Source organism: Anoplolepis gracilipes, chromosome 6 (assembly GCF_047496725.1).
Source record: "Anoplolepis gracilipes chromosome 6, ASM4749672v1, whole genome shotgun sequence".
In the NCBI taxonomy this organism is placed as follows: domain Eukaryota; kingdom Metazoa; phylum Arthropoda; class Insecta; order Hymenoptera; family Formicidae; genus Anoplolepis; species Anoplolepis gracilipes.
The window spans coordinates 1747056-1819144 of record NC_132975.1 but is presented as its reverse complement, the minus strand read 5'-3'; the positions used below and the strand labels follow the sequence as shown (position 1 = coordinate 1819144).

The 72089-nt window shown below is 35.5% G+C and overlaps 2 protein-coding genes, 1 long non-coding RNA gene and 2 pseudogenes across 3 annotated transcripts; 3 read left to right on the top strand and 2 right to left on the bottom strand.

The window, feature by feature from the left end:
- The first annotated feature begins 18321 nt into the window (after positions 1 to 18321).
- LOC140666920 (uncharacterized) lies at positions 18322 to 33458 on the top strand. The gene is made up of 10 exons (XM_072894467.1): positions 18322 to 18615; positions 19024 to 19167; positions 24137 to 24256; positions 24464 to 24581; positions 25717 to 25981; positions 26067 to 26183; positions 26249 to 26339; positions 26522 to 26667; positions 26888 to 27020; positions 33265 to 33458. Exons 1-10 carry the CDS (start codon positions 18322 to 18324, stop codon positions 33316 to 33318), a joined length of 1482 nt encoding a protein of 493 aa, XP_072750568.1. The 3' UTR covers positions 33319 to 33458.
- Positions 29933 to 31140, top strand: LOC140666823 (uncharacterized; annotated as a pseudogene).
- A 5461-nt stretch (positions 33459 to 38919) lies between the features above and the next one.
- LOC140666918 (uncharacterized) lies at positions 38920 to 41304 on the bottom strand (annotated as a pseudogene).
- Positions 41305 to 47196: 5892 nt separating this feature from the next.
- Positions 47197 to 52929, top strand: LOC140666915 (zinc finger protein 862-like). The gene is made up of 3 exons (XM_072894464.1): positions 47197 to 47443; positions 48350 to 48900; positions 52873 to 52929. Exons 1-3 carry the CDS (start codon positions 47197 to 47199, stop codon positions 52927 to 52929), a joined length of 855 nt encoding a protein of 284 aa, XP_072750565.1.
- A 268-nt stretch (positions 52930 to 53197) lies between these two features.
- LOC140667304 (uncharacterized) lies at positions 53198 to 54300 on the bottom strand. Its single transcript, XR_012046980.1, has 3 exons — positions 53709 to 54300; positions 53392 to 53607; positions 53198 to 53330 (listed from the first exon to the last, which is right to left on the bottom strand). It is a non-coding gene; the product is annotated as an uncharacterized lncRNA (long non-coding RNA).
- Between the last annotated feature and the right edge of the window lie 17789 nt (positions 54301 to 72089).

The window sequence follows — 72089 nt, the reverse complement described above, 5'->3', positions numbered from 1 at the left end:
TGAATTTTATCCGTATAATGATTTAAATTTGGATTTTGATAAAAAGAGATACGCTATCCTATTCGACATGTATGCGCGTTTTCGTAAATCTTATTACGGATGCAATAATGATAATGTATTATTTATCATGGCAAAATTTCTAGAGTGCGGTCCTCTCACGGTCATTGACTGCTCGCGACAAAACGAGTCTGTCAAAAATGCCACTGTGGACGTAAGGATAGAATTTGAATGTAAGCAAGACGTACCTGCAAATACTACCGCATATTGCCTCATCTTGCGCGATCCCATTGTTCAATATAACCCGTTGACAATTGTTGTCCGCAAAATTACATGAATCAGGAATAATCCCCTCCAATGTTAAAACATTATAAAATTTGCGATACTCGATGATCGACATCAGTCGTCCACCGTAGTTCTCGCCAATATCATTTCATTATGGTTGTACCAACGTTTGTGGATCTGCAAGGATTTATCGTGAAAGAAATTGCGATTCTGACAAAGGGATTTGTACTCTCTCATTATATTTTTACGAGTCTTACACCATTCCGTTTGGTCATGAGATCTGAGAGATCTCAAGTTGCATGGTTGATTGGAAAATATCACAATCTGCAATGGGAAGATGGAACCATTCCATACTACAGGGCCAAACACGTTTAATCACTGATGCCGTGATGTTGAAAAATGCGTTTTCCTGAATGTATGTTAAAGGACATGAAAAACGACAATAGACAAATTTACTGGAAGATGACAGAATCGACCCTATTATCGAGACATTGGATAATGATTATGAAGACGTTCCTGCTTTAGATAAATTAGATGCTATTCTGCGCTGCGATAAACATATAAGAAATTGTGCTTTACAAAATGTATTTAAATTATTCAATTGGTGGTCGAATCATCATCATAAAGGTTCGATCAATCCATATTTATAATAAACTACTGTTAAAATACATGTGTGTTATTATTATCTTTTTTATCCTCTCCTTGTAGCATGTATTATATTACAGTACGTGATACATTTTTCTATTAGTCTACATTTTTAGTAGACAATAGACGTGGTCGCGGTTCGATAGATGTTGTTTGATGTCCGTTTAATGTATGATAGTGGTTCAAACATGGTTAGATCGATGTTTATTGCGGTTTGACAGATGTTTGTTTGATGTATGATAGTGGTTCAAACATGGTTGGATCGATCTGTAGCAAGTATTATATATCTGAGCCATTTATACATCTGTGTGGTGAGTATTACATTTCAGTACGTGACGCAGCTGCATCTAGTATTATATTTTAAGTCATGATATTAAGATATTCATTTGATGTATGATAGGGTTCAAACATGATTAAATCGATGTTTCAATCGATGTTGATCAATGTTCAATAGATGTCTGATGTTTATTTGATTGTGTCGCTATTTAATTATAATTATCTATATGAATGCTGTGTGGAGCGACAATTCACGTCAGCTTTTAATTTTTTTTATCAGCTGTGAAGAGTAAGCATTCGTACTAACTCTTATGTCATGCACATCCCCTACTTTTTTTTATCGAGACGTTACCTAGCCCCCGTTGGAGTTGTAATAAAGTCTGCCAGTGGTCCAGTCAGTGTATTTTGTAAAAATTTAAAACTTAAAATTTTTAATTTTAAAAATGTCAACGATGATGTTTTTTCTGGACGCCATCTTTGAGACTGGGTACCGTCGCCTGGGAAAAATTCGCTGGGTGAAAAATGTGGCCCGCGCCCTGTTTCGGGTGTTACTGGTTGTATTATTTGAGGATGTAAGTAGTTTTATTATTTTTATATGCTTTATCTTTTATTTATAATATATTTATACGCTTTTATCTTTCACAGGATTACCAATTTCGACACTATTATATAGGATACGATGGTGTAGCTACTAGTAATGTAAGTAGTTTTTATTATATTTATAATATTTTTGTTTTTTTTATCTTTTATTTATAATATATTTATATGCTTTTATCTTTTACAGCAATATACATGTTATCATGATCTAATCCTGGGGTGTCAACATTTCGCACATGAGGGAGGTGCGCCGGGTGTGGGCCTACATCCGCGAATTTGAAGAATGGCATGATTTGTGGGGTATTAGCCCCAGTGCCCGTGGATGAATTGAGGAGTGTCCCGTTTGGACACGGAACGATTGGACACATAGTATTGGACGTTCAGATTGGACACCGCACGATTGGACACACATTTTGCACGATTGGACACCGTATGATTGGACACCGCACGATTCGACACGCATTCTGCACGATTGCGACACCTCGCTTCGTATGTACATTGCAAGACAAAGCAAAGTTCACATGGATTTGTAACTTTCCACGCGAAGCAAAGTGGACGGAGTGGGTGCGGAAGAGGGAGGCCTTTTTTTTTTAACGCAGGGGAAATCTCCAAAGAGATACCTGGTGTCCGCGGGGACGGAGCACCGGGTTATGTGGGTTTTAGGGGCGCTAGATATTTGCGCCCCCGACCCACTAAAACCCCTGCGATGACCTGGCCCGGGTTTGCTCGGGGCCCTCCGGGAACGAGCGATTGCATTACTTCCGGAGGGCCCCCTGCCAAATCTTACCCGCAGGGCCGCATCCGAAGTAGACGTATCGGATGCGGCCCCGTAACCTCTCCCGTGGTGGCTGGGAGAGGTGTCCTTCTTGTACTGTTTCTGCGGCGCAGGGGGGTCACACCCCCACGCCGCACCCTCAGGGGGAGGAATATGATTCCCCCCGGGGGGGACGAGGGTTGGAGTCTCCCGCTCGAATCCCCGTTCCTGTTGATACCCCCCTAAAGGGGGAGGTGCGGAGTCCTCGGGATATTTGGGAGGGTTGTTTGATCCCTCCCTCTTCCTGTGGCTAATGGAGGGAAGACTAGTCCTCCTCCTCCTTTATTGAATGTCGCCAAGGGCTACATCGATCGGATGGCGGCGACGGGGTTTGTGACGGGGGTGTCTAACTCTTCTTCTTCTCCTCCTCCTCCCGCCACCGCCATCGTCCTGTTCGTCTTCGCTGCCGCTGCCAATAACAGCAGCGGCTGCCTCTCTCTCTCGTTCGGCCACCTCCTCCGCGTCATTACATTTCTGCAGAAGGAGGTGACTGCCGTCCAATTCTCCTCGCTCTCGACCATTTTCTGTGTTATGGCCGGGAGCGAGAGATCCTCCCCGACTATGCTTTGGAGGACACGGCGCTCGTCTGTCCACGCTGGGCAGTGCTCCAGCGTGTGTTGCGCCGTGTCCCTCTCGTCTTCGCAGTGGTGGCAATGCGTCGTGCTTTCCTTCCCGATTTTACCCAGGTAAGCACCGAAGCAGCCATGCCTGGTGAGTACCTGGGTAAGGTGGAACGACAGTTTGCCGTGAGGTCTCTGTCCATTCCTGAAGGACAGGCCCCACGGCCCCGGCGACCCTGTTCCCTGATTCTGTTGGGGGAATGGAGGTACGTACATACCCCTCCCACTCCCCTATCATTTGTCGCCGGGCTTGGAGCCTCGTGACGACCCTATTCCCGGAATCATCTGGGGGAATGGAGGTATGTATATACTCCCCCCACTCACTCATCATTTGTCGCCGGGCTTGGAGCCTCACGACACCCCGAATCCTGGCTGTGATGGGCATCCCTAGTTCATAGAGCTCTTTTATCCTTTCATACGCTCGAGCAAGAAGCTCCATGGGGGGTAGACCCGCCAGGATCGAGGCCGCAGCGTGCGACACCGTCCTATATCCTCGGACGACGCAGATGGCCACTCTGCGCTGTATTCTTCGCAGAATGTCACGAATATGCTTCGTGGCCACCGCCTCGTCCGCCCATACCGGTGCCCCATATAGGGCAACAGAATTGACGGTGTTCGCATAAAAGGCTGCGTACCCTGTCGTCTGGCCCTCCCAAATTAGGCATCAGGCGGCTCAATGCCCCCGATACCCGATTAACCTTCTCGGCCAGACGACCAAAGTGGTCGCGGAAGCTTCACCTCCCGTCCAGTTGTAGCCCCAGGTACTTCAGGCTTTCTTGTATCTGGACGGGAATGTCGTCCACCTGGACATGGGCCCTGGGCGGTTTCCCCGGAGACCGTCATGGAAGAAGACGGCCTCCGTTTTATTTGGAGCCACCCTAAGGCTCATGTCCCTTATCTCTCGCACGACGCATGCCACCCCAAAGTCGGCCGTCCTAACGGCCTCCCCCCAGTCATTGGCCCCCGGCCAGTAGTAATGTATCGTCTGCGTAACATACTGTTTTACAGCCGGGGGGAGGGCAATTCTTAGCACCCGGTCATACGCGATGTCCCATAGAAGGGGTCTCAATACCGACCCCTGGGGAACACCGCAATGCATGACCTGTCGGCGTTGAGTTAATGTCGCGGTACTCCAGGCCCCTTACCTCGAAGTAGGACCTGACGATCTCCACGAGGTATTGGGGAACGCCATGGTGTCTTAAGGCGTCTCGCACCTTCCTCTAGGGCAGGGAGTTAAATGCATTGGTGATGTTCAATGCAACGGCCACTACCACCCTGCCCTGCTCCGTGTTAGATCACGAGGGCCCTGACGCGCTTGATTGCGTCGATAGTGGATCGACCCTCGCGGAACCCAAACTGATCCTCGTGGAGATCAGGCCCCACCTCCTTGAGATGTCGGACGAGACGGTTGGCAATGATTCTCTCAAAGAGTTTACCAATTTCGTCCAGCAGACATATGGGCCTGTACGCCGACGGGGTGCCAGCTGGTTTGCCCTCCTTTGGGAGAAGGATCAATTTTGCCCTCTCCCAGACAGGGGGGAACTTTCCTTCCCGGAGGCATCTATTATAGATTCCTCTCACTAGATCGGATAGGTGGACCAAGGCTATGACCCAGACCTGGCCGGGGATTCCATCCGGATCCGGGGCTTTGTTTCCCCGAGTCCGTAGTCGTTTAATTGCCCCGGCGGGAGAGGGAGGCCCTCCCCCGTGTGTGTGTGTGTGTATATATATTATGAAAATATTGAAAAGATATATCAAGATAAAGTTTTCATGTACGGCGTCCAATCGTGCGGTGTCCAATCGTTCAGTGTCCAATAGTGCAGTGTCCAATCGTACGGTGTCCAATACTACATGTCCAATCGTACGGTGTCCAATCGATTGGTGTCCAAACGGGTGTCACCCATGAATTGGTCCCGCACATATACCGGGATGTATTCTATCTCCACAGGTTATTCGGGGAAGAGACCTTTTATTGTAAGTATCTCTATATAATATGCCCAAATTTTTATAAAATATATATTTAAAATTAATCAATTGTGTTTTTTTTCTGTTTCAGAACTGCTGCGCACTCTCCCTCCCTCCCCAATATTTTAATTTTTTTATTAAATTTTAAGTTTTATACCTTTTTATATATTTTTATATTTTGTATGATATTATATTGTGTATTATATTTTATATTTTATATTTTTATATTTTATATCTTTTAAATTTAGAACACACACACATATGTATACGCACACACACACATTTTTGATTAAAAATTATATATGTTAAACATGTATATTGCTTTGCACCTTCTTTATCAATTCTATCCTTCTTCCCCATATATTATATAATAAGTTAATATTTAATATATATAATAAGTTAATATTTAATATATGTAAAAAAAATTTTAAATACAAAAATTTATTTCCTCATGTACCTTAACCTCCATCTTAATGCGCTCCCGCTATCTTTTCCCTCACCCTCCTTCAATCTCTCTCACACTATCCTACTGCCTCGCTGTATTGTGCTCTCCTTTTCCCACCACGTGCACTCTCCTCGTCCTATGCCATGCTAAACGCATATAACGCTTACCTTTTCCCACCACACGCGCTCTCCTTGTCCTATCCTATGCACAATACATATAGCGCTGTCTCTTTTTACTGCGTTGCGAATGCCTATCGCGCCGTCTCTTTTTATCGCGTTGCGAACGCCTATCGCGCCGTCTCTCTCTATCGCGTTACAAATGCCTATCACGCCGTCTCTCTCTCTCTATCCCTCTCCCTACTCGCGGACCCATCGGTTACGCCGCGGACCTCTCTCCCTTCTCCGCTGTCCCCTCGTCTACCGACTGCGCCGCGGACCTGCGTGACGTCATCCCCTCGCGCCCGCGGTTCCCCCTTACTCCGCACCCTTCTCGCGGATCATGGATTAGAATCCCTCTTGTATCACTATTCTCGTTGTTTATTAAAAAGTTGTAAACAATAACAGTTTCAGTTATTTATTACAAAGGATATGCTTTTTTATTATATATTTCCTCATTGATATATAGTTTCAATATTTTTATAAGACACACACACACACACTCACAGAGGGGGGTGCAAAGGAGGGCCTTCAGTCCCCCCTCCCGCACCCGCCCCGTCCACCTCGCTTCACATGTACATTCAACACAAGCAAAGTTCACATGGGTTTGCAACTTTTCAATGCAATGTACATGTAAAGCGAGGCGGACGGGGGCCAAAGGTCCCCCCTTGCACCGTCCTCCCGTGTGAGTGTGTGTGTGTGCGTGTATTGTAAAAATATTGTTTCGCCTTTTCAGAAATACATCCATAATATGTAAAATATAACGAGGCACTCCTGTTACTAAAAACCTTGTTCATTCCCGACCGATCATCCATGCGGGAAGTCCGCTGCCTGGTGAACCCCGACCGGGCAAAAGCGGAGGCGCGGTACGCCCTTTGGTAAATATCCTGTTTAGGGGAGGATGCTCCGATGTCCTTGATCTTGACATATGTTGTCATGGTCATCACCCTGAGTAACGCCTAAGAGGTTTTAGCCGTCGATGGTTGTTTACTAAAAAGTTACATACAAAAATTGTTAAAAATTGACGTTTTTTGCAATTATTTTATCAAATACTGAAAATTTTTAAAAATGTTTCAAATAAAAGTTGTAGGTCTCTTCAAAATACACATTTTATATTATATCCATTTTTATTATACGAGTAATAGTTTTTCAAGAAAAATAATGATAAAAACTTTAAACCTTATATAATATTAATTATAACAATATATAAGACAATAAGTGTTGTAGAGAGCAAGGACACTAGACAAAATAAAATAAAATAAGATAACGTTAAGACAATAAAATACAGGGTGTTTCATTTTAATTGCCCCGGGCAAATATCTCGAAAAATATGGAAAATACGAAAAAATGTTTCAGACAAAAGTTGTTTGGTTTCGAGGGGGCCATAAGATGGTACCATTGGTTTGACCTTGAACAGTTATTTGAAGGTCACATAAAAGTCACCTTAAATTTCTTAAGCAGAACACCCTATTTTTCATTGCATATTCTTGTTGCTTACCTCGAGAGCTTTCCAAAACACTAAAACAATATGTTTTTTCATTAAATACTTTTCCAGTTATAAAGCTTCAAAGTTGCATTTTGACATAAAATACAAAATATCTCGTAAAATATTTATTTCTCGATTATCTTACCCTAATACTTTTATACGCAGAATAATGAGACAAATCAATTGGTATAATTAAAATACATAATTATGTTAAAGTAAAAATGTGTAACTGCTAGTTGCAAATTCAGATTTTTTCTTAAAGATAACTATGTGTTTTCTTTACACCGATTGATTCGTCTCATTATTCTGTGCATAAAAGTATTAGGATAAGATAATCGAAAAATGAATATTTTACGAGATATCTTGTATTTTATGTCAAAATATTGCAACTTTGAAGCCTTATAATTTAAAAAGTGTTTAATAAAAAAACATTTTATCATAGTGTTTTGGAAAGCTCTCAAGATAAGCTACAAGAATATGCAAAAATATATAGGGTGTTCTATTTAAGAACTTTAAAATGACCTTCAGGTGACCTTCATGTGACTCTTCAAGGTCAAACTAATGGCACCATCTTATGTCTCCCTAGAAACCATACAACTTTTGTCTGAAACATTTTTTCGAATTTTCCATATTTTTCGAGATATTTCACTGGAGGAATTAAAATGAAACCCTATATAATGCAGCATAGTAGTATACGGAAAATCGAAATAAAAGAAAAAAAAATTCACTTGCTAATTATATATATATATATATATATGTATATATATTAAAAAAAATCAATACTTTAATCTTAAAAAATTTATTACATTAATAATAAAAAACAAACATGCCGTATTTAATTCTACTATCGTTATTCATTTTCTGTTATTTTTTATATTATTCTCTGATTCCGTATTTATAAAAAAATTATTTTTTTACAGTAATGAAATGTTATGATTAATGATTCGATGAATTTTTTTGTAAGCATCTACACTAACCATAAAATTTTCTGTTAATAAAATTATTTTCTGGTTACTTCAAATTTTAGAATACTCATTTCAATATTTAAATATTTTGTATTATGGCCTTCCTATCATCACAACATACACAAAACACAAAATTATTATTTCGTTTCAACAGCTTAATTTATTTTGCATTATTATATTTTTTATAAAAGAAAGTAAGAGATGACATAACTATTATAAAAAGACAATTTTATTAATTACGAAATGTATTATTTTTTATATATAATGAAAGTTTGAGATATATATTTAATTTTAATATTTCAGAATGCTGCAGTTTAATTCATACAACGCAATGCTTTTATTTTCTGGAACTTTTCCTGCTGTAAGATTAAAGCGGATAGATCGTTTAATCTGCGTTGAGCTCCACTGACGGAGCCGCCGTATGAGACCCACGGAGCAGTTACTCCGAGATCGTCGCGTTCAAATCTCGAAATGATGACGTACTGCTATCGAAGTTTGCAAGAGCAGTAAATGAGGCAGCTGATAGGCGAAAGATAGGCCGCATAAGCAGGAGATTGTGCAACAGGATAATCATGGACGTGTTGATCCGTGATCGGTAATCGTTCGATAATTCGATTATATATCACCGATAAGCGTAAGGATAAAAACAATTGTAAAGCGAAAGGGAGAGACTCTGGTGATAGAAGTCTTACGGTCACGTTGTATAAGTTTGATGTAAATTAAACGGTGAGATACGTTAGCCATTAGAAGTGATTTTTATTTGAAAGACCTTACCTCCTAAGTTCCCGGTAGATCTGTACGAGTCGCGGTATTATTTGATAAAAGACTTTACACGGCTTTGAATTATCAACAAACTTCGATAACGCTGCAGGAAAGAGAAATGAAAGAAAAAATTGAACGTATGGTATTAGAAATAAAAGATGAAAAACAACTTCAATTAGAAGAGGAAGAAATACTAGATTTTTACGATGAATATGAGATTCCAGAAACGGAAGAAGTTGATTTATTAGAGGCAGATGAAGAGAAAATCTCTGTCTCCCAGAAAAAGTCATTTGTAGTTCTATTGAAGCAACAATATCTATAACTATAAAAGGTAAGTTGTGGAATACTGAAGGAGTAAGCGGTAAAACAAGATCAAGATTGCTTGAAGGAGTTAAACAAAAATTTTAAAAAGTTACATCGATACGGCAACTATAGGAAACGATAGGAAAAGCAAATTATTGAAGGTGGTAGTAGGTTGAAAAAATTTAAAAAAATTTCTGAATACACATTAAACCATTTTAATGAAGCACTTGAAAAAAAATCATCATTCATGACATCGCTTGATGGGCTTTTCAAGTATAAGTAAAAGAAAATGCGCCAGGATTCAAAGCCTCAAAAACATGGATAAAAAAATTCAAAAAAGCACATAACATTGTGTCTCAGTGTTTCGGCCGTTATGAAAAATAAGAATATTATCGAGAATTATCGAGAACGTTCTCGATCGTCGGCTTGACAATGAGCACAGGTATTTGCCTATTTCTTATACTAGTTGTTTTGAACTCAAGGCGACGGGTACGCAGCTTATTGGCTGTTAATATATCGCGCGATCCCATTGCCCTTATTTTCGCGAACGTAGGAAGATGTTTATGGAACCAGTCCGCTTTAGAACCGTGACCGAATTACACGAAGCTCAAGAGAGTTTATTTTCAAGCGGCTTGTATTATCTTATATCATTATATCAGTAGTTTGTGTCATTAAAATTGTTTTATCAATCGAGTGTTAATTCATTAATTATTCTCTCCCTTTATTGGCGGTGGAAATACGCGAAATTAGTCGAGCAGAAGAGATTGGCATTTATTTGTTTAGTTGCCGAATAAAACGGTAACACTCGGAAAATAACAAAATTCGTAACAAAAAAATTTGTGCTATCAAAAGCCAATTTGGAAAATTAATGCGATACATTTATTACAAATATAAAATATTATATTGATCGATATGGAGTGGAAAATATTTATAATTCGAATCAAAATGGATTTCAGTTAGAATTTCATTCGGGTCGTACTTTAGCCGAAAAAGGTAGAATCTATAGTAGAGTCTGTATCATCAACCACGCATAGCTATACAATTCAACCAACTATTTCAGCTAATGGCAGATTATTATCACCTCTAGTATTAAAAGAAGTTACAGAAACGTTTGGTACAGTAAACATTATTTAAGGCGTTTAATATCTTTGTTATGGCTTCAATAACAGGCAAATTAACATTGAATCATTTAAAAATTTGATTAAAGGAAGTATTTTTTCCGAATGTCGGGCCACAATCAGTACTATTATTAGATTCATAGAGTAGACATTGTCCTAACATAATTTTAGAAACTAAACCAGATTCTGCAACAGATATTGTTTTCCTAACTATTCCCGCCGGTACAACGGGAAAAATATAGCCATTAGACGTATACGGATTTCGGTTGTGGGAGAATTTTATTAAATACTTTTCTGATATTGTTATGTTGTTAGATCTTGTTTTGGATCTTCATGTTAGAAATAATATCTTAAAATTACAATCATTAACGCACTATCAATTCTCGTCGCCTAGGTTTCAAAATTTATTTAAAATATGCGTGGTTTCAAAGTGGATACATACAGAATAGACCGACAGAGTTTGAAACACCAGTAGAATTTTGTTTTAAAAAGAATTCTAAAGTAAAATGTGATATTTGTGGCGAAACAATAATAATACTTGTTCTTGACGTAGAAAATCGCTTTGTATAACACATTTTTCCCATGAACATCATCTTTGTAATGAATATGTGCCATAAATGTAAGGCACATATACATTTATGAACTAATTCTGCATTGATTTCTTTAAAAAATATATGTTTTTAGATTACTGATGAATCCTGATAAGGTTTTTGGCAGTTTTCCTTATCCATGCAATAAATGTTGGTATTCTTTTAATTCTGCCTAATAAAAAATTCTTATTCATATGAAATTACGTTGGTAACAATTTTAATTCCAATATATGCACAAAAGGCAGTTATTAAATGTGCCACAATTAAAGAAAGAACGCAGCGCCTATAGCACGAAGTTATCTTGTTTTCTCAAAATTAATTCGTGGAATCCATATATTATTATACATGGATGGATTTGGCTTTTGATACTCTTTAATTTTTGTTCTTACAAATTTTTTAATATTTTCCAAAATAAAGGTTTGGGGTGGTAAACTATTAAAAAATTTGACGTTTTTAAAAAATATAATGACACTATTGTAAAGAGTACGAAATACCATAAAACTCTTTTATAAAATATTTTTTCATATTGTATATCTTATATTTTCAAAGATATTCGCTAAAAATGAAAAAATATTTATATATCTAATATTTTTTTTGCTCTACAATATATCCAAAGTTCATTAAAATCGGTGAGGGACACTTCCGACCGTTCCCTTGTCAGACGCGGCTTGGGAGAGAGAACGCAGATGGTGTGGGGGTATGGTAAGCGGAATTGGGTGGGAGGTTGGGAAGGAAAGAAAAAGGGCAGGTGAAGAGAGGAATTGAAGCTTAAGTTTAGGGAATATAGAGGAGTTTATAAAGAGGAAAAGAGATGAGGATGAGAGAAAAAAGGAAGAAGAAGGGGGAAGGTTTTCAAGAAAAATAACAAAACTACGAGATCGCCGGAGGAAAAGGGGAGAGAGGAAGAGGAGTTAGGCAGAATGATAAGGAGTTGGAGGGTAGAGATAGAGGAGCTAATGAGGAAAATAAGAGAAGTAAAAAATTGGAGGAAGGATCTCAGGGTTATAAAGGAGAAAGTAAAGAATAAGGGAGGAAGTAAAAGAAGGGATTAAAGAGTAAGGAAGTATGTTAAGAGAAGAAGTAGAAAAGGTGAGGGGGGAATTAAAAGAAAAAGAAGAGAATTGGAAGAAGGGAAGAGTGGAAATGGCCCTGCGCATGCAATTATTGGAAAAAAAAGATGGAGGAGGTGAGGAAGGGCAAGGCAGGGTCAGGAAAGAGGAAATCAGAGGGGAAGAGAGGAGGGCCAAGTGAACTAAGGGTGAGATTGGACGAGATGGAATGGAGGATGGAAATGAAAGAGAGGGAGGAAAGAAGGAGGAATATTGTAATTAAGGGGATAGCGGTGAAGGAGGGAAAGAGAAAAGAAGTCGTAGAGACGTTAATGAGGGAGATAGCAGCGAAGGTGGAGATAAAGGAAGTGAAACGGATAGGAGAGCCAGAGAAGGAAGGTGGGAGATGTTTCGGGTCAGACTAGGGAATGAGGAGCAGAGGAAGGAGATTTGGGAAAATAAAAAGGCCTTAAAAGGGAGGAGGGAAAGAATATTGAAGGATTAAATATAGAGAGAAAGAAAGATGAGGTGGAATCTGGGGGAGCTGCCAAAGGGGAAGGAGAGGAAGGGGAGAAAGGTATGGGTTGGAAATGGAAAGGTAAATATAGATGGAAACTGGTAGAGGTGGGATAAAAGGGAGGAGATGCTAAGAGATGGGAGGGGAATTAAACGAGAGGAGTAAAGGGGAGAAGGCGAGGATGGGTGGAGCGAGGAGGTAAGTTATGGCACGGTGGAGGGAGTACCGCGAGGAAGAGAGTGAGGAAAGGGTAAACAGGAAGAAGGGGAAGGATGGAAAGTGGTTTTCTAAAACGTGGTGAGTTTAGGAAATAAAAACAAGGACTTCTCGGCTAATTTAAGGGAGGGGGAGGTTTTGGTACTGACGGAAACGTGAGTAGATAAAAAGGGGTGGGAGAGGATACAAGGGAGGCTGCCGAGAGGATATAGGTGAGGCATTCAACCTACAAAAAGGATTGGGAGAAGAGGAAGGGCAATGGGGGGATGCTGATGAGTATCAAAAAGGAAGTGATAGAAGGGGGGACGGAGGTAGAGGTGCGGGAAGACGGGTTGGTGATGGGAAGAGTGAAATATGGAGGAGAAAGATGGAGGATAGTGGAGATCTATGTGAGGGGGACATTGCCAGGATCTTGCAGGGGGTGGAAAATTGGCTGGGGGACAGAGAAAAGGGAGTCATGACGTTAGTAGGAGGAGACTTTAACGCAAAGACGGAAAAAGAAGGAGGAGAAGGTAGGAGACAACAGGGAGGAAATCGAAAGATGAAAAGATAAATGGGGAGGGAAAAAGTTGTTCATTGAGGATAAAGGGTGGAATATCTTTATTGGAGATACGAAAGGAGATGAGGAGGGAGAATTTACGTTTACGAGGGGAAGGGGTAGCATTATAATTGATTATGTGATTGGTGACAGGGAAGATAAGGACAGGTTGGAAAGGATGAAGATAGGGGACAAGATGGATTACGACCATCATCCGATAGAGGTATGGATAAAAGGAAAAGGGATAGGGAGGAAAGGAGGAAAGGGGAGAAAAGAATGGAGAGGGGTCTGGAATGAGGAGAGAAGGTAAATCTTTAGAGGGAAATTGGGTAGGGTGGAATTGGGCGGGGAGGATTTGGGAAAGGAATGGAGAGCGTTGGAAAGTAAGCTGAAAGAGGCGCTGGGACAGAGAAGGAGGGAAGGGGATGCTCGCAAAGAAGTAGAGAGGAAAGGAGTTATTCCGCAAAATCAGATAAGCTTCAGGAAAGGAATGAGAACCATAGACAACATATACATCCTGAATTACCTGATCAACAGGCAAATAGAAAAGAGGGGAGGGAAAATGGTAGCACTGTTCGTCGATTTGCAGGCAGCCTTTAATTCGGTAGACAGGGTATTCTGGTGAAGGTTATGAGAGAGAGAAGGATAAGGAAGGATCTGGTACGTAGAGTGGAGGAGCTGTTGAGGAAGACAAGGAACAGGGTGAGGTTAAATGGAGAGTTAGGAGAGGAATTCTGAACGGCAAGAGGGGTGAGGTAAGGGTGCCCACTGAGTCCTTTGTTGTTCAGTATAATGATAGCGAACCTGGAAGAGGAAATGGGGAAAGGTGAAGTGAGGGGGTGAGGCTGGGGGGAGGGGAGAGTGTATACCCTAGCATATGCGGACGATATGGCACTGTTGGCGGAAGGAAGGGATGAAATGAGGAGCAGGATAGAGAGGCTGGATTATTTAGAACAGTGCTCGGAGTTAGTTGTCCTTTTCGGACCGATTTCCGAGGCGCCACCTCCTATTCTCCCACTAGCGCTCGAGGCTCGACGGCCGAGCCACCGAACGCTATACTTCAGGCAAGTCACTATAAGAAATATATTAAGGTCCGTATGTTACGCCACAAATCGTCATTAAAATTTTTCTTGCTAAATAATTTTTATTTTTATAAATAATTATAAATAATAAATAAAATTATATTAACAAATAATAAATATAATAATAATAACAAATAATGTAGTAATATATAATAATAAAATATAATAATAATAAATAAAATAAATTATTAATAAAGATATTAAAAATTCTATTATTAGTATGTTATACATGCGAATATGTATATGTATATGTATATTAAGTATATGTATATGTGTATATATATATATATATATATATATATATATATATATATATAGCTTTACATAACATTAATAATAGAATTTTTAATATTTTTACTTATAATTTATTATTATATATTTTTTATTATATATATTATTTACTATTATATTTATTATTTTTAACATAATTTTATTTATAATTATTTATAAAAATAAAAATTATTTAGCAAAAAAAACTTTAATGATGTGACGATTAGTGTGCGTAACATACAGATTCCAATACATTTCTTACAGGAACGCGTCTGAAGCGATTCGGCGGCTCGACCGTCGAGCCTCGAGCGCTAGTGGAGGAATAGGAGGCGTCGTCTCGAAATCGGCACGAAAAGGGCAACTAACTCTGAGCACTGATTAAGAAAAAAAAGTTAGAGCTGAATATAGAAAAAACGAAGATCAGGAGGTTTAGGAAAGGGTAGATGGGAAGATAGGTGTTGGGGATGGAAAAGGAAAAAGATGGAGGAGATGAAAGAGTTCCAGTATCTAGGGTATGCAATGTAAAGAAACGGAGGGCAGGAGGTGCACATCAGAGACAGAGTGAGAAGGACAGCGATAGTAAGGAGGCATAAGGTGTGGGGGATAGGCAAAAAGAGATTTGGAGGGAATTGGGGGAAAAGGGTATGGATGTTTGACAGATTAGTGAGATAGCGAGGAGATGAGGGGGAGATGGAACATGGAGACAACGGGATCCAGTTGGGAGAAGGAGAGAAGTGAGTTCTTTGAGGCAAGGGGATGGACATTAGAGGAGGTGGAGAGGAAAAGCGAGAGGGCAGAGACAGGTTTCGAGGAACTGGTGGGGAGGGACAGGTAGAGGCAGAGGGAGAGAATTAAAGCGTCCAATTACAATAGATGGTACAGGGACAGTATATACAGTAGCGCAACTCTCCCGATTTTGTGTTGGCCAAAATGGAGTGCGCATGCGCGAAATAAGGGCGTTGATCCAGTAACGCCATCTAAACTTCTCTCTCACTCACTCTTCATTATTTAATTCTCTCTCTCTTTTTACTCCCGACTTTTACCAAAACTTAAATACAAAAAATAGAAGAAACATAAAAATAAAATATTTAAAAAGTGTTAGTCACATTAAAAAAAAATTATATATATATATATATATTATAATACTCGTAATATTAAAAAAGCCAAAAAGCCAAAAGACAAAATTTTAATATTTTATTTTTATGTTTCTTCTATCTATTATATTTAGGTTGTGGTAGCAGTCGGGAGTAAAAAGAGAGAGAGAATGAAATAATGAAGAGTGAGTGAGAGAGAAGTTTAGATGGCGTTACTGGATCAACGCCCTTATTTTGCGCATGCGCACTCCATTTTGGCCAACAGTGACATCAAAAGTGCCGATAGGGAGTAGCGCTATTGTATATACTGTGATATAGGGAGGTAAAACGAGAGGAGGTGCCGGGATATTTAAAGAAGAGATGGGGGGAAAGCAGGTGGGGAAGAGAGTAGTCAAATTTAGACTGGATAGCGAGATGAGGGAAAGTAAATTATCGGGAGGAGGAGAAAAAAAGGTTCAGATTATGTGAGAGGGAGGGAGAGACGTGGGAGCACACTTGGGAGAGCTACAGGGAATTGAGGGAGGCAGGAGGAGTTGGGCGAAAAACGTTAGATGAGTGCTAGGGAAAGAGCGGGAGGAAGAGAGATGGATGAGAGAGAGAGAGAGAGAGAGAGAGATCGGGCCGGGGGGGGGGCGGAAAACAGGATAGTGCTGCTAGGCAAAAGGAAGCGGAAGCCCAAGAAAGGAGGTGGCGTTTATGTGTATTTATGCAGGGGTGTGAGAAGGGCTGTGGATAGGGGATACGACCTAGTCCGCAGTGCTTGTCCCATTTTATTTATCCGAAGAAATCAGGCATAGACATAAGCTTGCGAGAGAGCTGCGTCTGTAGATTTGTAGTCGGCAGTAGCTTGTTAAGCTGCTTTATTCTTTTATGTATACCGTTAGGGCGTAATTATTGCGGCGATTACGGTTTCTCTGTGATCGGTATATCATTATATATTTATATAATTTATGTTATTTTGTTATTTTATGTTATTATTTTGTATTTATTTTGTAGTTTATTTTATTTGGGTTATCTTTATTTTATTTTAAATGCTGGTTGTAAGACGTTAGTTTTTGTACGGAGGCGTGAGATAATAATTAATGTATATTTGATGTAATTATAACCCCTAGAAGATTAAATAATACTACTACATAATAAAATCAATTTATTTTTGTTTGTAAATGTTTATTTACTAAAATAGCAATTAAGAATAGCTCTCTTATAATAAAATATTGAAAGAGCTGTAGAGAGCGGGAACACAGATCAAAATAAATAAAAGAAAATACAAAACAATATATAAAATAATTTTAGATAACATTAAAGTGATAAAGCGTGTAATTAGATGAGTTTAGAAATACATAAATGAATGTTCATAAGCGTTAAATCGATATTTAAAACAAAATATAGTAAGAATGTAGCGGTAGCGAACGTTTCGAACTCATCTTCGAGCCTTTTTCAGCGCAAAAAAAAACATTAATCATAAGGTGCAGTATCAATTGAAACAATCATAATACGTTATTGAAATCTAACTAAAAAATTCTTAATATATAACTTTATATATAACTATTAGTGCGAGTTTAATAATGCTTCGATTATTTTTATTCTGTCGCGTTACGTACTAAACTGATTCTATTTTGGTATTATTCTAAGAATTTTTTAGTTAGACTTCAATAACGTTATTATGATTGTTTCAATTGATGCTGCACGTTATGATTATGTTTTTTTGCGCTGAAGAAGGCTCGAAGACGAGTTCGAAACGTTCGCTACCGCTACATTCTTACTATATTTTGTTTTAAATATCGATTTAAAGCTTATAAACATTCATTTATGTATTTCTAAACGCATCTAATTACATGCTTTATCAATTTAATGTTATCTAAAATTATTTTATATATTGTTTTGTATTTCCTTTTATTTATTTTGATCTGCGTTCCTGCTCTCAACATTTCTTAACGTTTCAATATTTATTTATTAATTATTTTAATTATCTTAAGTCGTGATTCATACGGAATCTGGCACGTCGGAGTCATTTTCAGTGATTATGATTAATTTTATCAATTTTACAAAAACTTAAATTAACTTGCACTTACGAATGACTTCTTATCACTCTGACGTGTAGTTATAATTTGCGCGCACATTACAGGCGCCACTGCATCTAATATGTTGTAATAGCTCTAGTTATAGCAGAATACGTGCTATAACAGATCAGTACACAAAATTCAACTTCGAGCGCTCCAGTATTACGAAATAATCACCGATATATTTTCGGCATCTATAAGTGTTCCAAGTGTCCTAGGTAGAAATATTTGCTGTCGTATGATATATTTATATCAAAATCTGCATAAATCACGGCCAATAATAAGACTGTTTAACTGTAAAACATAGGCTGTTTCCAAACTTATGGAGAGTAGTGTATATATACAGGGTCCGCCAAACCAAAATTCGGACAAAATTTAAATTTGAATTTCCCGCCTTATTTAACTTTGGCGGGGGGTCGTTGTTGTTGTTCTGTCAATTCAAATGTTTTTAATAAACGTGCGTAATCTCAAAATGTCCGAGCAAATAAGATCGAGTGCAGAATATAACCGAAGAGCAATAATAGAAGGTCTTCGTGCTGGGCATTCTCAGATTATTCGGTTTTTCGGTTACCCAAAACCGACTGTGTATGATGTTGCGGCTAAATTTTTTGCTTCGAAGAACTCCACAGAAGGTTCTGCAAACTCGACAAAGAAGAGGCACTCGAAAGAAAAGGCTGTAAGAACCCCAGAAATCATCGCAAAGACTCAACAGTACATTTCAGAGGACCCTGGGCAGTCTCTGACAAAAGTAGCTAAAACTTTGGATGTGAGTAACACTACAATGCGTCAAATTGCTGAAGAGGACCTATAATATCCTACGTAATAAAAGTTCGCCAAATGCTCTCCGAAGCTGCTAAAATGAAGAGAGTTGCTCACTGTCACTTGCTTCTGAATTCGCTGAAAAACGAAGCTGCAAGATGCATAGAGTTTTTTTCGAACGAGAAAATTTTTTCTGTCGATGCCAAGATAAATCGAAGGAACGATCGTTGACTCGCCCACGACTCCGATGAAGTCCCCGTAATAGCTAGGACGAAATTCCCGACCTCTGTTCACGTCCTAGGCGTCGTCTCTAGTGAGGGTCACATTATGCCGCCATATTTCTTTCAAAAGCACGAGATCGTTACAAAAGAGGTTTATTTACACGGTCTGTCAAATGTTGTGAAACCATGAATGGATACTGTGCATTGACTCCTTGCAGATCCGTGTTAATCGAATGTTGCTACTTGCAGTTGGTTTATGGCCTTATCAGCAATCTAAACTTGTTCAATTTCAATTAATTCCGTTTTTCACTATTTTGACGAGCTTTATTATATTTCAGGTAAGTGTACATTACTTCGTACAATACTTCAATAGCATATTCTAAAGTAAAATAGAGTTAGTCAAAAATCCTAACAAAAATATTAAAATTTCAATAGTTTTTAAATTGTAAATGATAAATGTTGTCTGTTTTTTTCTAGTTCATATTGACTTTTTATTATTCAATTGACTTTATATTGTCCTTGCTCATATGCATGAGAAATTATATATATCGTATAATAGCGATTAGCTAATATTAAGAAATTACAAATATATGAAGAACATTTAGTTATTTTAAAAAATGAAATTTTAATGGTTGAATAATTTTCATATTTAAATAGAATTAAAATACTTAATATTTTCACATATTTTTATGTAAAAGTTTATGTTTTCTGTGTAACACTTATAATAGCAAACTTTAGACTTTATAGCTCAAAAACTATTATAGCCTCAAGATTTTTGTATTAAAATTTTTTATTCTATTTTACCTCTATAACATGTTATTAAAGTATTATATGAAGATGCTAAATATATAAATAATAATATAATTTTTAACTTTTAGTCATATATAAAATTATATTTGTATATAGAAAAAATTTTTATTATACTAAACAAAACACACACATTTATATACATATACATATACATATATACAGGATGATTCGAAACAACTTCTTGTTCTTAGTATGTCGTATTCCTGACTCAATTATAAGACGATTTTTCCTCTATCAAAATTTTGTCCGAAGCTCAGTTTTTAAATTACAGGACGAAAATGTTAGCGAATCACGGGACGAGTACGGATGGTAGGCAGGGGCGGCACAACTCACTGTCCGGCGGGTAATTACGAGGACACGCTGCGATCAGCTGCTTACTACTCGTAATCACCCGTCAAACGATGAGTTGCACCGTCCCTGCCTACCGCCCGTACTCGTCCTGTGATTCGCTAACTTTTTTGTCTTGTAATTAAAAAACGGATTTATTTTTATATAGCTTTTTTCTTTCTTTTTTGGTCCCAAATTACCTCCCGAAGTACTGCGGGCGATTTCCCGGACACCCTGTCCCATAACTTTCAATTAATACTTTAGGGGGTGAAAGAAGGTGGAATTTTGAGTAAAGAGTTTCTTTCCCGATTTTGGCTCAGACTATTATTTACCGAGTTATTAACGAGACTATTATTAATTGAGTTATTAAAAAATATTTCTGATTGCTTTTTATTCTTACTTATTATTTCTTATTATTTTGTTTATTTAATTATGTATTAATTTATTTATACATTTATTCAATTATTTAACCTATAAATTCTCATGGCTAATCAAGTAGCGATGGGAATAACTATGGGATGTTCGCATGAGTATTTAGGAAGATTACTGGAAAGAAAACATTATTATAATAAATAAATTGTTTAATAACCAATTTGTTTAAACAATTTCTTAAAAAATTGTCTTCACATGTGTCATATACATATGATACTTACGTAATTTTATTTACAGAAACGATGGTGCTCTCAGTTTTTAATTAAACTTCAACTTTTTGAGAAATTTTTAAAACAATGTGTTTACAAACAATTTAATTTGACAATTTCGTCATTTTGGCGTATCGTACATGATTCTTACATAAAAATAATAATATGAAATAATAAGTAAGAATAAAAAACAATCAGGACAATGTTAAAAAAGCCCGTTTTTTAGTCCCTCAGCGGAACGAGTAAAACCTATTGGAAACGTTTTGATTGAGTGTTTATTTAACGAAAATGAACCCTGGAATGTCCAGGATTAAGGGGAAAACTTTTGGTGCTAAAATAAAGATGCATATTATGAAAAGTAAGGATAAGTTTACAGAAGAAAGAGTTTCTGTGTTCTAAACACTATTTATTTTTACTGATTTGTTTTCTAATACTAAAACCAACAAAGAATGAAATTTTCAATACACCATGTGTCCTACAAGAACTGAAATCTCAGAATAAAAAAAATTTTTTTTGAAAGAAAAATATTTTCTGAGAAAGATCATTAGTCACATATTTTGTTCCAGAGTACACCACGAGAAGGCGATCCTTTCTACACTCCAAATTTTTGTTTTTTATTTGTTCTTTTCTTATTTTTTAAAATTTATTTTTTTATTTATTTTTAATTTTTTAATTTTTGTTAAATTTTTTAATTTTTATTTATTTTTTTATTTTTTATTTTAATCTTTTAAATATGTACATAAAAATATTAATTACATATAAATATGTATATTTTGATTAATATTTTTGGTAAAACTGCATAAAAGGTAATAACTCTCCGATTTTCTTACTACTTACATATATTGTTCGGGGAGTTGTTCTGAGTAATTTCCCGCAAGAATTAAGTGGGGGACGGCATTGGTTTAGGAGATATAACAAAATGAAATTTCATATTTTTCATGCTGTTCCCTTGGTTTTATAAATTGATAATATCAACAGGTTTATTTACGTCCTACTAATTTCTGCGACACGGAAAAAGTTTCTGTTTACAGTATTTGAGGGATATATATACTGTTGAATGAACCACTTGATATTAATTTTTATTAATGATATATATTTTCAATATTTTCATAACATATACACATACACACACACGCGTGCGCGAAGGGGTGCAAGGGGGGCCTTCGGCCTCCCCTCTCCCGCACCCACCCCGTTCACCTCGCTTCACGTGGAAAATTGCAAACCTATGTGAACTTTGCTTTGTCTTGCAACGTATATGCGAAACGAAGTGGACGGAGTGGGTACGGTAGAGGGGAGGCCAAAGGCCCCCCTTGCAACCCCGTGTGTGTGTGTGTATGTTATGAAAATATTGAAAATATATATTATTAATAAAGATTAATATCAAGTGGTTCATTCAACAGAGAATCGCATGTTAAATAAATAAATTTGCAGTAATACGTTGAACTTTGACAACATATGTGTCGTATATTAGGACGTAAATAAACCTCACTGTTGGTATTATCAGTTTATAAAACCAAAGGAATAGCATGAAAAATATGAAACTTTATTTTGTTATATCTCCTAAACCAATGCCGTCCCCCACTTAATTCTTGTGGAGAATTACTCAGAATCCCCCCCCCCCTACAATATATTTAAGTAGCGATAAAATCTGTGACGTGTTGACCTTTTATGCAGTTTTATCATATTTTTATGTACATATTTAAAAGATAAAAAAATTAAAATAAAAAATAAAAAAATAAATAAAAATTAAAAATAAAAAAAAATTTTTAAATTAAAAATAAATAAAAAAATTATTTTAAAAAAATAAAAAAAAAACAAATAAAAAATATGGAGTGTAAAAAGGATCGCCTCTTCGTGGTGCACTCTGGAACAAAATATGTGACTAAATGATCCTTCTTAGAAAATATTTTTTTTTTTAAATCTTTTTTATTCTGAGATTTCAGTTCTTGTGGGACACATGGTGTATTAAAAATTGCATTCTTTTGGTGGTTTTAGTATTAGAAAGCATTACAGTAAAAATAAATAGCGGTTAGAACACAGAAACTCTTTCTTCCATAACCATAAACTTATCCTTATTTTTCATAATATGCATCTTTATTTTAGTGTCAAAAGTTTTCCCCTGAATTCTGGACATTCCAGGGTTCATTTTCGTCAAACAGACACTCAATCAAAACGTTTCCAATACGTTTTACCCGTTCCGCCGAGGGGCTAAAAAACGGAGTTTTTAATATTGTCCTTTGTATACATTTCTAACTGTATTTATTCTTCTTATTTATTTATTTATTTATTTATCTATCAATTTATTGATTTATTTATTCATTATTCAACAAGAAAAATTAAAATAAAATTTTAATGGAGAAAATGTACAGTAAGGGTCCCATGGCATGCTACGTTCCTAAGTACTCCGGCCACGCGCCGTTTGATTAGTCAACTTTAATTGTTAATAACTCGGTAAATAATGGTCTGAGCCAAAATCGGGAAAAAAACTTTTTACTCAAAATTTCACCTTCTTTCACCCCCTAAAGTATTAATTGAGAGTTATGAGACACCCTGTATACATATACATATAGGGCATTTGTTGTCAAGCGGATCACTCGCCGTTCAAAAATTATATTTGGTGTAGAAGGGCCATCTTGCATACAAAGTTACAGGCATAAGCTATCGAAAGCCATGTGGCCTTTTGAAAAATTCAAAATAGCGGATCCAATATGGCGGGCATAAAAATTCAAAATGTAAAATAGTTTACAAATTTATTTCAGTTTTGCTTGCTAAGGGTTTTTGAGGCTACCGATTATGAATCTGTAAAATTATGAATGTAGTAAAATTTTAGAAATTCAAAATGGCGGATTCAACATGGCAGATATAAAAGTACAAAATAAAAGAAAGAAAAGCTCTTTGCATTTTACAGGATTGAGACTGTCTATGTAACAGCATTGATTTCTAAAGTGTCTTCTCTCATCCAGCTACTCTTTACAGTAGTATTGAAAATGAAAATAAGCAATAGATATCTTGAATTTAATATTTTTGATAACATTATCTTGAATTTAATATTTCTGATAACAGATTTATAATCAGCATCTTCGAAAACCCTCAGTAAACAAGATTGCAGTAAATTTTATTTTTTAAACTTTATTTTATTTTACATTTTGCACTTTTATGGCTACCATATTGGATCCGCTACTTTGAATTTCTAAAATTTGATAACATATTTGTAAGCATTCTCAAAAACGCTTAGAAAGCAAGACTAAAGTAAAATTGTGAACTATTTTACATTTTGAACTTTTATGTCCGCCTATTGGATCCGTTATTTTGAATTTTTCAAAAGGCCATATAGCTTCGATTGCTTATACTTGTAACTAACTTTGTGTGCACGATGGTCCTTCTACGTCAAATACAATTTTGGAACGGCGGGTGATCCGCTTGACAAAGAATGCCCTAACTATATTTATGATCTAAGACTTGTTTTCTAATCAAATAATAAAATAATAAATTTAGTAAAAATAATTGAATATTAAATTATTATTTGTAGTTTACAGCATTTCTAACTTCAAAATGTACTCTGGATCTTCTTATTAACGTTCTCTCTTCTATATTATTTTATACTCTTTTTGTTGTTAAATATAGTTGGTTTCATATTAACATTGAAGATGTAAGTAAACACTATATTGCATATTGTATTTATATGTATACAGTGTACACAGATAAATATTTTTGAGACACAAATATTTATACATAATATGAATATATATATATATATATATATATATATATATATATATATATATATATATATACACACATATACATATATATATTTTTTTCCCCGTACATTACAAAATATAAAAATGGTGAACAGGTAAAGTGTTTGTTAGAGCAATTGCAAAACAGCTATAAAAAGTTAACGGACGAAAATGAAATAAGTATTATAAAAAAATACAGCAGCTATGCAAAACGTTATACGGCTGGATTAATATGTAAGACAATTGCTTTTGATTTTCATTAAACATTAAGTGAATATATTTTGTTTAAAAGCAATTAGCAAAGGAAAGTGGGTAAAATATGCTGATTTTTGCCCAGAAAATGTAAGTTACATATATTTTCTTATAATTTTTGAGTTGTTAATTACGAAAATACCCATTTTATTGGTCTAAGCTTGTAGGAAAGTGGCCAAAAAGGGAATAAGTCACTTTTAATAGCAATTCAATTAGAGTCGATTTTGCAATTATTTATATTATAGTTTAGTTTTATAATTTCTTTTACTGAAAACTAAAGAAACACTTTAAAATGAAACATTTTAGAAATGTTAAATCTAACATAGCCAAATCAATATAATATAAAAATTAAAAAATAAATAGTCAATTTATCTTAAGCCTCATCAGATGCAATTGTTTACATTGAACAGTTTTAAATATCTTAAAATGGACTTCTACTACTATAAAGGTTTCACCTAGAGGCGTGTTAAGTTTTTTACAGTAGACCTTTGACTGGAGCTCTATTATATTACTTTTTATATTATACTGTATAGCGTCTCGTTTTATTCGTCATCAGAATCTTAATCTTGTCAGTTTCTTGGTTAATCGGGTCCGCTAATGTTATATAAAGTCGAAATATCTATTTCTCTTTATGTTTTTGAAATTCTCTCCTTAACATTTAATTATTTTTATAAGTTGCACATCTGATGACACTTAAGATTCTTGAATTGAAATTAACTATTTATTTATTATATTTATTTATTTTTATATTATATTGATTTTGCTATGTTAGATTTAGCATTTCTAAAGTGTTTCATTAAAAGTATTTCTTTAGTTTTCAGTAAAAAAAATTATAAAACTATAATATAAATAATTAAATAATTGCAAAATCGACTCTAATTGAATTGGTATTAAAAGTGACTTATTACCCTTTAAGACGAATTTTGACCACTTTTCCACGGACTTAGACCAATAAAATGGGTATTTTTGTATTCGGCAACTCAAAAACTATAAGCAAATATATATAACTTACGTTATACTTTTTACGCAAAAATCAGCACATTTTACCCACCTTTCTTTTCGTAGTAAACCTTCTCATCGAGTGTTTGTGTATTGTTGATTTTAAAACATTTTGTAGTGATATTAACATTCATGGGACCTGTAATTATATATGAATTTTGCCCGAAATTTTTCGACATCCTATTATCTATAAATGAATCTCGGCGTTTTTCGCCAAGGAAGATAATTGTTACCGAATATTTTATCAATCAGAAAAAATACTTGTATTTGATTTTATTGCATGCAAACACTGCTCTATTAATAGGAATAATCGCATTACTAGCGACAGGAACGATATTAATAGTCTATCTGCAATATGCCTGTGGAATGTTTCGGATTGCTTGGTAAGAAGATAAAATATAAGAATCATGAATTTAAATATGGATGTTTAGAAAAGTTATATGATTACGACAAAAGAAATGTTTTCAGTTATCGTATCGAACAATCAATGGCAGTCGATGCTTTAAGAAAAGGCAGTCTAAGAAACAAAAATTTAACTTTTCAAAAATTGATTTGTGCTGTGAATATGCATCGTGAAGCTATGAAGTAAGTATTCAAGCGCGATAATACGTGCAAGAAGAAACGAGTAATGCTCTCTTTTTTTCTCGAAGATTTTCAAATTCATCGATATCCAGATTTAAAGTAATGTTCTCTTTTATGATAGTAATTGGACTGGTTAGCGGATGTCTTAGTTTTTTTCGAGTAAGTCTTATTTTTTCTTTCAAATGCTTTCTCTATCTATAAACTTCATCATAAAATTATCAGTTATCTTCAAATTTTATAATTACAGTTAAATTTTCATCGACCAGTTCTGTCTAATTTAATATTCTGTTTGAAATTAATGTGCAGCTCTTACTAAAATTATTATTGCATTTGTATTTTAGCTTTTTCAGGGGTTGTCATTAGGACATGATGTTGAAGAAATTATGTTACCTTTAACATCCTGCTTAATTTATTTAATGTACCTCTTTCTAGGCAATTATATTGCACAAGAAATTATGGATCACAATAATGATGTATTTATCACTGCGTAAGGAAAACATCCATACTATATCATATAATTACTACGTACGAGTACTTGTTTTGTAAATTATAAATATAATAGAAATATAATTACTACAATTGAAAAAACGAAAATAGAAAAACAAAAAAGTTTATATAGAACAAAATAAGTGTGAGCGTGTGTATATGTAACAAAAATAATAATATAAACTTTCTTATTTCTCTCTAATTATTAATTTGTTATATAGATACAGTATTCAATGGTACACAGCTTCCTTAAAAGTACAAAAGATGATATTGTTTCTATTGCAAAGAAGTACCAAGGTTTTCAATTTAAATATTGCTGGATTTTTTGTTGGATCATTAGAAACTGCAGCTGCGGTAAGATATATGTATAATATGTATCAGAATATACCGTCTATTTTGTTTAAGTGTATGTATATTCAATTATTTTTCTAAACAATAGGTTTATAAAAAATGCTTCAACTAAAAGAGAAAGAAAAAGAGAAGTTATTTGTTTAAAAAAAAAACATATATATACATATATATTAATTTAAATAAAAATTGTGAAGTTTTTTTAAATGTTATCTGTAATAGTCTTTGTAAACGTAATAATGTTTTCTTTTATGTATCAGGAAAAACAAAATCTAATAAAAAATGTTTATTAATTTCATTTGAAATACCACTAAAATTTGTAATATTATATATATATATATATATATATATATATATATATATATATACAGGGTGTCCTGAAAATGTCGGTAAATATTTTAATGACAGGTTCTTTAGAACATTTTAAGACGAAAAGTTTAATACAAAAATGTCGAGGCTACAATAGTTTTCAAACTGGAAGCAATTATATCGCACGAATGATAGGGCTAAGATTTCGCGCTCTTAGATGCGCCAAAATAACAAGTGATAAAAATGCTCCTATAAATAGCGCTCTTTTCACGATATTATGAATATTATGTTAGCACTTGTTATTTTGCCGTACCTGAGAGCGCGAAATCTCAGCCCTATCATTCGTGAAATATAATTGCTTCCAGTTTGAAAACTATTGTAGCTTCGACATTTTTATATTAAACTTTTCGTCTTAAAATGTTCTAAAGAACCTGCCATTAAAATATTTACCGGCATTTTCGGAACACTCTATATATACAGGGTGTACCATAAATCGCGAACCAACCGTCAGGTGCAGGTAGAGTAGGTTAAATTGAGTAAAAAAGTTATCTACTATTTTGCAATTTTCGCAATAGTTAATGAGATATTAATTATAAGAGATCAGCCAATCGGCGCCCGGCAGAAGCGCGCGGCACGAAGAAGCCTTCTACTGTTACTTGATACTAGACGTGTTGATGAAGCGGTGGGAGGAACGACTCTTGAGGAATGACTCTTCAGGTTGTCAATGCAGAGCGTTCCTCCCACCGCTTCGTCGGCGCGCGTAGTATCAAGTAACAGTAGGAGGCTTCTTCGTGCCGCGCGCTGTTGCCGGGCGCCGATTGGCTGATCTCTTATAATTAATATCGCATTAACTATTACGAAAATTGCAAAATGGTAGATAACTTTTTTACTCAATTTAATTTACTCTATCTGCACCTGACGGGTGGTTCGCAAGTTATGGGACACCCTGTATATATATATTAAGAATAATATCGTCATAGGCTATAGAGAACGAGACGTGAATCGAAAACATATAATATAACAAAGAGTCAATAAACATATAAATTCTATAATTCAGTGTATTCAAAACAATAATTATAAAATGATCGATGACTTAAAGATTAAAGATTGGTAAATAAACCGCAAATAATTAAAGATAAAACGAACGAACGTTTCGGGCTCTTGCTTTGAGCCTTCTTCAGCGCAATCTTAGTAAAAAACCGTAATACTCTTATATAATACTGTACATAAATACTTTATAACGTTCCCGATCGAACTTCATGCGGACTTAATCTATAAATTCGCAAGATAAATGATATCGTAGTTACTGATCTCGTAGTTCTTCTATGACCTCCAAGGTTGGAAAGTCCGGAGACTCAACTTGAATTTTTATATAAAGAAATGAAAGCTTGGCGACTTGATCTCAATCTCCGTTGAATCCTGGAAGAATGGAATGTCGGGTTTTTTTTATAAAATAATTTTAATGCAATGGAAGCAAGTCACCAAACTGTACAGGTAGATAATATCTCTACTTACAATATTAGATTGTTCCGCAAAAAATATTTCTCCTAGCGTGACCGTTTAATTCAAGATTCTCTCGATTACTGTCAACCGTATGGTAAAGAAAGCTCGTTTATATACAAGATCATGACTGAAATTTTTGGGAGCTTATTTATTAAGTCATGATATAGTGTTGGTAGATTTTCTGTGTCCGTCTGTAAGTTTAAATCATTCCTTTGTCTTTTAATAAAAATTATTTCGGATGTCAATCTTTTAATATAGAAGGGGTCTTCATCTAAAATCTCGACTTAGTCCATTTAAAATCATGGTTGTATAAAAGTCTGTGATTCGTAATGACAGATTGTTTTTTAGTATTTCTTTTAATTTGTGACTTATGTTCCGAGGTCCTTGTTTTTAGCATTCTCGATGTTTGATCATGTATGTTACATCACAATCGGAACAGCTGATTTTGTATACGACATTAGTTTTTTTAGTCTTCCGTTATTCAATAATAAGTCTTCCGTAACCGTAGAATTCATAAAGAACTTAAAAACAATTTGAAGAAATTTCCAATAGAAACCAAAATGCTAATTAGAGACAGATCTAAGAACATTCCCACATATTCCTTTCCAAAATCACAACATAATGAATGGTTGGCCAGTGCATTCTCTAACACCAAAAGATTTCTCGATAATAATAAAGATATCATTCTAACACGAGCAGATAAGGGCAATGTCACCGTAGCTCTTGACAGAATACATAAATAAGGTAGAAAACTTACTCACAGACGAAGACACTTACTTAATTATTTAAAAAGATCTTATAAAGAAATTAATTTCGAATTTAAAAGATTTATTATCGAGATGGAAGAATCATGGATACATTTCCAATGCCACGTATAAGGATCTTTTGTTTACAGACGGTATTTTACCAAGGGCGTATGGTTTACCTAAGATCCATAAACCGAACACTTCGTATAGACTGATAATTCTTCCATTAACAGTCCTCTTTACCATCTCGCTTTGTTTTTACAAAAAATTATGAGCAAAAGTTTTCCGAGGGCATTAAGTCACATTAACAATAGTTTTGATCTAGTCAACTATTTAGCAAACATTTATATTGATGACAACATGAAATTGATCTCTCTAGATGTGGTCTCCTTATTCACTAACATCCCTACAAACCTCGCTTTAGATAGTGTTGCGAATAGATGGACTTTTGTGGGGGATAATTGTGATTTGACTGAAACGGAATTTCTAAACGGAGTTAAATTAGTCCTACATTCAACCTTTTTCACTTTTAATAATATTATTTATCGTCAGACATTTGGTACCCCGATAGGTTCTCCCTTATCTCCAATCATAGCGGACATTGTCTTACAAGATCTTGAAGAGAAAGTACTGTGCATGTTACGGTTTACTTCTCCGTTTTACATCAGATACGTTGATGACATTTTAATGGCGGTTCCCTCCAATGTTGTTGATTTATCCCTCTCTACATTTAACTCATTTCATGACAGATTACAATTCACTTTAGAGTTAAAACATGATAGAACTATTAATTTTTTAGACGTAACGCTTATAGCTGAAAAAAACTTTTTAATTTTTGATTGGTTTCATAAATCAACATTTTCGGGGAGATACCTTAATTTTAACTCACAACATCCTTAATGTCAAAAGAAGGGTACGATCATTGGACTGGTGGACAGAGCCTTTTCATTATCACATCCAAAATTCCACACAAAAAACTTCGAACTCATTATCAAAATCCTCTTAGAAAATTATCCTCTCAATTTGATTTTCAATGTCATTAATAAACGTGTAAAATATTTGAATGAGAAACGGGAGTTCAACAAAAATACGACTTTCGAAAATCAGTCCTCGTATTTTACTGTACCATTCTTACTTAATCTTACTGAACAGTTTAAGAATATCACAAAAAAACTAAATGTAAGATTGTCTTTCACTAGTTTAAATAAACTCAATAGGTTGATTAAAGGACAGAAGAATAGCATACCGAATAATAAAAAAACTAATGTCGTATACAAAATCAGCTGTTCCGATTGTGATGCAACATACATGGGTCAAACGTCAAGAATGCTAAAAACAAGGACCTCGGAACATAAGTCACAAATTAAAAGAAATACTAATAAACAATCTGTCATTACGAATCACAGACTTTTATACAACCATGATTTTAAATGGAATAAGGTCGAGATTTTAGATGAAGACCCCTTCTATATTAAAAGATTGACATCCGAAATAATTTTTATTAAAAGACAAAGGAATGGTTTAAACTTACAGACGGACACAGAAAATCTACCAACACTATATCATGACTTAATAAATAAGCTCCCAAAAATTTCAAAGTCATGATCTTGTATATAAACGAGCTTTCTTTACCATACGGTTGACAGTAATCGAGGGAATCTTGAACTAAACGGTCACGCTAGGAGAAATATTTTTTGCGGAACAATCTAATATTATAAGTAGGGATATTATCTACCTGTACAGTTTGGTGACTTGCTTCCATTGCATTAAAATTATTTTATAAAAAAAACCCGACATTCCATTCTTCCAGGATTCAACGGGGATTGAGATCAAGTCGCCAAGCTTTCATTTCTTTATATAAAAATTCAAGTTGAGTCTCCGGGCTTTCCAACCTTGGAGGTCATAGAAGAACTACGAGATCAGTAACTACGATGTCATTTATCTTGCGAATTTATAGATTAAGTCCGCATGAAGTTCGATCGGGAACGTTATAACGTATTTATGTATAGTATTATATAAAAGTATTACGGTTTTTTACTAAGATTGCGCTGAAGAAGGCTCAAAGTAGGAGCCCGAAACGTTCGTCCATTTTATCTTTAATTATTTGCAGTTTATTTACCAATCTTTAATCTTTAAGTCATCGATCATTGTATAATTATTGTTTTGAATACACTGAATTATAGAATTTATATATTTATTGACTCTGTTATATTATATGTTTTCGATTCACGTCGCGCTCTCTATAGCCTATGACGATATTATTCTTATTTAAGTGAGAACTATTATAATTCTTTATATATATATATATATATATATATATATTATTGCGTCCGTGACGTCTATATCTTCCGTGTAACGGAAAAAAGTATCGATTGACTCTCAGCTGAGTCGGAAAATCAATATATTGATTTTCAAGTACAAGACAATTGAAGGAGCGTCGCATAGAGACGGAGATATTTTGAAAAGAGAATCTCGAAAGCCTCGTTCGGGATTCTATGGAGAAAGATTACTTATGAGTATTGTAGTTGTGATCTGTATAATTATTACGTTTATAAAGGTTGTTCTGAATTTTAAGAAGTGTCCCTTTATTGCGTGTGCGCGAGTGTGAGAAGGGAAGACGAATAGTTGCGTCGCGCGCGCTCGGAAAATAATATCGAAATCGTTCCGCGGACGTGACAATATATATATATATATTACTTATATTTTTTTATATATATTATTTTATAAATCCGAAAAAAATAAACTTATTATAATTATATGCAGGGTGTTTCAAAAGCCCACGGCATAACTTCAAGAGGTGATAGAGGAGGGCGTAACGAGTATTTTTTGTTAAGTAACGTAGGGTTGGGGTCGCTTAGTTATGTCAACAGGCGATGCGCAAGTATGCGCCGTATACAACACATCTCGTTGCTGGTATAGTGTTTATTTCTTTGTGGTTAGGTTAGGTTACAGCAATTGCCTAAAACTGACTACCATTGATCTGTAAACAAAGTTCACAGCAGTGAACCATTATTGATTATCGGACTCTCTAAAAAATTCCCTATTGCTATTGATGTGCTGTTTTGTCTGCAATTTGACTTGCAGCCTTGATTTACAGGTCAATGGTAGTTAATTCGAACAATTCCTGTAACTATTATACACAACTACAAAATATAAATTATGCTACGGGCCTTTGAAACACACTGTGTAATTATATACGATTATATATAATTTATAATATATTTGAAATTTGGCGCGATCTGACCATATGTAATATAATTTGTGCATTATTTGTGAAATTAAATTTGTAATTTGACGCTATATGATTTAATCATATATAACAATATCCGAAATTTGGCGTCATATGATCTTATCTTTATACATATAATCATATTCGGCAAAATCTGTTTTCATATATAATCAGATTTAACCAAATGTGATTATATGTTTACATATATAAAGATATTGTCATATAAGATCATATTGCGCCATTTTTCGTATATTATTATATATGATCATATAAAATTAAATATTACCAGATCTTTTTATATCTAATTATGTATTTTTACATCTAACCATATTAAACCCATTTTTTATCGGGAATTAATAGAGGTATATTACACATAAACCGAACATTGTAAAGCGTAAAATATATTTTACATAAAAAATGATTAATAAGTAAAGTAAATGAGAAAGTGTACATCTTATTACAGATATTTAGTACCGAATTATCATACTTCACTGTTCTTTACTCTATTCAAAATTAACAAGATGTGTCAATTAATTTATTCATCAACAATAGTGAAAAGAGATAGTTGGATACAAACAATATTGTTATCTACAAAACAGCTTAATTGACCTTCGTAAATCTTCTGTAAACGTCTACGCTCTGATTTTGATAAATTTTTATAGCATTTACCGTAGCACTTACTGTAACACTAAATGTAGTCGCCACAAGTGCAATTTGTGGCAATGTCTAGTTTCAAATTCAATCCATTCAAAATTTAAATTATTTTAATTATCTGGCTAAATAAACAATTTTTAAGATTTATATATGAAAAAAATATTGAAATTTAAAAATATTTTACTGAAATATTTTATTTTATTAATGTGTTATAAGACTATACACACTAACATCAAAATATTATTATTTAAAAAAAAAAGAAAAACACAAGAAAAAGTTTTTATTTTCTTAAATTTTTTAATACAATCAGTGTCTGGACAATAATAATAACAAGTTAAAATTAATTTAATTTAATCAAACTTAACTTAATATACTTATTTGTAATTTAAATAAAACAGGGTCTATAATTATATAGTTTCGAATCCGAGTATCGAGTGATGTGAGTTAGATCTCGCGTAAGAAGTTGCAAACTTCATGAAACCTTATAACATCGACGATGTAAGAAACGTTAAAGACCAGTCATGGGCAAATTGTGGTTATCAAGGGGATCTGAGGGCCAGGAGATAATTGAAGAACAGTTACATAAGCCACAGTTTTTCACATTGAAAATAATTACACGGTTATTTGAATTACACGAATATTTTAGCAAACATATTATATAATTACAAAACAACATATACAATTTTTAGCTCATCCTGCTATGTTTTATTATAGAAAATGTATAGATTGTTTATGTAGCTTTTTCGAGAATAACAAAATAAACGTTTTATTATATCATATTACTTGCTTTTTTACCGACAATGTACAGAATTATTTACCTACATTGCACAGAAATTATTTTTAACTAATTTACTGTATATTACTGCAATAAGACTGTATTACTACCGTAAAAATACTATAGTTTACATAAGTGTCACGCAATAAATTTTTTATGTTACACTAACTTTAATACAATCAGGCGATGTGTAGATCTCGCTTTGCGCGAAAAGTCATGCGAAAGCGTATAATTAAAAACGATTATCAAATGGAATTTATAGAGTAAGTTAAAGGAACTTGATGATTTTCAAAATATAATAAAAAAATAAGGTAAATATGCATAAGTACTACCCCAAAGAAATCTCAAATTCTTTTTATTATAATCAACAAAACTAGTGCGAAGATAGTACGTACAAGTGTTTTTACGAAGGCGCAAATCTTTTTATAAGTTTTAAATAAAAAAATTACATAAATAAATTTATTAGTTAGTTTCATAACATACACACCCCCATAAAAATGTATATATTCTAAAATATATTCTATATAATATATTAGTACTTATACGTAAATATATATTAATATATATTTTATTTCTTAAAATAATATTACTTTAATGACCAAAAGTTGTTCCGAATCGCCGGCCATCGGACGCTGCGATCAGCTGATTGCTACACGCAATGTGTGTATGTCTGAGTGTGTGCGTAAAAGGAAGGAACAGAGTGAGTGAAAGAAAGAGAGAGAGAGAGAGAGAGAAATAACCGCCTCCGCGACGGCGACGCTCTTTCGATTGTCATCGACATTGTCGTCAACGACTTCAGACTGATCGATATATTGATTTTCCGGCTCAGCTGAGAGACACATCGCGTGTAGCAATCAGCTGATCACAGCGTCCAACGTTATGTTAAGGAACACTTATTCCTGACGTAATTATAAGACATTTTCTTCTTTACCAAAATTTTATTTAAAGCATAATTTTATGTTATAAGATAAAATAGTTAGCAACTCATGCGGCGGTAATCACTCGTCGAACGGTCAGCTGCGCCCTCGCTCGCGATGTGCCGCGCCGTTCTATCTGCCTTCTGTACTCGACGTGTGATTTGCTAACTATTTTTGCTTATAACTCAAAAACTAAGCTTCAAATCAAATTTTGGTAAAGGAAAAATTGTCTTAAAATTGTGTCAGGAATACGTCATTTTACGGACGGAAGGTTGTTCTGGGACACCCTGTATATATAAGATATAAAAATACATATAAAAAATTTAATCACTTTTTGCCGCTTATGATATAAAGAAAATATAAGTATATAATATATATTTATAATACAAATATTGTATATAATAAATATTGGGATATTTGCATTTTTATAAAATTTGTTATAATATATACATTTTAAAATATATAATTATATATATAATATTATATATAAAATATATATAATATTAATACTTTGTACAAGATTAAATATAAAATTTTCGGATATATAAAAGGTATATGTAATTTCATGTATATTTTCAAATATATATAAATTATATAGAAAATACAAATAAAATAGTGCGATTTTGGCACAGTGAGTTGTGCGTCTGCTTGCTGTGCCTAAGAGATCTTGGGTTCAAATCCGACCAGAATTTTCGAATTTTTATTCGATTTATGTTGATCACCACCTCTTGGATGGCAATGGCAACCCACCAAAGAGTATTTTGCCACAAAACTTCTCTCTATCTAATAGGCCGTTCATAACCGGCAGTAACACCGAAAAAATCATATTTTCATTTTAAGAATATACCACTTATTTTTAGAATAGCTTCCCCTAAAATAAGCGCCAAGAGGATTTTCTTAACTAAAGACAGAAATCCTTTAAAAAGGAGAAAAGTATTAGATATTCTTAATATGTAAGAATATATACACTTCTAGTTTGAGGCTTTCGTGGCCATTAGAATTGTCTAAACTGGGGACTTCCGGATGGATGCCGCGTGATTGAACAGTGTAATGCACGCAATAACGTTTCGTAAACGTTGCAGTTTGTATCTTGAGGGCTAAGAGCCTCTATTCTGAGCTCTCTTGGGTTGAGGTTCTTATATCTTGCGAGAGGTTTTTCTATCTACGGGAAAAATATACCGTTATGCCCTCTAGTGGTGTAAGCGCAAATAGGTTTGTATGATACAAATTAAGAATATTTTCTTTATTTCATATACTATTCTTAACAAAAGATCATTAGAAGGGAATATTCTGAATTTTTATTGGAGGAGAGCTTTAGAAGGAATTCTTCTGAAATAGAGAATACAATTTTTTCGGTGAAACAGTAGGTTTGATCACAGATAAAACGCACTCTGCGGTTGAAGTTAGAGGGATAAGCCATTTTCCGTCAGGAGATGGTAGCAGAGGAAAAGAGAATAGGAAGGTGTGTTGTAAAAAGGTTGACATACACAGCAAACCCTGAGGGGAGTTCGGATTAAACCAATTTACCAATTTTTTACAAATAAAATATATATAAAAATATAAATCTCTAAAATATAAAATATAAATTTATTGCATATATTGCATTAAATTAAATGCATATATGCAATTAAAATCATTTTTTGCCGTTGAGGAAATATATAAAGAAGAGACACATATTTGTAGTGTGTTACGCAAGAATATATTTATATTTAATAAATACAATTTATATTTAATACAAACTTTGTATGTGTGCGTGCGTGCGTGCGCGCGCGCGTATATCACATATTTATATCACATATTTTATGAATAATGTTAATATTATAAGATATTTTTTTATTATATTATATTTTTTTAATTATATTTATTATAGTTAATTATATATATTAAACATATAACATGAAAAATTCTTCCTTAACAAAAGTTATTATATTAGTAAATCTTATACTGCAAACATGATATTCAAAAATAAAAAATATTGAATAAAATTAAAAAATTTTTTATAAATATAAAAAATAAAGAAAATATATTTTAATAAAATTTGAAAAAAAGTGAAATAAATTTCTAACGTTTTTATAGTTGAGTTAACGCTGTGTATCTTCTAATTCTTCTTCCTACTCTTCTTCTTTTTGAGTTTCAAGAACTCTCGTTTGTACATTTCGTCTAAGAAAATTTAATTTGTTATTAATTACGGCTCCTAGCAATGATTCCTTAAAAGTTGAAGGATGCTGTTTTTCAACTGCATCTACTAAATAAAAAGAAAATAAACAATGATTAATTAAAATAATATAAATAATTCTAGTGTCTAATTTGTAAGAAAAATTTTGTTTTTTTATGTCTTATGCACAGCTTATATATAAAAGAAGTAATCATTATTTATAAATTATATTAAAATATTATATAAATTTCTATAAATTAAATAAAGGCTAAATACAATATGAAAATGTGAGCAATAATGAGAGAGAGGGAGAGGGATAGGGAGAGGGAGAGGGAGAGGGAGAGGGAGAGAGAGGGAGAGGGAGAGAGGGAGAGGGCGAGGGAGAGGGCGAGGGAGAGGGAGAGGGAGAGGAAAAGGGCGAGGGAGAGGGCGAGGGCGAGGGAGAGGGCGAGGGCGAGGGCGAGGGCGAGGGCGACGGCGAGGGAGAGGGCGAGGGCGAGGGAGGGAGGGAGAGAGAGAGAGAGAGAGAGAGAGAGAGAGAGAGAGAGAGAGAGAGAGAGCCAGAAATATTATATTTTTTTTCTTTTTTTACTTACAACATCGCTGTAACTATTTTCATCCGTATTTTCGAAGTTGTCCATCTCTGTTGGGGATGATATCGGGAGGACTGCAGGCTTACGTTGCACATCTCGATGATCCTTTACGCATTTTAACACTTTTTCAAGTACAGTATTCATTCTCCTGTAAATAAAATACAAAAGTATGGTGAAGGTATGTTATATATTTTAATTATAGTTCGAAATACATATGATATATGCTTACTTCATTTCTGCCTCAATGCCTTTCACGCTTTTTTGCAACAAATTTATAGATCTGGAAACATTAATTGATGTTTAATACTATTTCTATAGTACATATACATTAATAAATGTATTTCCATTTTTTTCAATTAATAATACATATTAATATTATATAATATTAATTAACTAATTAATATTAATGTTATTAATTAATTGAATATTATAAATATACACTATAGTAAAAATATAATATATAATATATAAATACAATATTAATTTACCGACTAATTTTCTCGTTACTCCGTGATATTTCATTATTATAATCTAATTGATTATATTGCACTGACTCACAGCTTGATTGCTCCATCTGATTTCTCTGAAATTGAGTTTCATATGTAATATTGCTATTAACAAATCCATCTGTACGTGTATGTGTTGGAATAGGTGTAGATAAATTATTAGAATTATAATTATTATGAGAGAGAGTATGTGAAGTGGTAGGTGTCAGTGTTGTGTATGTAGATTGATACGTGTGTGGTGTATACGTGGTTTGTGGTGTATATATGATGTGTGGTGTGTATGTGATGTGTGATGTGTATGTGGTGCATGGTGTACATGTGAGGTGTGTGTGTATGAGGTGCATGGTGGGCGTGTGTGTGATGGTGATGGTGTGTTTCTAGACATTTGTGAATATTGTGAATAATAATCTTGTGACTGCGAAAAATTAGCGTCTTTTTCCGTATTTATAGATTCTTCAAGAATCCCTCGTAAATCGTTGATATCCTCGTCGATCTCCGCATTCGTCGGTATTGGTGGATTAGTTTTCATCAATTTTTTCGCTGGATTTTATGGATAATTGCTGGGAGCTTCGTCTTCTGAAGTTGTCGCTTGGTAACGAGATGGCTTCGTGATGACGCGCTTTGGCCGTTCCATCTGAAACGAAAAGGTATGTTTATTAACATAATACTGTATGTAGTAATTACATACATATTTAATATTACAGTTACGATCAATGATCTTTCTCTGAGATAAACATTTATAAAATCTCAAATCTTTAATAATACATAAGCTTTTATCAATTTTTTCCTCTCAGCCTTTGAAAATATTTGTGTTATCTGTAACAATAATACATTTTAAGAGAGTGCATTTTACTTCAGTATAATAAATATGTATGCTGTAATATTATTTCGTAACTCAATGTAATTTTGCGTACAATAGAGAAAATATTAGAAATAGGAAAAAATATTCCAAGATATTATATTATATTCTTCCTTTGTGTAATATTTAATTATTTTCTTATTTTTAAATATTTTTTTTATTATGCGCAAAGCTATATTGAGTTATGAAATAATATTACAGCATATAGATGTAGTATTCTAAAGTAAAATGCACTCTCTCTTAAAATGTATTATTAGAGATATCACAAATATTTTCAAAAACTGAGGGAAAAAAATTGATAAAAGCTAATGTATAAATTTATGGAGAAAAGACAGATATTCCTAATATTTCTTGGTGGCCTTAGATTTCCTAAAAATAATTTATTTTTATATGCGATAATTCTTTATTTTATTTTAATTTTTGTTTTATTTTATTACTTTTATTTGTCTTTTCTTCGTGATTTTATACATTAGCAGCAACTTTATCAAGATGATGTGATCTCTTTTTTCTGACCATCAAATTTTTTAAAATAGTTATTAAATAATTATTGTATAGTAATTAAATAGTTATTAAACTAAAATGTAATAGTAATTAAAAATAAAGATATAAAACTTTATAAAATGCAAGATAATAGATGTTTATAATAAATAAATTTTAATAAATTATGAAAATTATTAAAACTACATTCAATTTATTGAGCGCTATTGAGAATATTTGAAAATTCTTACTGCTGCTCATTATGTATGAGAGCAACAACACATATGTAGAAGTTTCTAAATCATCTTCTTGATCACTATCTTCCATTGAATTCCAAAGAGGCATCCTATAACACTTTGCAAGAACTTCATCCAGATGAACATAAAATATTTTGTTATTCAGTGTGGAACATTTATATATTTGAAGAACTGAAGATAACATGCCGATATCATAAAAATTCTCAATCTGAGAAAATCTTTTGACTGCTAAACGATAGGAATTATTATCCATGATAATATTAAAAATGATATAAATAGACCCATGTAAAATGCAACAATTGTCACGAGTTTCTATACTTAACGTTATTTTATTAAATCGAATCTTACGATATTGATGACAATTATCACTATTACGCAATGAAATGACATGAATAGATGAATTTATATTATGATCATTGTCTGTTCCGTGAATATCTATCTCAACCATTCTATTGAAGATTTGCTGAAGAGGTAAACCTGGCTTCCGACAATATTTTCTAAAGATAGACATGTTGCTTTCATAAGGAAAGGCAGAAAATGAATCTAAACTACCAAAACTTCTTACATCGTCAGTAAGATGGAGAAGACCATTTACATTATAAGAATTAAATGTGGAACTATATAAATTTGGACTTCAAAGAACAAATTTTTGCAATGCAAGTTCTGCAAATCTTAGATATTGTCCTGAGAATGAGTTGGATACCAAAATTCTTATTGCTACATGCAAGAATAAAAAATGTTTATATAATCGTTCATCTAGTACACCGTACAATATAACTGGTCTTCTATAAAGCAAAAACTGTCGAAATTCTGTTGCTTTAAATTTAGAAATCATATCGAGAGATCTAGGACGTCTTGCAAACTCTGATGGACAATATTTTTTAAGAATATTTAGCCTCGAACATAAAACAGATAGATCTTCCAGATAATTTTGAAAAACGTGAATATTTGCCATATACCCATCAACATAAAAGTTTTTTTGTAACACCTAAACATACAAGATGCATATTCTCAAAAGGATCTTGTGAAACCATACCTATTGGCAACATTGATAATGGACTATTACCTTTATGATGATCTTCATCCAAACATCTACTATATTCTTCGACAGTTCTAAGAGAATGGTTTATACCATTAAAAACATAATGACCTTCGTTACGTATACCTGAAACTTTACACTTGGAACAGGGATAACAAGATACATGACCATGATGACTTAAAATAAAGGCTCGAGCTGGTGCATCAGCTATGAAACATCTCAAACGTATAGGCATTTTATTGCCATAAAAATTAATATCTCCTTTAGCCATAATTTTTTGGATATCTGCGATAAATTTTTGAAAAAAATTATTTGAATTAAAAGGTTTGTGTGCACCTTTATAAACTCCTACTATTATTGGTCTTGTATGTTGTATATTTACAATTTTACATTGAATAGGCCAGATTTGAATGGTACTTGATCTATCTAAAGCGCATCCATCTATATTAAAATCTATTTCCAATTGATTAACATTAATGGAAGCATTACGCAAATTTTGAATTATCCCTACTTCGAAATCAAAATGAACATATTCTCCTGGTTCTACATTAAACGTAAGAACACGTGTACGCGGTGTATTTAGAAGTGTTCTAACATCTTTCGGTATATCGTTAAAGCAAGAATGTGTACGAAGAAGATTCAATATACTATTGCCTTGTACATGTGTGAAATTATTATCTACAAAACAAGAAGCTAAACGTTCGCGAAAGGATGGTTCGATTCGATTTGTTTCACAGAATAAAGTATCAGAAGAAAAAGATGACGACGAAAACGATGAAGAAGAAGAAGAAGAAGAAGAAGAAGAAGACAAATTATCGTCATCATGTTTTTAATCGCCAATTTCATTTACATTATCTATAGAGGAGAAACGTGAAGGACCAGGAATATGAATATCACGATTAATGATTGGCTTTTTAACAACAGAACTGTAATACGAAGTACGTAAATTCTTTCTAATCTCTTTCAAAACTTTACTTCGTTGTTTTTTAGACAAACTAAATAATGATTTTCGAGAGATAGAAAGTTTTAAATTATTTAATTCCATGTTTTTACTTTCCATGTTAATGTTGTTTAAATGATGAAATCACGTTCTCTTATTTCTGCCTAGAATTATTCGTTAATCCACTACTGCTCGCACAACTACACACTGCAATGGTTAAACTCAGAATAACGATATAGCGAAGGAAACTGCCGGCTGCCGGCTGCTGGCTGCCGAGGAAGGTATAACCAATCATAGGCTTTGACGCGATTCAGCCTATCCAACAGCTTTAACTTTAGCGCCAAAACTTTTTCGGTTGCTCAGACGGATTGTGATTGGTTATACTTCTATTGCCAGTTGCACGAAATACACTCATACACTCTTCATATTCTTTATTAATCTGAGTTGAACCATCGCCGAAGTAACTGTGTAATAGTTAATTTGCAGTAGGCAGACCGCAAGAATTCTTTCAAGCGAAACTATAATAAAATTTATTTACAACAGCATATTAGAAAGGCAAGTAAATATGAAAATTTATAAATTTTCTATTTCACGAAACTCGCTATATATAATTTGTCTAAAAATAATAATTAATGAAATTATAGGTTATAAAACATAAATTATAGCTTTATATTTATATTTTATCATTAAAAATCAATAGTTGTACATGTATAAATGTAGAGTCATAGAGGAGAGATAAAATATAATAGAACTAAAAGTTATTATACAATAATGAATAATTAAAATTTTTACAAAATATCCTAATACACCATGCGCACAAACAAAGAAAAAATATCTTAGAATCAATAGAAATTAAAAATATATTAAGAAAGAGAGACTACAAATATTTTTTTTATTCCTTTTAATATACAATATTTTATTCTAAAATTTAATATATATTTTTTTATCTCCAATACTTTTTCTATTGTGAGCAGGGTTTCCTATTTCTAATATTTTCTTTATTATGTGCAAGATTTCATTCATATTTTCTAATATTTTCTCTATTGTACGCAAAATTACATTGAGTTACGAAATAATATTACAGCATACATATGTATTATACTGAAGTAAAATGCACTCTCTTAAAATGTATTATTGTTACAGATAACACAAATATTTTCAAAGGCTGAGAGGAAAAAATTGATAAAAGCTTATGTATATTATTAAAGATTTGAGATTTTATAAATGTTTATCTCAGAGAAAGATCATTGATCGTAACTGTAATATTAAATATGTATGTAATTACTACATACAGTATTATGTTAATAAACATACCTTTTCGTTTCAGATGGAACGGCCAAAGCGCGTCATCACGAAGCCATCTCGTTACCAAGCGACAACTTCAGAGGACGAAGCTCCCAGCAATTATCCATAAAATCCAGCGAAAAAATTGATGAAAACTAATCCACCAATACCGACGAATGCGGAGATCGACGAGGATATCAACGATTTACGAGGGATTCTTGAAGAATCTATAAATACGGAAAAAGACGCTAATTTTTCGCAGTCACAAGATTATTATTCACAATATTCACAAATGTCTAGAAACACACCATCACCATCACACACACGCCCACCATGCACCTCATACACACACACCTCACATGTACACCATGCACCACATACACATCACACATCACATACACACCACACATCATATATACACCACAAACCACGTATACACCACACACGTATCAATCTGCATACACAACACTGACACCTACCACTTCACATACTCTCTCTCATAATAATTATAATTCTAATAATTTATCTACACCTATTCCAACACATACACGTACAGATGGATTTGTTAATAGCAATATTACATATGAAACTCAATTTCAGAGAAATCAGATGGAGCAATCAAGCTGTGAGTCAGTGCAATATAATCAATTAGATTATAATAATGAAATATCACGGAGTAACGAGAAAATTAGTCGGTAAATTAATATTGTATTTATATATTATATATTATATTTTTACTATAGTGTATATTTATAATATTCAATTAATTAATAACATTAATATTAATTAGTTAATTAATATTATATAATATTAATATGTATTATTAATTGAAAAAAATGGAAATACATTTATTAATGTATATGTACTATAGAAATAGTATTAAACATCAATTAATGTTTCCAGATCTATAAATTTGTTGCAAAAAAGCGTGAAAGGCATTGAGGCAGAAATGAAGTAAGCATATATCATATGTATTTCGAACTATAATTAAAATATGTGACATACCTTCACCATACTTTTGTATTTTATTTACAGGAGAATGAATACTGTACTTGAAAAAGTGTTAAAATGCGTAAAGGATCATCGAGATGTGCAACGTAAGCCTGCAGTCCTCCCGATATCATCCCCAACAGAGATGGACAACTTCGAAAATACGGATGAAAATAGTTACAGCGATGTTGTAAGTAAAAAAAGAAAAAAAATATAATATTTCTGGCTCTCTCTCTCTCTCTCTCTCTCTCTCTCTCTCTCTCTCTCTCTCTCTCTCTCTCTCTCTCTCTCTCTCTCCCTCCCTCCCTCGCCCTCGCCCTCTCCCTCGCCGTCGCCCTCGCCCTCGCCCTCGCCCTCGCCCTCTCCCTCGCCCTCGCCCTCTCCCTCGCCCTCGCCCTCTCCCTCGCCCTTTTCCTCTCCCTCTCCCTCTCCCTCGCCCTCTCCCTCGCCCTCTCCCTCTCTCCCTCTCCCTCTCTCTCCCTCTCCCTCTCCCTCTCCCTCTCCCTATCCCTCTCCCTCTCTCTCATTATTGCTCACATTTTCATATTGTATTTAGCCTTTATTTAATTTATAGAAATTTATATAATATTTTAATATAATTTATAAATAATGATTACTTCTTTTATATATAAGCTGTGCATAAGACATAAAAAAACAAAATTTTTCTTACAAATTAGACACTAGAATTATTTATATTATTTTAATTAATCATTGTTTATTTTCTTTTTATTTAGTAGATGCAGTTGAAAAACAGCATCCTTCAACTTTTAAGGAATCATTGCTAGGAGCCGTAATTAATAACAAATTAAATTTTCTTAGACGAAATGTACAAACGAGAGTTCTTGAAACTCAAAAAGAAGAAGAGTAGGAAGAAGAATTAGAAGATACACAGCGTTAACTCAACTATAAAAACGTTAGAAATTTATTTCACTTTTTTTCAAATTTTATTAAAATATATTTTCTTTATTTTTTATATTTATAAAAAATTTTTTAATTTTATTCAATATTTTTTATTTTTGAATATCATGTTTGCAGTATAAGATTTACTAATATAATAACTTTTGTTAAGGAAGAATTTTTCATGTTATATGTTTAATATATATAATTAACTATAATAAATATAATTAAAAAAATATAATATAATAAAAAAATATCTTATAATATTAACATTATTCATAAAATATGTGATATAAATATGTGATATACGCGCGCGCGCACGCACGCACGCACACATACAAAGTTTGTATTAAATATAAATTGTATTTATTAAATATAAATATATTCTTGCGTAACACACTTCAAATATGTGTCTCTTCTTTATATATTTCCTCAACGGCAAAAAATGATTTTAATTGCATATATGCATTTAATTTAATGCAATATATGCAATAAATTTATATTTTATATTTTAGAGATTTATATTTTTATATATATTTTATTTGTAAAAAATTGGTAAATTGGTTTAATCCGAACTCCCCTCAGGGTTTGCTGTGTATGTCAACCTTTTTACAACACACCTTCCTATTCTCTTTTCCTCTGCTACCATCTCCTGACGGAGGATGGCTTATCCCTCTAACTTCAACCGCAGAGTGCGTTTTATCTGTGATCAAACCTACTGTTTCACCGAAAAAATTGTATTCTCTATTTCAGAAGAATTCCTTCTAAAGCTCTCCTCCAATAAAAATTCAGAATATTCCCTTGTAATGATCTTTTGTTAAGAATAGTGTATGAAATAAAGAAAATATTCTTAAATTGTATCATACAAACCTATTTGCGCTTACACCACTAGAGGGCATAACGGTATATTTTTCCCGTAGATAGAAAAACCTCTCGCAAGATATAAGAACCTCAACCCAAGAGAGCTCAGTATCGAGGCTCTTAGTCCTCAAGATGCAAACTGCAACGTTTACGAAACGTTATTGCATGCATTACACTGTTCAATCACGCGGCATCCATCCGGAAGTCCCCAGTTTAAACAATTCTAATGGCCATGAAAGCCTCAAACTAGAAGTCTATATATTCTTACATATTAAGAATATCTAATACTTTTCTACTTTTTAAAGGATTTCTGTCTTTCTTTTCCGTCATTCCTTTTCTACTTCCTTCCCAGCTACCCTCCTCGCTACCTCATTAATTTCCCTCTTCTTTCTCTGCTCCCTCGCTCTTCTCCACTTTCCATTCCACTCCTTCGTCTCCCAATTCTTCCACGTCATCTCCGTCCTCTCGTTCCAGATTTCCATCCTTATATTTCTCTTCCCTGCCTGCCTCTCTTCTCCACTCCACTTTCTTTCACATCACTGCCCTTCTGCTTGTTCCCTCGCCTTTACTTATCACTTATCACTCTTCCCATCCCTCTAAAAACCCAAAAATACTCCGGACTCAAGAACTCGCCCAACCTCTCCATCCGCCATCTTTATCGCCTCTCCCTATATTATGTATATTTTTATATATTTTATATTCATATTTTTATATATATTGTATAAAAAAAAAAAAAAAAAGATTTTAAATTTTGCAATAAAAGGTTGTAAAATATCTGTAAAATATCTGTTTCTTTAAAAAAATTTAAAAAAAGGGTATAAATGTCATTTAGACGTGACGTCACGATTTAAAAGCTAGCAAGTCACAGAGTCTGCTGTTTTTCTGCTACAAATCTGTCGACAGGTTATATAACGCAGACTCTGCAGTATATCTGTTAACAATCTGACGTTAAGTCGTGTTAGCAGATCCTGCTCGATTTCTGCCGCCAATCTGATGTTCAATTCTGTAAACAGGTTCTGCTAGCAGATTATAAGCCGAATGAAAACGCAGTTGATGTCATTTTGCTGACATGATTTGATCAAATCGGCCAGTCTGCCGAAATACTGCTTACATTTTGCTTATTGGGCTCATTTATCTACTATTTGAAAAGAAACAAAACACAGAGACTTCACTCAGTCTGCGGGATCTAACATGTGTCGTATAAATATTGCACATTCTCTGGCTGTCAAACATCAATTAGGCATGTGCCATCGCTTCATGTCTAAAGAAGATATAATTCTAGATACACAAATCGGTTCAGGTCGCATTCCCAATTTGAATGAAATGTTATCTTTCTTTGAAAATCTTCCAACTGATCTTAAAGGAACAGAGTGTGTAAGTTCAAACTGGGTGGAATATAAGGGAACTACTTATAAGATAGGAATGGTTGTAGCGACAGGTGCTCATGATTTGTGCCCCAGTTTTGCAAAAATAAAACTAATCCTTAATTCTATTTATGATGAATGCCCTATTCTTGTTTGTAATTTTCTTCTTAACATCGGTTTGTACGAACATGTTTTAGGACATGAAGTTGAAGAGACTGATGACTGGTTGTATATTAAGTTAAGCGATTTACTTGATTATAATTCTCTATATGTGCATACAATGGCTACTGGCAAAAAAATTGTTGTGCTTCATTATAGTAATTAGAAAAATTCTTCACATTTTAGATTAATTATTTTAATTTTTCAATCAATAAGTAATTATTAATAAATAAAATATTACATAGTTATATTACTTTTAAAAAATATCAAATTATATGTATATATACATTATGATAATTGTATAAAAATAAATTGAATAATTCATATATCATTGCCTTATTCTTCACTAAAAATTTTAATAATCTGAGAAAAAAGCAGGGCAGCGGTAATTTGTGTAAATATGGGTTAAACTATTGATTACGTAACTTTTCTTCTAAAGTAGACAGTTGAAAAATGAAAAATTTTGTCATTACTTTTTAATGAAAAAATTTTTTATTTTTCATGTTTCCAGCCTAGGAAAAAGTTATATAGTCAATACCCTAAACTTACATTTGCACAAATAACTATTGATTTGCTAGAATTCTGCATGAAATTATTAGTAATGCTAGCAAGTCAAATGTTCTGCCAACAAATCAAATGGCTTAGTAGTTTGTTCGTTACACAAATGATTTGCTGGAGAAACAGAAGACAGTTAGTTGTATTTACGACGCTAATTGTTATCACACCAAATAAAAAAATAACAAATTAAATTCGTTCCTAGTGCTGATAAATTTGTTGTGAGAGCTTCTCACTTGTTAATTTAACAAAAGTATTTCTCTCAGTGTGTAAATTTTCAATTTTAATTGATGAGAGTACCGACCTATCAGATAGTAAATTAATGTATATCCTTGTTCGTTATGTTTCACCTTTAAATAAAAGAGTCAAAACACAATTATTACAATTAGTTGCTTTAAATGCTACAGATTGTACCGCGGAGAAATTTTTCGAAACTTTTAAAAATATTTTAGAAGAAAAAGAAATCCCAATAACAAATATTGTCGAAATGGCAAGCGATAATGCATCAGTTATGATTGGATGCAATAATTCTTTTATGCAACGCTTAAAATTAAAAATACCGGGATTAATAACATTAAATTGTATATGCCATTCAACTGCATTAATCGCGAATAAGGCCTGCGAAACATTACCTTCGTCGTGTGAAAATTTAATTAGAGAAGTTTGTACTTACATTTCCGGCAGTGCAAAAAGATGTGCAATTTTAGTTGAATTTCAAGATTTTTTTAATGTGCAACGAAAAAAACTATTGAAATTATCAAACACTAGATGGCTCGTGTTACAAAAATGCGTTGTTAGACTTTTAGATAATTGGGAAGTATTAAAAAAATATTTTGTTTTAGCAGTAGTTGAAGATAAAACAAAATCTGCGGAAATAATTTTAACACAACTAAATAATAATGCAATTAAAATTTATTTGTTATTTTTAAAATACGTATTACATTAGTTTAACAATTTTAATGCTTTGTTTCAATCGCGTAAGATTTTAATTCATAAATTATTTACAAGTAGCCATCAATTAATTCGTGATTTAGTTAGAAATTTTATGATTTTAGATTCCTATAAACATATTTCTTCTTTAAATATTGATAATGAAGAGAACATTTTATCTTTAGAAAATATATATGTTAACCCTGAATGTGAGAACTTTTTGAACACCTTGTCTCCAGAATGCAGTCAAAAAATCAAATTAAAATGTCTAGATTTTTATAAAACAGCAACGCGACAAATATTAAAACGTTTACCGTAAAAAGATATGTTTTTTGAGCAATTAGCTTTTTTAGAACCTAAAATCTCGTTATATAATGAAGGTCAAGTTAAAATTAAAGATTTGACTTATATTGCTCAACAATTAAAACTTAATATTGATATTAGTAAATTAGCTTACGAATGGAGAATTCTGCCATCTTCTTTTGATGAAGAACAAAAAAAAGAATTAGCTTCTTTAGAAATTGATGAAATGTGGAAACAAATTGTAGAATTTAAAAATTTTAATGAAGAAAGAGTATTTGTCAATTTAGATTCTTTAATTCAAGTAGTCCTTTCTCTACCACATTTGAATGCAGAAGCAGAACGTATTTTTTCAATAGTAGCAGATGTAAAAAATAAAAAAAGAATCCGATTATCTAATGATTTGGTTTCGGCAATTTGTGTTACTCGATCAAGTTTTGAAGCTGAAGATATTAATTGTATCACTTTCAAAGTAGATTCTAGACATTTAGAACTGAACAAAAATATATGGAGAAGTAAATCATGTAATGATTTGCAACAATCTAATGGATCTTAATATTTTTTATTTTACATTTGTTGCTTTTTATTTTACATTTTACTTTGCATAGGGTCACATTTAGCCTTGCATGAAGTAGAATCACATATCTAGTCAACACTGTTATGTAATTTTATTAATATTATTATTTTGTTTCAGAGTTTAATTAATTTAAGTTTCATAGTTTAATAAATTTAATTTAAGTTACTTTGTTTCAGAGTTTAGTTAATTTAAGTTTTATTATAAATTAAAATAAAATAAGATAATTTTATGTGCAATTAATTTTAGTTTACTATTATATAGAGTACAATTAATTTCAGTTTTGTTCAAATTAATTTATTTTATTTAATTATTATCTTTATATACGCATCATAAAAATGATTAATATAATTATTTTCAAAGGTGTTTTTAAATTTATTATTTTAAATAATGTATTTTTATGTATACTAAAAAATTTATGTTTGTTTTATGAATAAAAATGTTTTTTTCTGTATTTATGTAATATGAATACTGGTAAGATTTTTGGCAGTTTTCCTTACCCTTGCAACAATGTTGGTATTCTATGAGATTCTGCCAAAAATAAAATAATTTTTATTTTCGTTTCCATTAAAATGTGTCTTTTAACAAATTAATTTTTTACCCCCTTTCCCGTCTTTTTCTTTCTTTAGCGTATATTTTATTATACATATATATGTCGGACGCTGCGATCAGCTGATTGCTACACGCGATGTGTCTCTCAGCTGAGCCGGAAAATCAATATATCGGTCGGTCTGAAGTCGTCGACGATAATGTCGATGACAATCGAAGGAGCGTCGGCGTCGCGGAGACAGTTATTTCTCTCTCTCTCTCTTTCTCTCACTCACTCTGTCCCTTTCTTTTACGCACACACTCAGACATATACATATCGCGTATAGCAATCAGTTGATCGCAGCGTCCGACGACCGGCGATCCGGAACAACTTTTGATCATTAAAGTAACGTTATTTTAAGAAACACTTATTCCTAACGTAATTATAAGACATTTTCTTTTTTACCAAAATTTTATTTAAAGCATAATTTTATGTTATAAGATAAAATAGTTAGCGACTCATGCGGCGGTAATCACTCGTCGGACGGTCAGCTGCGCCCGCGCTCGCGGTGCGCCGCGCCGCTTCTGCCTACTCGACGTGTGATTTGCTAACTATTATTGCTTATAACTTAAAAACTACGCTTCAAATCAAATTTTGATAAAGGAAAAATTGTCTTACAATTGTGTCAGGAATACATCATTTTACGGACGGAAGGTTGTTCTGGGACACCCTGTATATATATATATATACAGGGTGGACCATTTTAATCCATCCAGTCGAATATCTCGAAAACCAAGCCCGGGAGAGAAAAATGTTTAATACAAAAGTTGTATGGTTTCGAGGGGGCCATAAGATGATACCATTGATTTGACCTTGAAAAGTCATTTGAAGGTCACGTGAAGGTCACTTCAAGTTTTTTAAATGGAACACCCTATATATTTTTACATATTCTTGTAGCTCATTTCGAGAGCTTTCCAAAACACTTATGACAAAGTATTTTTCATTAAGTATTTTTTGAGTTATAAGGCTTCAAAGTTGCAGTATTTTGACATAAAATACAAGATATGTCGTAAAATATTCATTTTTTGATTATCTTACTCTAATACTTTTATGCACAGAATAATGAGACGAATCAATTGGTATAAAGAAAACACATAATTATGTTAAAGTAAAAATGTGTAACTGCAAATTGCAAATTCAGATTTTTACTTTAACATAATTATGTGTTTTAATTATGCCAATTGATTCGTCTCGTTATTCTGTGCATAAAAGTATTAGAGTAAAATATATATATATGTATATATATATATATATATATATATATATACAGGGTGTCTCATAACTAACGAGCCAACGGATAGAGTACAGTGTATTGAACAAAAAAGTATTAGACCATTTTGCGATTTTCGCAATAATTATTAAAATATTAATTAAAAACGCTTAGCGAACAATATTATACATATGTACAAGATGTCCGGTAATAATCGTCCAACCTCTCTAAGGCTGATAGAGCAGGTCAAACTGAACATAAAAGTCCTGTATCATTTTGCGATTAGCGCAATATTTATTGAATTATTAATTAAAAACGCTCAGGGTATGCTGAGCGCTATATGCGGCGCGCGCTCATACGCTCATATTAGACCATTTTGCGATTTTCGCAATAATTATTAAAATATTAATTAAAAATGCTTAGCGAACAATATTATACATATGTACAAGATGTCCGGTAATAATCGTCCAACCTCTCTAAGGCTGATAGAGCAGGTCAAACTGAACATAAAAATCCTGTATCATTTTGCGATTAGCGCAATATTTATTGAATTATTAATTAAAAACGCTCAGGGTATGCTGAGCGCTATATGCGGCGCGCGCTCATACGCTGAGCGGTTTTAATTAATATTTTAATAATTATTGCGAAAATCGGAAAATGATACAGGACTTTTATGTTCAGTTTGACCTGCTCTATCAGCCCTAGAGAGGTTGGACGATTATTACCGAACATCTTGTACATATGTATAATATTGTTCGCTAAGCGTTTTTAATTAATATTTTAATAATTATTGCGAAAATCGCAAAATGGTCTAATACTTTTTTGTTCAGTCCACTGTACTCTATCCGTTCACGAGCGTTGGCTCGTTAGTATATATACGGTATGTATATACATGGTGCTATAAAAGTTCCGGAACAGCAGAATAACTTGAAAAATATGAGTCCTAAGAAAAATGCTAAGTACTGGGTTTTTATGATTTTTTCCTGGCTATCTGACGGTGACCTTGGATTTGACCTTGACAATGACCTTGAATGTCATTTCAAGGTCAGGTCTATTTTTTTAAATGGGACCCCATACTTTTGACCCCAGAAATAAAAAAAGCGGAAAATTTTACATTCGAATATGATCTTGAATACTGCCAAATTTGACTTCTGAAGGTCACATAAAGGTCAAACGCTTGTTTTAGGCTGAAAACGCGAATATCTTCGAAAATGCACCTGCTAGGGAGCAATGTTACGCATAAGAATTGTAGAGGTCAACGAGGGACATTCAGCCGTGACCTTGCCCTTATTCTCAAGATCATGAGTTAAGATTATTATTAAGGTCAAACCGGATTTTTTTAGGACTGAAAATCCATACTTTTGACCTAAAAGTGTCAAGAGTGAGAAATTTAACTTTCGGATATGATGTTTTTAGCCTTGATCTTGTTCTCAAGGTTATGCGTTTTACGTTATTTCACTGATTGTGAAGTCTACTGAAAGTAAAGCGTCTCGGAACCCGACCACTGAAGGCAAGGTGTCTCAAATCCGACCATTGAAGGCAAGGTTCAGTTAGTCCCGGCCACCGAAGGCAAGGCATCTTGTAACTCAGCCTGAGATTACAAGAGATGTTCAAAATGTTGCCCATTGACCGTTTGACAGTGTGCTAAGCGGACGTAAAAATTGTCAATCGCACTCCTTATCATTTTTGGAGGTATTGCACATACATTTATGATTCGTTGTTGAAGCTCATCCAGGTTACGAGGTTTAGTGAAATAAACTTTATTTTTTATGTAGCCCCAAAGAAAGAAATCAAGTGGTGCAATGTCGGACGATCTCGGTGGCCATTCGATTGTTCCTCTTCTACCTATCCATCGATTAGGGAAAGTATCGTTTAAATAGTTCCGAACAATGCATCCATAATGTGGCGGTGCCTCATCTTGCTGGAACCAAACATCATCAAAATTATCACCAACAATCTCCCGTATTGATGGAACAATTTGGTCTGTTAGAAGCTGCAGATAGGTTTCTGAGTTCAAATTACCATTTATAAAAAAAGGCCCAACCACTTGATTATCATAAAGACCTGCCCAAACATTTAATTTTTGAGGTCGCTGCGTATGTGCTTCAAGCATCCAATGAGGATTTTCGTTGCTTCAATATCTAAAATTATGACAGTTTACCTTACCAGTAATTTCAAAAGACGATTCGTCTGAAAAAACGATATTATGCAAAAAGTTCGGTTGCTGATCAATTCTTTGCATCATAAGTTCTGAAAATTGCACCCTGCGGTCAAAATCATCCTCATTCAACTCTTGGTGGAGATGAATTTTGTAGGGGTGGAACTTAATGGTCTTTAGATTTTTGGAAATTGAAAATACACTCATTTGAAGCTGTTGAGATGCTTTTCTAATTGACAATCTGGGATTTTCAACAAATGATTGGGCTACTTCAAATTGTCGCTCTTCTATCGCTTGGGACCTTGGCCTCCCAGATTTTTGGCAGTTTTTATTAGTCCCAGTTTCTACAAATCGTCTAATGGTGCAAGATGCAGTCGATATTGAAATATCTTCGCCTTCATTACGAAAGTTTTCATTGAACAGCAATCTCACTTCACTGTATGACCTTTGTCTATCCCCTCATCCTCTCATCATCAATAGCGAAACTCTCTCATGCTCTGTAAGATAAGCCATTTGGAATTAAAAACAAAAAATTTGCAAAAACTTGGTATAAAAAATTCGGTTTCTTTATCTTTAAATAAAAATAATAAATAATGTACCATTAACCGTTAATAATAAATGTGATAATAATTCAAAACGGACTAGAATGTGAAATCAAAACTTGTTAAATCGATGAAAACTCAAAAACAATTTATTATCTGTTTGACACTGATAGAATCGAGACAAATAAAAACCTTGAAGCATACACTTTATTGGTGGCGAATAAATTTTTCGGATACCGAACCTGGAATTTTTGAGCTCGCTAAAACCGAATCCGACGTCGGATTTTACAAATTCAAGATGACCGATCCAAGGCGCCCGATACCAAAAATCAGAGTGTGACTCGTACGTAACGTATAACGAACGTAAAATCTCACTCTCCTCTCATTATCGGGGTCAAAAGTGTTTCCAGCCTTAAAAAATAATTTGATCTTGATATGACTGACACATAACCTTGAGAATAAGATCAAGGCTAAAAACGTCATATCCGAATGTTTTTTCTTGACACTTTTAGGTCAAAAGTATGGATTTTCAGTCCTAAAAAAATCCGGTTTGACCTTAATAATAATCTTAACTCATGACCTTGAGAATAAGGGCAAGGTCACGGCTGAATGTCCCTCGTTGTCCTCTACAATTTTTATGCGTGACATTGCTCCCTAGCAGGTGCATTTTCGAAGATATTCGAGTTTTCAGCCTAACACAAGCGTTTGACCTTTATGTGACCTTCAGAGATCAAATTTGGCAGTGTTCAAGGTCATATCCGAATATAAAATTTTCCGCTCTTTTCATTTCTGGGGTCCCATTTAAAAAAATAGACCTGACCTTAAAATGACCTTCAAGGTCATTGTCAAGGTCAAATCCAAGGTCACCGTCAGATAGCCAGGAAAAAATCATAAAAACCCAGTACTTAGCATTTTTCCTAGGACTTATATTTTTCGAGTTATTCTGCTGTTCCGGTACTTTTATAATATATATATATATATATATATATATATATATATATATATATATATATATATATATACAGGGTGTTATAAAAGTACCGGAACAGCAGAATAACTCGAAAAATATAAGTATATATATATATATATATATATATATATATATATATATGTATATACAAATATGATATTGATTAATCTAAAAAATATATAATCAAAATATTTTATACGCAGTGTACCTCAGCAGATTATATCTTATTACTTGTGATAAACATATAATAATCGATCATCTATACTTACAGATAATGAATATGTCAATCAAACATTAAACATTATCTAAATTTAATTGCGAAATGCAATTGTTATACACATACACATAATATAAATTATATAAATAAAGTAAATTATATACATTATATAGAAATAATTACGAATATTATATTGCTTTTCTCTTAGCAGATATACGATGGTATATGAATATGAAAATATAAAAAAAGATGCGTTGAAACGAAAAATAGTTGTAAATATTCAGTCACATCATTTCCATAATAATATATGTGATACGTAATCACATAATCTTGTAAAATTAAAAACAAAAAAGTTCTGACCACTTTTAATTACACGCGTCCGCTAAGTCCCTAAAGGGGTAAAATTTTTTTTCGCAATTCCATCGTTCCAATGAGAGTTCCGTTTGCACCCCGACGAGTTCTCTCGAAAGTTATGAAGGCTCGAAGCTGTAGAACCAAGAACAAAAAAGTTCTGACCACTTTTATCGAAAAATGAGGTGCCGTTTTCGAGTTAAAAAATTTCTTTTTTAATATTTAACGGTCAGAACTATTGTTAAAAAGTATCAAGAACTATAGAACTCTTCGAGAACTATAACATAGCATGATTTAAATGCTATTTTTCGCATGTTGCAGTGCCACGAGAAGTTAGCACCTCATATTTTCAAAATGCCATTTTTTATGATATTTCGCCGGAACTATTTCTAAAACCTATCAAGAACTGTAGAACTATTTGGAGTGCAAACGGAACTCTTGCTGAAACTTACAATTTAAAAAAATGCGGTGCCAACTTCACAGAAGTGTATAGAATGCAGTTGACCGCTGGTGCATATACCAATAGCAAGCGCGTACACACAATGCATGAATTTTCTCCGAGCGTACCACCGGGATATAAGATATCGGAAACGCGCGCGTAAATCATTTATCTACCGATCGTCGTGCGAAGCATTACTGATTTAACGATACGTGTTGTGGATCAGCAGGATCGATTACTCGATTTTTGAGGAGAGGAAATTACTGTACGATTGCACGTACGACGACGTCAAAAATAGTATGCTCGTGTTGAACGAAACAGAGCACGCGAGAGATAAATATCTTTACGAGGGACAATACTTTTGCGAGGAGACGAGTGTCTGGTGACAATAATCAGGTGTCTGGTTACGCTAAAAAGAAGCTCAGCGCGTTGAATCGTGAATTTTTAAAGTCTTTGAAATTCGTCGTACGAAATAATTGAAAGAATGATTGACATTTTGAACATTGAAAGCAAACCGATCTTTGACGACCGTATAATAAGGATTAAAACTCATACGTACAATCCATACGCAAATACAACACTTGGATATAGCGGAGATACGGATACCTATACAGCATCAGGATTTGTACACGTTACCGTGCGAAAGCTTCTTTTATGTCGAGGGAAAATTGACGATAAGGAAAAAGGATGAACTAATGATATTGGGAAATAATTGCGTTGCATTCATGTTTGATGAACTTCGATATGAACTCAACGGTGTGGAAATTGATCGCAACAGAAACGTTGGAATAACTTGTACGATTAAAAACTACATCTCCCTAACACATGAGAGAAGTAAAATCTTGCACAATGCTGTGTGGAATATAGTTGTAAATAATGGTGATGAAGGTTACTTCAATTTTTGCGTGCCGCTCAACATGTTGCTGGGATTTTGCGAGGATTATAAGCGCGTTGTGATTAACGCTCGTCATGAATTGATTCTAATACGTTCGCACAACGACTACAATTGTCTATTTGGAGCTCAGGCGGCTGAAGCTGAGATTGAATTACACAAAATACAATGGCGTATGCCTCACGTAATATTGAACGAAATTAGTAAACTGTCCTTGCTACGAGCGTTGGAGAGCGGTAGATACTTGAACATAAGTTTCCGCTCATGGGATCTATACAAATTTCCTTTGCTACACAGTACGACCAAGCATTTGTGGACTGTGAAAACTGTCTCTCAGCTGGAGAAACCGCGATACGTAATGTTTGCACTACAGACTGATAGAAAAAATGTAGCGTCGAAAGATATTACCAAATTCGACGACTGCAAATTGACAAACGTTAAACTCTATCTAAACTCTGATTTTTATCCGTATGATGATTTAAATTTGGATTTTGATAAAAAGAGATACGCTATCCTATTCGACATGTATGCGCGTTTTCGTAAATCTTATTACGGATGCAATAATGATAATTACCATTATTTACCATGGCAAAATTTCTAGAGTACGGTCCTCTCACGGTCGTTGACTGCTTGCGACAAAACGAGTCTGTCACAAATGCTACCGTGGACGTAAGAATAGAATTTGAATGTAAGCTAGACGTACCCGCAAATACTACCGCATATTGCCTCATCTTGCACGATCGCATTGTCGAATATAACCCGTTGACAAATGTTGTCCGCAAAATTACATAAATCAGGAATAATCCCCTCCAATGTTATAACATTATAAAACTAGCGATACTCGATGATCGATATTAGTCGTCCGTCGTAGTTCTCGCCAATATCATTTCATTATGATCGTGCCAACGTTTGTGGATCTCCAAGGATTTATTATCGATAAAAAATTTATCGTGAAAGAAATTGTGATTCTGACAAAGGGCTCTGTACTCTCTCATTATATTTTTACGAGTCTTACACCATTCCGTTTGCTCACGAGATCTGAGAGATCTCAAGTTGCATGGTTAATTGGAAAACATCACAATCTGCAATGGGAAGATGGAAACATTCCATACTACATGGCCAAACGTTTAATCACTGACGCCGTGACGTTGAAAGATGCATCTTCTCAAGTGTATGTCAAAGGGCATGAAAAACGAGAATGGTTGACAAATTTACTGAAAGACGATGCGAGAGTCTTATTATCGAGACATTGGATAACGACTATGATGACGTTCTTGCTTTAGATAAATTAGATGCTACTCTGCGTTGCGATAGACATGTACGAAATTGTACTTTACAAAATGTATGTAAATTATTCAATTGGTGGTCGAATCATCATCATAAAGGTTCGACCAATCCATATTTATAATAAACTATTGTTACAATACATGTGTGTTATTATCTTTTTTTATCCTCTCCTTGTAGCATGTATTATATTACAGTACGTGATGCATTTTTTTATTAGTCTGCATTTTAGCAGACAATAGACGTGGAATATTTGACGTCTTTAAACGCGAAAAAATGTCAAAATTCATGTCGTTCATGGTTCGCTTGATGTTGATCGACGTTCGTTTGATGTACGATAGTGGTTCAAACATCGTTCGATAGATGTTTGTTTGATGTATGATAGTGGTTGGATCGATCTGTAGCAAATATTATATCTCAGCCATGTCTTGGCCATGTATACATCTGTGTGGTGAATATTACATTTCAGTACGTGGTGCAGCTGCATCTGGTATTATATTTCAAGTCATGATATTAAGATATTTATTTGATGTATAATAGGGTTCAAACATGTTTAGATCGATGTTGATCAATGTTTAGATCCATGTTGATCAATGTTTCAATAGATGTCTGATACTTATTTGATTGTGTCGCTATTTAATTATAATTATCTGTATGAATGCTGTGTGGAGCGACAGTTTGCGTCAGCTTTTAATTCTTTATCAGCTATAAAGAGTAAACATTTATTGCTAACTCTTATGTCATGCTCATCCCCTACCCATTTTTTTTTACCGAGACGTTACCTAGCTCTCGCTGGAGCTGACATAAGGTGTCTGTCAGTGATCCAGTGAGTACATTTGTGAAGTGATTAAAAAAAAAGTTAAAAATGTCGAGCATTATGTCATTTCTCGACGCTATGTTCGAGACAGGATACCGTCGCCTTCAGCTTCCCGAAGGGGTTGGCAGGCGACGCCATCGCCGTGCACTTCGCTAGGTCAGAAATTTGGCCCGCGCCCTATTCCGAGCGTTGCTGAACGTGCTATTCGAGGATGTAAATAGTTTTTATTATTATTTTATACGCTTTTTTATTTATAATATATTTATATTTATATTTATACGCTTTTTTCTTTTACAGTATTACAAATATCGGTACTACCACCTCCCATTTGGTGATGTAAGTAATTTTTATTATTATTTTATACGCTTTTTTATTTATAATATATTTATGTTTTGTTCTTTTACAGGAATATCAATGTTACCACAGCCTCATTCCGGGATATATTAACATCGCGCACATGAAAGAGGTGCGTCGCGTGCGGACCTTCCACCGCGAAAATGCGGAATATGAGGATTTGTGGGGCGATGGCCCCCGTGCTCGCCTTTTAAACGGGTTCTTCCCATACTTGTACGTGGATATCTTCTCCCTCCGCAGGCTATTCGGAGAGGAGCCCCTCATATTGTAAGTATCTCTATATAATATGCGCAAATTTTAAATATTTTTTTCAAAATACTAATAGAAATGTTCATTTTTTTTTCTGTTACAGACGCAGCCGTCACGAGTTCCCCCTCCGCCTCGCTCCCACCGATTTTTAGTATTTAAATTTTATATTTTTAGATTTAGTTATATTTTATATCTTTTATATTTTTAAATTTATATCTTTTTATATTTTTAGATTTTATATTTTTCAATTTTATATATATATTAGATTTTAGATTTTTTATATTTCTTACTTTTTATATTTTACATTTTTAATTTTTAAACACACACACACCCACACCCACACACCCACTCACACCCCCCCACCCCCCCACACCCACACCCACACACACACTCACACACACTCACACACACACACACACACACACACACTCTTTATATGTACACACACATACACACTTTTTAAATAAAAATTTATGTTAAACTCATATATATTGTGACGTGGCCGTCACGACGGACGCCCACCCCGCTAAAAATTATCGCGAAGCTCGAACCGAGTATACGCGCCGGTCGAGTAATCGAGAGCCCTACCGCGATTCCCAAAGAGGCGAACAATTCCAAGATTATTTAAATTTAAAATTGAACGTTATTGTATATTTTCCGGCCATAAATCACGGTGACAACGAAGGATTATGACAAGGAGCATTACAAAGGAGACAATAGCTTAGGAATGCCGTAAACACGAGCGCGACGACAACAAGGATCGGTTGTCCTCGCGGAGCCTCGCGGATGCCGGAGAATCGGTCCGGCAAAGCAGGACCGACTGACAACCAGGGGCGAGAAAGGCGCCCCGACAGCGGATAGAAAAATTATGGCGACGCCCATGGAGGGGCTGCGTCCGGCCCCGAGGGGACAGTTAATGTGTGAGCCGTTCCCACGAGTGGGAAAGGCCCGTGCTACCTCGCCCTTTTAGGCATACGCCACTAAGCCCCGAGGGGACAGTTAATGTGTGAGCCGTTCCCACGAATGGGAAAGGCCCGTGCTACCTCGCCCTTTCAGGCATACGCCACATTTTTACATCCACTGTCTATCGGAACCGCTCCGAGACGGGCGATGGAAAAATCCAGTAGCGCCTGCTGGTTCGTTTGTGCAGGATGGACAGTTTAGCCACGACGAATAAGCCCATCCTTCCTTCCTTAGGGTGACATAAACTCTGCCGGCTGGCATTCGCCACTATCTGATTCCTTCACCCCGCTATCTTATCCGTCGTGCCCACGGGGACCACGGGGAGGCCTGTCCATTTGCATCCCGACCTGGATGAACGCTTCTGACCCTGTTGGGCGAAGGGAGTAGTGGGATAGGTGGGCGTGTTAAGGTAAAGTTGAATTCTACCTAATTCTTTTTCTGACGCGACGCGAACGCTGCTCGAGAGCGTGGTTGTCCCGAGAAGATTACGGGGTCACACCCCCATACCCGAAGGCTCCGACCTCTTCGGTTGAACAACGGACCTAGCTAATATATAATCTACGATTTGTATCCCTTCAGCCAGAGGGATTCTCGGCAAAAATCGGTGAACACGGAAAGGGCCTCTGGGCTTGACACGAAGAAGCGTGCCACATCCGGCCATTGCCATTCACCTTCCGGTACGACGCTTCGCAGAATCTCTCTCTGCGCGTCAAAGAGGGGACATTCCAGCAAGAAGTGCTGAACTGAGTCAACTCCACCTCCGCAAATGCACACTTCACTTTCCACGAGACTTAACGACGCGAGTCTTTCCCTAAAATCTCCGTGTCCAGTGAGGACCTGTGTGCTCCAATGATTTATTTCCAACGAACGCGCAGCTAGTCTATCTTGCACGTCCTTAAAGAAGGCGGACGTGGTACGACCCTTACTTGAAGAGTTCCATCGGGTCTGCCACATATTTATCGCCTCGTTTTTAATTCCTACGATCACGGTTTTTCTTTCGGTTCCGGCGGGGATCTCAATATTACCAATCTTGGCGTCTTTTCCCGACCTAACATTATAACGCGCGGCACCTTCGCGAAGAACTATATCTACAGGAGTCGCTCCTCCGACAACGCAAAGTGATTCCCACGAGGCCGTGCGGTATGCGCCAGTCATTGAAATTAAGACTCGACGCTGCAAGGCTTTCAGAATTCTAATATCTTTCTCCGTACACAGGTCGGCCCATCCCGCAGCGGCATAAGCCACTGTCGGTGCGAACACGCCCTGGTAGATTGTGGAGAGTGTCCTAAAATGCAGGCCCCAATGGGCTCTCGCTACTCTACCTAACTTCTCGAACAGCGGCCCGACTTTGCTGTTTAAGTATTCGTAGTGCGATCTAACCTTTAAATTTCTATCCAGGTAGACGCCAAGATACCTAACCGTTCGCTTAAACCCTATTTTTGTTTCTCCGATTTTAATAATTGGCGGTCTATTCTCGAAGTCGACGGTTTTCTTATTTGTTTTTCGCTTCCTATCCGGTCGTGCTCCTCCCCGTCTATCTATCGGGTTTCTCGCGATCGCGTCAGATTTCAGAATGATGGCTTCAGTTTTACGCTCGGAAATCTGAAGTTTTGCGGACCTACATCATTCTGTTATTATGTTAACTACACGTTGGCCTTCTGTCTCGAGTTCCCTTCGCGAGTTTCCGTTTATGACGACCACGAGATTGTCCGCGTACGCGGCGAATCTATCTGGAATCACGTCTTCCAGTACTCTCAATAGGCCATCGAACATGAGGTTCCAGCAGGCCGGGCCCAAAACGGAATCCTGAGGGCACCCCCTCTCGGCCCGCTTGGACACTTCCGCGGAGCTAAGAGAAATTTTTACACTTCGATCGCTGAAGTAATTCCGGAGTACTTCGAAGATATTACGCGGACAATCCCGTTTCTTAAGACTATCCAACACAAGGGGCCACCAGACATTGTCAAAAGCCCCGGAAATGTCGAAGAGAAGCGCAACGGCGTACCTCCTTTCGGAGGTAGAGACCATCCGTCGCAACTCCACGACAGCTTCCTCCGTCGGGCATGAACCCGAATTGTCGACCGGAGACTTTCCCCGGTGCCAGTGACGTGTCTAGCAGACGAGCTTTTATAAGCTTTTCGAAAAGTTTTCCTACTACGGAGAGGAGACAAATGGGTCTGTAGGATTTCGGGTCTCTCTCGTCCTTGTCTTCGCCTTTCAGGAGGACTCGGAGTGAACCCTCCTTCCAGACAGAAGGAAAGACGCCCCACTGGAGACACCCGTTGAAGAGCCTAACTAACTGACCAGGAATTACTTTACAGGCCGCCTTGAGTACGGCGACCTCGACTAAATCTAAACCTGGAGCTTTATTATTTTTAAAAGTTTTTATCGCGCGGGCCATTTCCGTCTCCGTGAAGAAAGAGGCGTCGGCTGTATCGGGGGCAACTCTACACGCGTTTCTAATTTCACGCTGTTCAAGCGTGTCTTCTATCTCCCGGTCATCTGGGATGTGCACATCCAGGAGGTAATTAGCGGTCTCCCCTAGTGACTTTGTGGAATATTCGCCACACCGGAGTGTGCTTAACACCCCCTCAACCTGGAGTTTGCTTGCCTGTTGCTTGTAAACGAAGCCCCAGGGCTCCCGGTTGCCGTGCGATGTGACGAACTTCCGCCAGCTCGCGAGTTTCGCCCGCTTCACCCTCCTACAGTACTGCCTTCGTGAAGAACGATACTCCAGCAGTACCCGGAGGTAAGTAGGGTCCTCTCGCCCTCCCTGAAGGGCACGACGCAGCCTATATATTTTTTTCTTGACTATTGTCAATTTTTTTGTCCACCACGGGTTAGATTTCCTAAATTTGCGCTTTTTGGGCATTGACGCAACACAGGTCTCTGTGAGCACCACTGTGAGCGTTTCTGCCATTTCCTCTACTGCTATTGTGGAGCATAGATCGATAGCCTCCAGTTGCGATCTTGAAAGATCTGTCAGGGTGACAGAGAACCGTTCCCAGTCGGCCCGACTTGTGTCGAACCTCGTGTTTCCCAGCGCCCCGATCGGCACCTGACTCTTTCGGCAATCTCAATCTTATGTCCACGGCCCTGTGGTCACTGGTGGTCCAGTCACACCTTACCTTTCAGTCACAGATAAACTTATTCATGGAGGGCGACGTCAGGGTTACGTCGATGAATGACGAACCCCTTGTCGTCCAAAAGGTGGGCGGCTGTCCAGCATCGTTGACCACTGACATGCCAAATGCCCTGATGAGGTCCTCGAATCTGGCACCTCTATCGTCTGTCTCTTGGGGACCCCAGAGTGACGATCGAGCATTGGCGTCTACACCTATAATAAGTCTCTCTCCCCTCAGTGAACGAAGCACCGTCTCGAGGTGTCTGAGGTGCTTCTCAATCTCGTCGCTGTACTGGAAGTAGCACGAGACAACGTAGAAGGAGAAGCTGGGGGCCTGCACTTCCACACAGACACAATGCGTAGTGCTAAGCTGCGAGACGAAAACCGTATCGAAATTGGGATTGCAGATTACCACTGCAGCCCACGGACGTTGTGAGCGCACTGCGGCAACCTTCATCCCTATGCCTAATCCTACGACTGTGTAACCTGAACCTTGCTTCCCGACGTATGGTTCCTGCAATAATAAGACGTCAAGTCGCTTTTCGACTACGAGTTGACGTACCTCACCCGTTACTACAGCCGAACGTCGCATGTTCAGCTGCAGCATCCTAACATCCGTGGACGCACTACCTAAGCTAGAGTTTATCCTACCTAATTCCTGTGGCGCCGGGCCACTCGCTGTGTGGGGTGGGGTCCGCGAATCTAACCGTCTTTCGCACCGTTGTCTCAATGTTCGCGGTTCTAAGCGCGGATCTAATCGCGGGCTTCTTTATTTCGCGCGCTGTTTGTTCGACGCCTGTTCCCGATTCTCGCGCTAAATTATATGTCGCCGACCTAATCGAAGTGACCAAACAACGTTCCAAAACGACGCACGCGGTTCTAGTCACGGTTGTTTCGCGATTTTCTAACGCGGTTCTAGCGGCAGGAAGGCCGCAATCCCAGGGCTGTGCGCCATCGCGTAATGTGTCATGGGCCCGCGCGCGCACAGCTCGGTGAGGCGCTCTCGAGGAGGCGGAGGCCGCCACCGAGCACGCGGTCGAGCAGACTCACGACTCAACGACGGAGACACCCCGCGCTTCCCTACTCGCGGCCGCGCCAGACCGGAAGCGGTCAGCCAGGCGGGCACTCCTCCTCACCACATCAAAGTTTTTTATAAAATTCCTCATTCTAATCCCACGAGTACGGTGGAAGGGGTGGTCGAACGACGTAGAGCCACCTTTACGCCGCCAAGCCTAAATACACCGAGAGGACGGCAGGTATCCCGGGACGGACCGTTCGCGACCGCGACATTTTGCGTCTACGCGATCATGCAGACCCTAAGCACGGTTCCTAACACCTTAGCCTTCAGACGTTACGCGGGCCCGACCTCGACGAAAGCGACCGCGACGACAACGACGACCTAACGACCGCCCAAGCCGACGAAGCCACAGACGGCAACATCCAGAACCCGATTTTACCTGAAAATAAAATTCCTGAAAATAAAGAACGTATTAGAACTCACGCACACACACACACACACTCACACGTGGGAGTCACTGGGATCGGGGTGGTCCCCGCCTCTGGCCCGGCGGGTGACTGAGTCACCCATCCAGTCCTTCGGGCGAGGGTCCCGACCGGCTCCCACTTTTCCCCACTTAGGGACGTTTCACGGCAGGAGCACCCACCGCTCCGCACCCTCATCCTGCGGGAGCACCCGTATAAAAATTAGAAGGGAAAAAAAGGGGGGGGGGACGGCCGTTGACCGTCCAAACAACGCACGAAGTGCGCTTGCCACATAAGAGCCATTTGTTCAGCAAGCTGACGCCGACTCGTGGCAATGCTGTCTGGGCACGTTGGCTTCACCTTTCGGTTACTAGAGCCCCCTCACCACGTCAAGGTGTGCCCACGAGGGGGTGCCCCTCCCCCCGAGGGAACACCGGACTACGCCGATCACCCATGCTGCCAAGAGGGAGAATCTCGCAAGGGAGCGGCAAGAGCACTCGCGGTACAAAACCCATCCGCCAAAGGCCCGAGCGTTCGAGCGTGTGATACGTCTGTGCGCAAAACCAAATTTTGAGCGCGCGAAGCAAATTCCCCGCTCCCTGATAGCGATAAGAGCGGTAGGGCGGTGGGAATAAATACGGATTCCTGAGAACTTAGAGGAATTCGATTCGATTACGAGTCATTCATGTACGATCCCGCGAAGCGACACGACGACTCTTGTAAACATGAATACGCAGTGCAACACTCGCAAGGACGACGATCGTGGACCACATCGGGAGAAATTCACCGGTGAGGCTCTCTCGCATCTTTGCGCATTATTGTTACGCGAATTACGCCACCACCGACACGATCCGCGTGGTCGACCCCTCTGACTCGGACGCGCCATTACGGGAAAGTAGTGATTTCGTTTGGTGTTTCGGTCTTTGCGTTTCGGAATTGGAGAGCGACCGCTGTCAAGGGGCTCGAGAGGATCGTAAGGCGTTGGCTCACCCGGCGTTATCGTTCGTCTCTTCGCGAACCGATTGATCGTATCAAAGATCTACCTCGTTGTCGAACCAGTACGGTCTTAGTGAGTTGTCACCGGGCGGAATCGCCGGATTCCTCCCGAGAGTGCTGTCGTGTGCCTGCGCAAAATTGTGAGACCGCAGTATTCGTATCAGCGAGTACGAAAGTGGGTGTAACCGCCTCCCTGGTGGAGGAGCGGCGCAGCTAGCACGGGAAGAGGCCTAGCGGGGCCCGGGAAAGGACTAGTTTCCTCCTCCGCCAACGTAGGGTGAGTACCACTGAATTCTTGTGAGCGGACCACGCGATTCGCGTACGCCAAAAAGGGCCTCGATTCTCGACCACCAGTCTCGTTGCGGGTTTCCCCTAGCGGTTTACCATCGCCAGGGCGATCGGCTGTCGGAGGCACGAGCTGTCGACGGTGTATCCGCCTCAACCATCTGGCTACGCTATTTCATGAGCTTGCGAGTATGCTCTAGTAACGGCGCGAGATTGTAGCGGCCGCGATTTCTGTTTCGATCGTTTTCTCACCATACTCGCGACATTCGCGTCGATCTTGTAAACGATTGTCGTGTCTTAGATTATTGGTTTGTCACTCCTTCATCAGCGTTTCCGCGACGATACGAACTCTCGTCGTACTTCCCTCGCGGGGTACGTCCCGTAACAACCCACGAAGTTGGTAAAGTCTATTGTTTCGTTTATACCGCCGATATCGAGCGAGCATCACTAATGCATTTTATTTGACCCGCGACTTTCCGGGTCGTTCGATTGAATAAATCTGTCATTAAGTTTTATCCCATCAATTACATCTTTTTGAGCCAGGGTTTCCCCTACTCGCAGTCTAATAAGCCTTTGGACTTCCTTCGGAACCAGTACTTCTTATAAGCGACCCTCCCCTCTACCGTTAGACGAGCTAGCCCGTCGTGACGGGCGGAGAAATATCCGGCTAACCTTTAGCGATTTTCGCGCCTTTTTGCGACTTGGCGCGTGAAAGACCGCGCCTGGCGCCCAGAGTATATTTCGCGTATCGTCTCCTGTCCGCCACGTCACCCCGCTTTTCGCCCCTTTTGCCTCCCTTTTTCTGAATGACGATTTACCGGCCACTCCGCTCTCCTGTTCGCCGTCTTTCCCCTCCCATCCGACGGGAAAAATCGTCGCAATATATTTATATATATACAGGATGGACCATTTTAATCCATCCAGTCGAATATCTCGAAAACCAAGAAGAACGCACTGATTCCACATTGAAGACGTGAGATTTTTTTTAAATCGACATTTTTGTGTTCACATTATAACCGTAGATTATAAGATTGTTTGTTTTTTTTATATTGTAACTACAGATCTAAACTCAACGATTAGTGCTGATGATGGTTAAAAAAGAAAACCGAAACGTTCGCATTTTAAGAAACCATGTAATTTAAGTTTATAACCGTTGTCTTTTTCGTTTTTATTAGTCTTGATGTATAAACATAAGTCATAGTCAAATATCACATTATCAATAACAATATATATATATATATATATATATAATATATATAAGTGCCGTCTGTCTGTCTGTCTGTTTGTATGACTGCGAACTACTTTCACATTTGTGGACCGATCTCCACGAAACAGGCGTCAAAATGTTCCTAATTCTTCTAGGATTATGACGATGTGGTTTCTTTTTTAATTTTCATCCCACCCACGCGTCCACCCACGCACATGCGCATTTATGGGCCGATTTTCGCGAAATTGGTACCAAAATTTTGCAAATTTTTAGGAGAAGGTTGCTATGTGTTTTTTTTAATTTTCATTCTACCCACGCATCGACCCACGCATCCACTTATGTGCATGCGTAATTTTATGGACCCATTTTCACGAAATTGGTACCAAAATTTCGCAAATTTTTAAGAGATGACTACTAGGTGATTTTTTTTAAGTTTTATCCTACCCACACATATATAAATATCGTTCGTCTATCTGTCTGTCTGTATGACCGCGAACTACTTCCACATTTGTGGATCGATTCCCACAAAATTGATATCAATATGTTGCAAATTATTTTGGGATGCTATGTGGTTTCTTTTTAAATAAAAAATTTTTTTATAATTATAGGAGGTTATGTTTTTGCAAGAAAAAAATGTTTTTCCAGATTTCTCTGCTAATGTGTTCAAAATGTTTCAAAACATTGAGAAATCACATTTTTTAAATTACAAAATTTTTTTTTAATTATAGGAGATTATGTTTTCACGAAAAAACAATGTTTTTCCAGATTTCTCTGCCATTTAAAAATTTTTTTCGCGAAAACATAACCTCCTATAATTAAAAAATATATATGTATAAATAGATTGAAGAAATAAGCAATCAAGGATATCTTATTAAGTAAAATCTAAAATTTTTTCGAAAAATATAAAGAGACGTTTTGAAAATTGAACAATTAAAATTGTGTGAGAACTAATAATAGCGAGGTCAGTATTCGGTAAAGGCTTTGAGACCCGCGCGAAGCGCGGGGTGAAAAGCTAGTATATATATATATATATGCTCTTTACGCCTGTCGAATTCTCGATTTATTTTATTATATTAAAGAGCCTTGATTTGTAATTTGATAAGATATATATTATGTTATGTACTTCTTCATCTAATTGTAAGCTTTTTTTTGTCATAGATTTCCACGTAAAGGTACTTCTAATTATAATAGGTGGTTGCACGCCATTCCACAAGATCTAATAACATTCATACAAGACAATGCCTATATTGTATGCATTTTTCTAAAAACGCTTTTTAGCCACTGACACCTACAGAAAAAAATCTGTTAAAAAGAGATGCAATTCTTTTAATTTTTTATACAGAATTTGAAGATGTAACAGACAAGAATGTAAGTGAGATTATTACTTTCTATATAATAATATATATTTAATATTAAGAAAGTGATATACTAATAAATTATTGTATATATTTTTTTAGAATTTCTCATATAAAGCAAAGCAAACCATTAAACGGACATCTACGGAAGTACTCAGATCTCTCCTAAAAAACAAAGACCAGTAGAACAAAATTCACAGCAGTTACAAAAGAAAGTGCATGTTTTACAAAAACGTTTACATCGTCGGGATCTAACAATTACTACAATGCGCAATCTTATTGACACATTAAAAAAAAATAACATGCATAATTCAGACCTCAAACAGGTATTAACTAACAATTTTAATGGTTTAAAACTAGAGTACATTTTAAATGAATATAGGAATCAAAATGTTGCAAAAACACGCAAACGATATACACCGCATATAAAACAGTTTGCTTTAACACTATATTTTTATAGTTCTAAGGCGTATGAATTTCTTTGAGAAACATTATTTCTTCCTCATCCTTTAATGTTAAAAAAGTGGTTAAGCAATTACGATTGTGATGTTGGTTTTTTAACAGAAGTGTTTGAACATTTACAAGCACAAGTTCCAAAAAAAGACTATTTGAAAGATGTAGCCCTAATATTTGATTCAATGGCTATACGGACACAAATTTTACATGATGTCAAAACTGACAAAAACGTAGGTTACGTTGATTATGGTGGTATTTTAAATAACAATTCTAAAGATTTAGCTACTGAAGTTTTAGTTTTTCAAATTGTCTCGTATACTAATAAATATAAATGTCCGATAGCATATTTTTTTATTAATAAAATTAATGCAAACGTTCAAGCACAATTAATTCAAATGACTATTGAAAAATTGTATGACGTAGGTATTACTGTACGTTCCATAACGTGTGATGGAGCTAGAACCAATCTCACTACTTTTACAACACTTGGCTGTATCATTTCCGATCATAATATGAAAAATTATTTTTTGAACATCCATTTAATAAATCAAATATTTATTGTATATTAGATCCATGCCACTTGCTTAAGTTAGCCCGTAATGCTTTAGCTGAATTATTAAATATGATATCAGAACATGGTTTAATCTCATTTCATTTTATAAAAAAATTTATGAGCTTCAAGAACTAGCATATTTAAAACTTGCCAATAAACTGAATTATAATCATATTTATTTAAAAAATAAAAAAATTAATGTAAGTCTAGCAGCACAGACATTAAGTAATGCTGTTGCTGATGCTATTGATTTCCTCAGAAAAAGTGGAGAAAAAGATTTCGTAAATAGTGAAGCAACAACACACTTTATTCGTATTATTGATAGATTATTCGACATAATGAATACAAGAAGCAGTTTTGGTACTGGTTTTAAGTCACCCATGATGAAAAATAACTTACAGTTAATTAAGCAAATTTTTGATGATAACTTAACATTCCTTTCAACTTTAAAAATAAATGACAAGAGTATTTTTCTCTATTCTAGAAATACATTTGCATTGGGATTTAAAATGAATACTCAAAGTTATTATAATTTAGCACATGATCTACTGTACAAAAAAAAGAACCCTTTAAAATATTTCTTGACATACAAGTGTTCTCAAGATCAGAATAATTTTTTCATGCTGTAGCGCTTTATGTGTTATGTATGGCTCGCAGTAGCCCGCTCGCAGGATGGAGTGGTGTTGGTGATTAGAGATATGTATGTACAGTAAGAAGTATTTATTATTCTATTATTTACATATGTACATGTCTTGGAGCCCCTTTTTGGGAACTCTGTTTGGATTTTTTTTGAGGTGGCCCTTAAAAGGGCCGTTTGTATCTTCTAACGACGTCGCGAACGCTACTGGATCTGGGGGAGCGTCTCCGTGATCCTTACGGGCCCCCAGCGCTCGACTCGGTTGTTATTCTCGTCGTTTTTTTTGGACTTGCGTTCCTTTACTCGCTGTGGCCGCTCTTTTACTCTCTTTGGCTTCTCCGGCTCGGTCTGCGTACCGTGGTCGATCGTGGAAATCTCCCAGTCACTCTCGTACTGGCAGGCCCTGTCGTGCGTGGATGCGACGTGCTGTACGGCAGAGAAGCCAGATTCAGGGTGCGTAACATGCCAAATAGAGGGGATACACCGGTAGAAGGGATGATGCACACAAGCGCGAACCTCATACGTGTGTGCTCGGAGATTCGGTTAGCTTCGGATAATAGAAAAGAACAGATGTACTGTTTTCTACCAAGCCGATGATGAAAACGATGGCAATGTTGCACTATTGTTCTAGCTGTTCGCTTCTCGATTCTCCATACGCGCAGTTAATAGGGCGAAATGCTTTCTCAAGAATTATTTAAAAAATGATTAATAATGTAGAATATTAAAATTATAACTATAAATTATATCATTAAATTAAAATTAAATTAAATTTAATTTGATATTAATATTAATATTAATATTTTTAATAAATTATTTAACTGTTAAATTGATTAAATATTTAATTCTATAGATAAAAATTTAATAATTAAATAATTATAAATAATCTAATATTAAAAATGTTAAATAATAATAATATTAATATTATATTTAATTTTATTAAACTTTAATTTAATAATTTAATTTATAAATAATTTTATAAAAGAGACTATAAATCTCGGAAAAGTATTTAACACTCACGCATATTAAGAACTAAGCAGCGTTGTACTAATAAAAAAATAATAATTGTAACAAA

Coding starts and splice junctions, on each gene's coding strand:
- LOC140666920 (XM_072894467.1), top strand. CDS start 18,322: ATGTCCGAGCAAATAAGATCGAGTGCAGAATATAACCGAAGAGCAATA. Junction 25,982..26,066: donor GGAATGTTTCGGATTGCTTG/GTAAGAAGATAA, acceptor AAATGTTTTCAG/TTATCGTATCGAACAATCAA. Junction 26,668..26,887: donor AATGATGTATTTATCACTGC/GTAAGGAAAACA, acceptor TTTGTTATATAG/ATACAGTATTCAATGGTACA.
- LOC140666915 (XM_072894464.1), top strand. CDS start 47,197: ATGTGTCGTATAAATATTGCACATTCTCTGGCTGTCAAACATCAATTA. Junction 47,444..48,349: donor AGGAATGGTTGTAGCGACAG/GTGCTCATGATT, acceptor TATTTCTCTCAG/TGTGTAAATTTTCAATTTTA. Junction 48,901..52,872: donor GACTTTTAGATAATTGGGAA/GTATTAAAAAAA, acceptor CGCTTGTTTTAG/GCTGAAAACGCGAATATCTT.